Source organism: Zootoca vivipara, chromosome Z1, assembly GCF_965207765.1.
Source record: "Zootoca vivipara chromosome Z1, rZooViv2.hap1.1, whole genome shotgun sequence".
Classification (NCBI taxonomy): Eukaryota; Metazoa; Chordata; class Lepidosauria; order Squamata; family Lacertidae; genus Zootoca; species Zootoca vivipara.
Genome location: NC_142583.1, coordinates 35,174,442 through 35,229,483, shown reverse-complemented (window position 1 = coordinate 35,229,483; position 55,042 = coordinate 35,174,442). Strand labels below are relative to the sequence as shown.

The 55,042-nt window shown below is 41.1% G+C and overlaps 1 protein-coding gene across 1 annotated transcript; it reads left to right on the top strand.

Moving 5' to 3' along the window:
- Positions 1–9,391: 9,391 nt before the first annotated feature.
- LOC118083552 (uncharacterized) lies at positions 9,392–49,532 on the top strand. The gene is made up of 20 exons (XM_035112061.3): positions 9,392–9,690; positions 11,811–11,911; positions 11,995–12,064; positions 12,446–12,576; positions 14,591–14,676; positions 16,087–16,186; positions 17,075–17,118; positions 18,459–18,536; positions 20,422–20,618; positions 26,728–26,792; positions 27,932–28,038; positions 29,792–29,903; positions 31,570–31,669; positions 34,385–34,424; positions 35,007–35,058; positions 38,315–38,426; positions 39,820–39,903; positions 41,576–41,699; positions 45,920–46,010; positions 46,827–49,532. The coding sequence occupies exons 1-20, from the start codon at positions 9,522–9,524 to the stop codon at positions 46,899–46,901; spliced, it is 1,938 nt and encodes a 645-aa protein (XP_034967952.3). The 5' UTR covers positions 9,392–9,521; the 3' UTR covers positions 46,902–49,532.
- Positions 49,533–55,042: the final 5,510 nt, after the last annotated feature.

The following is a 55,042-nucleotide window of genomic DNA, read 5'->3' as shown; positions in this document are numbered from 1 at the left end:
GTTAGTTATCCTGCAAAAAGAATTCTGGCACCACTGAATTTTGTAAACCACTTAGAGGGTTGTTTTCTTTTCTTTTCTTAACAAGTAAGTAAGTAAGTAAGTAAGTAAGTAAAGTGTTGTTGCTACGGGCAATAAACCTGTGAAATAACGCTGATCCTTAAAATTTCTCAATAAAATTTTGGCACAAACCAAGATGCTCCTTACTCTTCTTCATAGATTTGTTATTATGTTGATCCAAGAAAAAAAAACCAGGAGAGTGGGAAGAGAGGTGATTTGCTACATTTAATAAAGACCCTGGAAGCATTTACTTTGCCATTCAAAGTGCTTTTGGTTTTGCTAAGGTGTCCTTATAGAGACAAATCTTTAGAAAATGAATAGAAGAACGGGCAATTCATTTTTAGAGGCCAAAGTGAATCCCTTTGTGTAGGCCTACTGAATTGAGCAATTTTGACCCTTTTGTGGTTTATTGACGGATTTCTCAAGCAACTCCTGAATGATTAATGCAAATGGAGATGGAAGGCATATTTCTTAAGCCTAGAAACTCATGTACCTTTCTCAAACTGATAAGAAAGGTAAAAAAAGGTATTTGCTTAGTTTTTAGGTCAAACTTTATAAATCCCATTGGTTGTGTACATAGATGTTTGAGCTGATCTTTGTTAGCTATTCTTTAAAGGGACATTGGAAAGTTATCCTGAACATTCCTGTTAAGATTAACTTTTGGGTTTGTTTTTTTAAAAAGCGAAACGGGAAGTCCGTGGAAATATCTGTTTATAAGGCAGTCCAGAAACTTGGGCAATAGGTTAGGACACTTGTAGGACATCTAGCAACTTTGTTTACATTTGTGCACCACAGCAATGATGGGAAGGAAGTTGTACGTTGTGTTAACGTGAAGATTGAAGTTTAGAGCTCCTGCTTTAGAATAGAATCAGAACTTGTACAGGCAACCCCCACCCCTACCCGCATTATGTGCATCACTGTGGAATGAATGAATGAATGAATGAATAAATGAATAAATAAATAAATAAATAAATGATTTGAACCATGTATAGGCAGCCCTGTATAGTGAAGTTTTTTAATGTTTGATGTTTTATAATTTGTTGGAAGCTGCTCAGAGTGGCTGGGGCAACCCAGTCAGATGGGCAACATATGATGTAAATGAATAATAATAACCAAGAAACAGAGCCAAAACAACACAAAAAGAGCAGGATAGAGCGGGGCGGGGGCGGGGGAGAGCTTGCATGGTTGCTCGCAGTGTTTTGCCACCCTCACTTATTCATTCATTCATTCAACCTTTATTGGCACCATTTCCAAACATTTAAACATTCCTCACTTACTCATCCTCCCTGGCTTTCTTCCTGACTGGCAGAGCCATTGTTTCGGGTGTGCTCTGTGTCTCTGCCCACCTGCCGGTCTCTTGCTTGCACACATCAAATTTGTTCCTTGGGCAGGATTTGAGAGTCCCTCTGCCCTCTGCTAGCCACTCCACAAACAGTACATTGGTACCTCGGTTTATGAACTTAATCCGTTCCGGAAGTCTGTTCTTAAACCGAAGCTGTTATTAAACTGAGGCGCGCTTTCCCTAAGGAGGCCTCCCATCGCCGGTGCCCTTCCACCGTTTGGTTTCCGTTCGTAAACTGAGGTAGTTTGCATACCGGGACCCTACTTCCAGTTTTGCGGAGTTCGTAAACTGAATAGTTCGTAAACAGGGCTGTTCCATAGCTGCCAAGTTATCCCTTTTTAAAAGGGATTTTCCCTTATGCTGAATAGGCTTCCTCGCGAGAAAAGGGAAAACTTGGCAGCTATGGGCTGTTCTTAAACCGAGGTACCACTGTACATCCTTTTAAAAATAAATTTTATTTTTGCATTTTCTATTTTACATAAACAAACCAAATTCAGAGGAGGGAAAATTACATAGCTTTATAACAACCACAAGAGGTTTATTCAACATGGCTGAAAATGGGGGAATGATCAACGGTCTTCAATGTCTGTATACTAATGCACAGAGCATGGGAAATAAACAAGATGAACTTGAGCTCTTGGTACAGCAAACTAAATATGACATAATAGGCATGACTGAAACCTGGTGGGATGAGTCTCATGACTGGAATGTAGTAATAGAGGGATACAATCTATTTAAGAGAAATAGACCAAACAGGAAAGGAGGAGGAGTAGCTTTATATGTTAGGGATATGTATACCTGTGAAGAGATCCAGGATTTAAAACTTCAAAGCCAAATTGAGAGTATCTGGGTCAAAATTAAGGGAGAGAAAAACAACAGTGATCTCATTGTGGGAGTTTACTATAGATCCCCAAGCCAAACTGAGGACACAGATGATGCCTTCCTGGAACAGATGGCCAAGCATTCCAAAGGAAGTGAGATAGTAGTAATGGGGGATTTCAACTATCCTGATATTTGTTGGATGTCAAACTCAGCCAAGAGCATAAGGTCGAACAGATTCCTCACTGGCCTTGCAGACAACTTCATTGTCCAGAAAGTGGGAGAAGCAACAAGAGGATCAGCCATTTTAGATCTGGTCCTAACCAATAGTGATGACTTGGTTAGTGGGGTAGAAGTGGCAGGATCATTAGGTGGGAGTGACCATGCTCTTCTGGAGTTTATTATCCAGCGGAAAGGAGCAACCAAGCATACTAAGGTCCAAATTCTAGACTTTAAGAAAGCCAACTTCAGAAAACTTAGGGAAACGCTGGGTGAAATCCCATGGACAGTAATACTAAAAGGGAAGGGAGTTTATGATGGTTGGGAGTTTGTTAAAAGGGAGATATTAAAAGCACAACTTCAGGCAATACCAATGAGACGGAAACATGGAAGGTGCCTAAAGAAGCCAGGCTGGCTATCTAAAGAACTTTTGACTGAGTTAAGATTTAAAAGGGATATGTACAAAAAATGGAAAAGGGGGAAAATCTCCAGAGAGGAATTCAAACATATAGCCAGCACGTGTAGAGACAAAGTCAGAAAAGCTAAAGCACAGAATGAACTCAGGCTCGCTAGAGAGGTTAAAAGCAACAAAAAGGGCTTTTATGGGTATGTCCGTAGCAAAAGGAAAAACAAGGAAACAGTGGGGTCACTCAGAGGAGAAGATGGTGAAATGCAAACAGGGGACAGAGAAAGGGCAGAACTCCTCAATGCCTTCTTTGCCTCAGTCTTCTCCAAGAAAGAAAACAACGCCCGACCTGAAGAATTTGGAGCAGATGATTCAGCAGGGGAAACACAGCCCAGAATAAGTAAGGAGGTAGTACAAGAATACTTGGCTAGTTTAGATGTATTCAAGTCTCCAGGGCCAGATGAACTACATCCAAGAGTATTAAAAGAACTGGCAGAGGTGATTTCAGAACCACTGGCAATAATCTTTGAAAATTCCTGGAGAACAGGCGAAGTTCCAGCAGACTGGAGGAGGGCAAATGTTGTCCCTATTTTCAAAAAGGGGAAAAGAGAGGACCCAAACAATTACCGCCCAGTCAGCCTGACATCAATACCAGGAAAGATTCTAGAGCAGATCATTAAGCAAACAGTCTGTGAGCACCTAGAAAGAAACTCTGTGATCACTAAAAGTCAGCATGGGTTCCTGAAAAATAAGTCATGTCAGACTAATCTGATCAGGATTACAAGCCTGGTAGATGAAGGGAACGCTGTGGATGTAGCCTATCTTGATTTCAGCAAGGCCTTTGACAAGGTGCCCCATGATATTCTTGTAAAGAAGCTGGTAAAATGTGGGCTAGACAATGCTACCATTCAGTGGATTTGTAACTGGCTTACTGACCGAACCCAAAGGGTGCTCATCAATGGCTCCTCCTCATCCTGGAGAGTAGTGACTAGTGGGGTGCCACAGGGTTCTGTCTTGGGCCCAGTCTTGTTCAACATCTTTATCAATGACTTGGATGATGGGCTTGAGGGCATCCTGAGCAAGTTTGCAGATGACACCAAATTGGGAGGGGTGGCTAACACCCCAGAGGACAGGATCACACTTCAGAATGACCTTAACAGATTAGACAACTGGGCCAAAGCAAACAAGATGAATTTTAACAAGGAGAAATGTAAAGTACTACACTTGGGCAAAAAAAAATGAAAGGCACAAATACAGGATGGGAGACACCTGGCTTGAGAGCAGTACATGTGAAAAGGATCTAGGAGTCTTGGTAGACCACAAACTTGACATGAGTCAGCAGTGTGATGCAGCAGCTAAAAAAGCCAATGCAATTCTGGGCTGCATCAATAGGAGTATAGCATCTAGATCAAGGGAAGTAATAGTACCACTGTATTCTGCTCTGGTCAGACCTCACCTGGAGTACTGTGTCCAGTTCTGGGCACCACAGTTCAAGAAGGATACTGATAAGCTGGAACGTGTCCAGAAGAGGGCAACCAAAATGGTCAAAGGCCTGGAAACGATGCCTTATGAGGAACGGCTTAGGGAGCTGGGTATGTTTAGCCTGGAGAAGAGAAGGTTAAGGGGTGATATGATAACCATGTTCAAATATATAAAAGGATGTCATATAGAGGAGGGAGAAAGGTTGTTTTCTGCTGCTCCAGAGAAGCGGACAAGGAGCAACGGATTCAAACTACAAGAAAGAAAATTCCACCTAAACATTAGGAAGAACTTCCTGACAGTAAGAGCTGTTCGGCAGTGGAATTTGCTGCCAAGGAGTGTGGTGGAGTCTCCTTCTTTGGAGGTCTTTAAGCAGAGGCTTGACAGCCATCTGTCAGGAATGCTTTGATGGTGTTTCCTGCTTGGCAGGGGGTTGGACTGGATGGCCCTTGTGGTCTCTTCCAACTCTATGATTCTATGATTCTATGATTCTAAACCGCATCTTAGATTATAAAGGAGACAATTTGATAATAGCATTAGAAATACAATAGTATTTTTTTCTGCCGTAGTTTCTTCCAGAGTTTGTAAGATGTGGTTGCATTCATAGAATCATAGAATTGTATAGTTGGTAGGGACCATGAGGGTCATTTAGTCTAACCCTCAATAATGCAGTCCTCTTTCACCCAACATGGGGCTTAAACCTACAACCGTGACATTAAAGTCTCAAGCTCTACCTACTGAGCTATCCCAGCCTGTGCATTCATGCACTCATAAAAAGAACAAAATTTGGAAGCATTTGTCAACACCAGATTTTAATATTCTTTGGTTTGTTCGTGCCCCAGCTTCCGGAGCATAACATTGCCCGATTTTGTTTGACCGATTTACAGATATTTGAAGGACTTTGGCTCATTTATAAAAGGTTAGCTTTAAGTTCTTTATTCAAAAGAGATTGCAGTGTATGCTTTACCTTGAGCAGAAGACAGTGAACTCCATTTGCTCAACAAAGGTCTGATGCGCTAATGTGCAAGGGGGAGATAAATAATCAGCTCAAATATTTGCCGAATACTCTGCAATTAGGCGAGGACAGAGTGCAACAAGCTCAGCTGTTTGTGAGTAATACTGTTTGATGAAGTAGTCTCAGGAAAAGACTGACAAATCAAACTAATTTTCTGAATGGGGTACAGGTTGATGTGTTTGCAGAACATCGTATACAATAAGCAATGTTACTGGCAAACGGAAATGTGACATTAATTGTGAAATGGCCAAAAGGTGCATCATCATTTGTCCTTAGTAAAATAAAATGCTTATAAAATAAAATGCGCCCCATGAGTTCTTTAGCAAACGGGACACTGTGTCAGGTTGGTTTCCCCCCCCCCCAGACATAATTGAGGCTGAAGTCTAGGGGTGCCAACCAGATTTCCTACGACTGGTATACTGTATGTGAATTGGGCCGTCTGAATTCTGCTCCCCTCCCCAAACAATCTATTGACAATACATGTCTAGCCTACCTCACAAAGCTGTTGTAAAAATAAAAAGAGGGGAGGGGAAGACAGCCTTTAGCTCCTGGGAGCAAAAGCAAGATACAGATACAGGCAACAGCCAATTTGTGCGTATCCGATTGATGTGCGAGTGTGCACACACGGCGCCGAACCTGGAAGTGACCCCCAAACCATCACTAAAAGGGTGGAACATGGGCAGGGCAGGAGTGGGATGGGGCAGAATGCTTTAAGTGGGCTCTGCCGACGCACGCATGGGTCCAGACTGTAACTTCGGCACAAAATGTGGATTGCCTGTATACAAAAAGAAGCAGCGCACACTCTAAGTGTATGTAGTTTCACAACTCTCAGCAAAACACACAATTTTGCTGGCCTTGATAAACGAAGTATCTTTGGATTATGGTCTACATGGTTTTAACTTGCTGCAGCTGTGACTTTATGGTTGTATTTGTTGATTCACTTTGCATTTTATATTTTAGTTTGATGGTTACTGTATATTAATAAATAACATACCAGTGATGACAAACAGACAAGTACTGGCTGAGTGGGAGACATGGGGAATGCCGCAATATCACAATTTATTTTCCTTACTAGGAAACTTATTTCATGAGTTACATCCATGTAGAACAAAGCTGGCTGGCCAGTTGTGTTTTACACTGTAAAGGCAATGCACCTGGGGAGTGTATAAATTAATGTAGTCATGGAAGAAAGTGCTTAAACAAACATATCCCACTACACAGGCAGACTTTCCTCCTCCATCCAGCATCAGGCTAGCAGCCCCGACATGCTTCTTCTTATTTTTCTCCTGCATCCGATTCCCATGTGGGGACGGTCAGCGTTCCTTCCTGATTTGTTTAGCAAAAGTAATGCAGGGACCTTAGCAAAAGCAGCTGTATCTGCAGCCTTAGAACATTGTCTCCATGTTTTGCTTTCCAACCCTTTATAGACGTCCGATTGACTTTGCTTTTTTAAAAATGAAAATGAATCTGGGCTCCTTGCTGGCTTGGGGCCAGATGTGTGTCCCACCCACCCTCACCCCCTGGTTGGCAACCCTGCTTGGGGTTCCTTTATTGTGCTCCTATCCTTGGCTGCAGCACTAAATATAGTTACACCTCTGATCAGTTGTTGTATAACCTCGCTTGTCTCAATACAGAAAGTGAAATCACTTCCCAAAGCTAATGAGTTTCATCCAGAGACAGATTTGCATCTGAACAATGCAATGCTGGCCCAAGACATTTTGGCACCTGAGGCAAACCACAAAATGACGTCCTCCTCCTCCCCACTAGGGAAGAAGGGGTGGATGAAGATCTACATGGAAAACAAGGTGGGGGTGGGGGATGAGATCAACCTTACCCAATGACACAGCAATTAAAGATCAGTTGCTTTTCTACTCCAAAAGTTGTTTCAAGTTTACACTAGTCCCATATGGGTCCATAAAGTCAATAGGGACTAGAGCAGGCTGCACAGACAACAGCATTGCCAACTTCTTTTTAGTTAGATCAATAGGCCAGTAAATAGTTTTGAAACACCAATCCTTTTGTGAACATGTACTAAACAAAAATAGAATATCAAGTATCTATGTATTACTATAGACTGCCACCTGCTGTCTTTTCGTGGTAGCATTAGAGTTCCTTAGGGTTTGTGTACCAATCGAAAAAGGAAAACAAAATGCAGAACTACATCAGAAATGCCTTTTCACTGAGAAAAGCGTAAGAAATCCAAATTGATGTTTTTTATAACCAAAAGGCATGTTAATATGGCTGCCATGCAGTGTTATTTTTAGCTATACTATGGCTATTTCATCTGAATTTGATTGCGACTAATTCTTCCTAAAGTGAGTTGCATCATGCAAAACCAGCCTCTGCTTATAAACTTTTCAGTGACTGATAGTTGGCACATTGTATGGTGAACTAAAAATAGCGTCACTTAAATTGATTCCTGCTCTTTTTATACTGTACCTGTATCATTATTGTCAAGATTTGGCCACTGTTGATAGTGGTGCAACACAGCCTCCTGCTGGTCAGAGTACTGCATAATCCTAAGGAATTTTTAAGATAAGTATCAAACAATGGCCAAAGTATTCTGATGGTGCTTTCAATGTTAAGGTTATTAAAATATTGCAAATGTGTGTGTGTGTGTTTCAACTTGTTGGATTTTTACCAGAAGGGTAAAACTGGAATGGGGAAAAGTATGTTTTGGCATTTTGATACCATCATTGCTAAAAAAAAAATTGTATGCAAGAGGAAAGCCAACAAACACCCATCAGGAAGTAGTCCTAATGACATTAAATGACTTTCGAATGTACATATCAGGTACACTTAAAATGTTTAAAACATGCTTGGCACATCAACATTTCATGTTGACTCAAAGTATGGTGTTTCTTCCCCAACAATTAATAAGCGTAGTTTTAAGCACTATTTAGTCAGAGTCAAGTAAAATGTAGGAACAGGGAAGAAGTGCTCTTTGCACATGCTGTGGATGATAACGTTTTTAAATTTGTTTTTATTGAGTACAGAATTCTGACAGATCTTTTTGTCCGAGAATTGAAAAACAGGGGGCAGTGACTGGAACCCTAAATAAAAACTCCCCAAACTGTTTTTCGCTTTCTCTCTCAGATGGAACTGCATCAATAACTTTTTGCTTCCTTTGACATATTGCGAATTGAATTTATTTTTATTATCTGTTATATTCTGCTCCATTAGCTAGTGAGACAACCATCCCAGGAAGCAGATGCTGGGGAAGGAGCAAGGTAGTTTAAGAGAACAGAGTGTATGGACCCCGTGGTCTGTGGTCTCTAAGCTAGCCTGCTGTCTTCAGGTGCAATGGAGGATCCCGTCTCCAGACCAGTGTGAATTCAATATTCTGCTGCTGGTCCACTCAGCTTCTGTACATGAAACAGGATGGGGTATCTGATCTTTTGTTTCCGGCAACAAAATGTATTGGGGAAAATGACAACCATGTAAGTCTTGTATCGGAAAGCAGCAAAGGTATGCATTTGGGGAGGGAAGTCAGTGGAGGAGCACATGTCTTGCATGTGGCTGGTCTTGGGTTCGAGTGTCAGAATATTCGTTAGGTGGAAGCTGTCGAGGTCCTTGGCTGCTGTTGTGGACAATATCGGTCTAATGACCTGGTATAAGGCAGCTTCTGATGTAAGCAGCAAACGCTCCTAGTGAAAGGCTTTGGCTCCTCTTGGCCAAATGAACAGTTGTTAAATCCTGGTCAGGGTCAAAGGGTCGCTCCCGCATTTTGCCTGAGAGCTCCTGCACCTTCACCAGCTGCCTGACGCCTTTGTTTCTTAAAGGTTCCTGGATTTTTAACAACTCCAGGAGGTTAGCATTTCCAAAAAGGTGCTGCAGCTTCCACGGTCGGAAACTTTAAAAAAAATAAGTATGGAAACTCTGCAAGGGGGAAAAACGACAAGCGCAACTCTGGAGAGGGAATGGGGGCAGCCGGCTTCACCAGCCGGATTTCTGCCTGCCACCCACAGGCAACACCCCATGGAGGAGAACGGCGGAAACCCTGGAGGCCGCCTTGAAGAAACGGGAAAGCTGCGGAAACGCGGAGCGACACGGCGGAGGCTGCAGAGCCGAGGGCGCGCGAGGATCCCGGGCGGTGACTGGCGGCGCCCGGCGGCCCTCCTTCTCCGCGCCACTTCCTCGGCCGAGCCCGCCCAGGCCTCGCCTCTCGCCGAGGAAGAAGCACCATGAGCGGCGCCGCGCTGCTGCTGCGGTTCCCGGCGACCGTCGCCGCCCCGCGCCTCTCGCGGTGGACCAGCAGCCGCCGCTGTTGGAGCAGCGAGCCGTGCGCCCCTCAGGCAAGCCCGGTGCGGATCGGCTGCGCCTCGGGCTTCTGGGGAGACACGGCGGCCTCAGGTATTACGCAGGGAGCCGCGGCCTTGCGCGCCTGCACCGGGCGGCAGCTCCTCCTGCTGGTTGCCTGCCGGGAAACCCCTCGGAGGTGGAGGCGGGAAAAAGGAAAACTCCCTCCGCGCTTTCCTGCCTGCTTTCCCCGGGGATCTGTTCCGCTCTACTCCGCGGAGTAATCCCTTCTGAACCGATCGCGCTGTTCGGCTGCACTCCTTTTGCCACGCTTATCTGGGAGTGTGGGCACCGTCGAATGCAATGGTGCGAGATGCAATGCATGCCTCGAATATGCCCAAAACTGCATTCACAGATTCACGATCTCCATTATTAAGTTCCTCGCTCGCTTCTCCCCCGCTCTCTGCCCCGTTAGCCTTCGCTGCAGTTTTTGCGCGCTTTCTCGCAGACTCTCTCGCCCTGCTTGCTGTCCCTGATCGTGCCATCTGAACACACCTTTGCACTCACTTGCCCTTACAGTGTTCAGTTGCTTTGGTTTAGGTTCTGCACAGGCTCATCTTGCAAAAGCAGACCCGTTTCTTCTTGGCTTGATCCATTGGAAGTTTGGGGGTGAAATCGGGCAAAAAGATAAAACAGCAGATGGCGCTGCAGTTGCTGCAAGTTTGCGTTGTGTGTTTACTCGCTGCAACCTCTCAGATTACATGCAACAATGCAATCGAACCTCGGGGCTAAGGAGCATCAGTTTTAGTGGGATTTACAGGTCCGCGTGCATAGGACTGCAGCCTTGGAGTATCCAAAACTTCTGATCGCCTAGCAACTGTGTACTCACAGTTTGGCTTGATGAAAATGAGGTAAAAGGAGGATATAGATTACATTCGTTTGGTCTGTAATTGCATGCTGTGAACATGACTCTGAGGCTGCAGTCCTAAACACTTGGGAGTAAATCCTGTAAAAAAGGTAAAGGACCCTTGGACGGTTAAGTCCAGTCAAAGGCGACTATGGGGTTGTGGTGCTCATTTTGCTTTCAGGCTGAGGAAGCCAGCGTTTGTCCACAGACAGCTTTCCGGGTCATGTGGCCAGCATGACTAAACTGCTTCTGGCGTAACAGAACACCGTGACAGGATAAAAAAAAATGAATAAAAATTGCTACTTATTTATCTGCTTGCACTGGCGTGCTTTCGAACTGCTAGGTTGGCAGAAGCTGGGACAGAGCAACGGGAGCTCAACCTGTCGCAGGGATTCAAACCGCCAACCTTCTGATCGGCAAGCCCAAGTTGCTCAGTGGGACTTAACTTCTCAGTAACTATGCAAAGGATTCGGTTTTCATTGTGACTGGAGGGCGGAACTAGGGAGGAGCTACCGGTATTCTAGATAAATGAGTCCAAAGTGAAAAGGCATAGTCCAATATAATAAATGTCATGTGGGAACTGATTTGGAGAGCTGCAACATAAGTATCTATGAATGGTGTACTATTAAAATTCCATATCGCATTCCTCAGTTTTGACAACCAACTTAGTGATCACCTTTTACTTACTGTACACACTTTTTAGTTAAAACATTATTACTCTCAGTATTTGACATTTAAACTTCCTTTTAGTTGATATTAACTTTTTACCCATTTCACTTCCTTTGATATTTTGCCACAACAATTTTATAACTTTCTCTGTGACTGTATAGTGTGATACTAAACTTTTTAATGTAAAAATGAGTTGTCACTTCTGGACAGTATGCTTCTGGACCTGTAAAACACTTTTATTTCAGAGTAAGCTCAGCTTAATTCCCTCAGATTTAATGTGAATAAAAATGCATAGGGTTGGGTTATAAACTAGTTTCAGTTGACCATTCCAATGTAAACGGGCACCGAAATGTCCCTTTTGAGCCAAAATCTGTTGTTAGTGTAATATGCTATTATAGCCATCCTTGGAATTAAAGGCCAAGTTTTACAGGTTAGTCATGATGAACTGTGGTCTTGGGATTCGACCTTAAGAAATTAGCCATTGCATATATGTAGGACACTGGCCTTGAATTATATTTTAAAGAATTATTATTAACCCATAGGTCTGTTTGCTGCAAAGCCCGTATTTCTGAACTGTTTTGCATTTGATCTTTCGGCTGTGTGTGTGTGTGTGTGTGCGCGCGCTCTTACTAAAGACAGCTTTATTTCTTTGTATTAGTTCCTCAACTACTCTATGGAGGGAAGCTGGATTTCCTGGTTTTTGATTACCTTTCTGAAATTACCATGTCTCTACTAGCTACTGCCAAAGCTAGATCTCCAGTGAGTAATTCTTCTGAAGCAAAAATTTTAAAAAGTATTTCTTCTGATAAAAACATTCGCAATTTAATTTTCATTTCTTTTAGGATTTAGGATATACTCCTGATTTTGTATTAACTGCAATGGCCCCGTATATAAAGGACATACACAGGAAAGGTATGATATTGTATTTTATATTGCTGTAATAACTTTAAATTATTTGTGATGGGGGGGAAGGGTACTTGACCCGTGTGCTTGTTTTAAACCTTGGCTTATAAAACCTTGATTGATTAGAACTGAGCTAAATTCTCCTCCAGTTTACAAAAACTCTACTTGCCTGCTCACCCTGGAGCAATTCCTTACTGACTCCCAAGTGACTGTTTAGAGGTCTGTTTTAGTCCAGTCAGAAGTATGTATTAGAGCAGCCAGCTGTAACTTGTAGCCAACTTTAAGTAGCCATATGAGCAGAAACAAACAACAGAGAAATCAATTTGTGTGTGTACGTACATGAGCAGTGAATATACATTGTTCATAACCTAATATTTTTGCCTTGCTTAGGTGTTCGTGTTATCAGCAATGCTGGTGGAATGAATCCTCTTGTCTGTGCTACTGTACTCCAAGAAGTGGCCAAAAAAGCTGGCGTCGACTTGAAGATTGCTGCTATTACTGGTGATGATTTAATGGGAGAGGTATGTGGGTATTTTATTTCCTTTTTTTAAAAAATAATTTTATTAGGAAGTTTGTCGTAGAAGTCTGAAGTCTGGTCAGATCCTTAGTGTGTCCGTTAAACAAATGCCACCAACATTACACAAATACAGTAGATAATCCATGGAGTTAGGAGACAGTGAGGTTTCCTTTGTCCTAATTCTTCCTCCCCACCTCTCAGGCTTCGGGGAATCAGATCCCTCCCCCGGTGGCAGCAAAGAAGCAGATAAAAGAAGAGTTCTTACCAATTAGTTTATTCAATAATCACAGCAAGAGACAAAGGAATGCGGTCTCTCTCTAGAAATGGCTTTGTTCTAAGTAAAGTCCCACCCCCTCCGTCACTCTCTACTATTCTGCGTCACCCCTATGTCAGCTAATCTGAGCTTTCTGCCGCTGAGCTTTCTGTTCTACTCTCAATGTCCGCCTATTCTTAGGAGAGGGGAGGTCAGGAAGGCTGGCCAAAGACACTGAGTCTGTCAGCTGTCTCTCCCCTGGTGTTTCCTCTTCCTGCTTGTTCCTCTTCCAGTATCTTCCAGCTTCTCCCCTCTGCAGCCTCTGAACTATGCCCTTCTGCAAACCACTGTTCTAAATCTATGCTGTCCTCCTGTCCCCAGGAAGGTTCAGGAGAAGGGAGGGCGATCCCCACCATTCCTCCTCAGTCCAGTCCCTGACACCACCAATGTTCAAAACTCCCATTGTGTTTCTAGGTGCATTTTGTGACAAGAGAATTTCATTAACTCAAGCAGTTTCTGAGCTCTGGGCGCAATACTGCGCCTAAGATTTCAGATTAAAAGAGCAGAGTGGAAGGAAATGAGGACCTTTTTCTGCCTCCCCACTTCCAGCCACTCTCTAAAGGCTGGAGAAGAGACCCTCTTAAGAATATTAGGGGCGTGGGCAGGGGAAGGACTAGGCCATGTAAAAATGAACATAATATTTTAGCCGCAGTTCATTCATTTTCAGCTTTGTATTCTTGTTATAAAAAAGCAAGCCTAGACATTCTGTTGTTGTACCCATGACCTAGGTTTAAGATGCCATTTAGCTCCTAGGTTTCAGATCTCAGTTTCTAACAGTGCTTCCCACACCCCGTTTTCTATCATCTCTTGGGATGAACAAAAGTTATTGGTAGCCTGTTGACTACTACCTCATTTCAGCAGTTATTATGATACAAATTTTGCATGGGCTATGCTAGCATGTAATAATTTTACTATTTGATAAAGTGATGGCTGCTATTTATGAAAAAAAATTCCTTGGGCTAATATTGGTAAACTGCATAACAATGTGAATATTCAAAACAATAGCTCATATTCATTAAAATCATGGGAATCTTGCCAGTAGTTCTGTTTTGATAAACACTGTACTCATTTCACAACCCTAAGCAAACATAAACATATATTTGTTTAATATTTGTTAATTATTTCCTATCAGGTATTTTTGGATAAGGATAAGAGAACCTTACAGAATGATGTGATCTGTTAGCACTTACTTGCAAACAAGATCAAGTGAAAATAATGGGGCTTGCTTTCAGCCACAGGTTCCTGGTGTAAAAGCAGTGGGTCGCGTTCAGATGTCGGAATTCTAGTCTTCTAAATGTGCTTGAGTGCTTCCCCTCCCCCTTGTGTCTATACAGTGTTCTGCAGTGCTGGTTTGTAGAGATTGTTCAAACCATTGTTTGTTAATTTGGTCATCATGGCAAATTATTGCTTGAGAAAATCAAGAAGTCTTTAATTAAGATTCGGAAGAGAACAAGGAGAGGGGAAACTCTTGACCCTGTTATTTGTTTCCAATTCCCCAAACCGTTTAGCCACAATTTCTTGATTAAATGTTTAACACTCTTCTGAAAACAAACCTATTTAGTATCCCCCTTCTTAATTTACCTATTGCAATTGATAAAATTTATCAGTTGCAATAACAGAAACATTACTTATTTTTCCGTCCTAGAAATTAGAATGGTAATGTAAATATTTTCATATCACATACATAAGTTTGGGTATTTTACAGTTAAACAGCATCAAAGAATCTGCCTCAAAAGAGGAGAATGGGAAGCCGTTTCCAGAAAACATTCACAGCATGAATGTATATCTTGGGTAAGATCTTTAAGAAATTCATCTTGTTAAAAAGAAAAGTTGTATTATATGGGGAGCTGCTTTTTAGAGCACGACAATAGCAGTAGCAGTCCATGGACTGGGGGCAGCATTGATCAAGTACCTTCTGAACACCTGAGTATCTGATTGGCTCTGCCACCTGATTGGCTCTGCCACCATGCCTTGTTCTCCACACCTCGCCCCTCCCACCTCTAGTGTCAATTTCCAGGGACAGGTAGTGTGGTGCCTTAGCCCAGGTATAAGCAAACTCGCCCTTCCAGATGTTTTGGGACTACAACTCTCATCATCCCTGACCACTGGGCCTGTTAGCTAGGGATGACGGGATTTGTAGTCCCAAAACATCCGGAGGGCCGAGTTTGCCTATGCAATGCATGCCTTAGCTGAAGAGTTATGTCTCCTTTCTATAGTACAGTCGTACCTTGGATCCCAAACGCCTTGCGTTTTGGCTCCTGAACGGCGCAACCCGGAAGTGAGTGTTCCGGTTTGCTAATGTTCTTTGGAACCCAAAGATTCAACACAGCTTCCGATTGGCTGCAGGAGCTTCCTGCAGCCAATCAGAAACTGCGCCTTGATTTCCGAACGTTTTGGAAGTTGAACGGACTTCCAGAACGGATTCCGTTTGACTTCCGAGGTACCACTGTAGTTTGAGAAAGGCATTTCAGACATGTGCATACTGTTGCACAACATAGCCAATGGGAAGGAAGTTATTTGCTTGATCTTGGGGTTTCCTGTGGGAATGAAGGGGATTCGCCCCACCTGTATCTAATCTCTGGAATGCTTCATCCCATGGCCTAATGCTAGCTACTAAAGATAGTGGAAACATGGCCTGTGACAGATCTATTCCTGGAGAGTTTTCTGCAAGTATAGCTGAGGATTCTGTGATAGAAATAGCCAAATTGCTGGTGGAGCTCCTCTCCTATCCAAACCATTCTCAACCTGTAGAGCTAGGGGTCAGGATTGCATTCTTAAGGTTCAGAGTTAGACAGCAATATTTTATCAACCCAGCTAAACCTATCCTAACCTTTTAAGGCATTTTTCTATCATTTTATTTTTTTACAGATGGGAATCTGAACCTGAGAGGTGGTGGCTTGTGTAAGGCTGCCTACTGAGTGTGTGTTGGGGAAATTATAAACTCCGGGGCCCAAGATCCCTCATTCATCATGTTGTTGATCTCTGCCCAGTAATATTTTGTTCTGTATAATATTGAGAATATAATTAATGAATCTGACTGCAAGGTCTTTTCTCTCACAAGCTCAGTTGAATTGAGGAGTTGTTCATTCAAGAACCGTGTGCTGGATTTAATTTTAAATCTTTAAGATCGAATGTTCAATTATTTTGAAAGGTGAATAAGTAAATACAGTGTTTTAATTGTCAATACTTCTGTTTCTTCAGTGCAAGGCCAATAAGCAGAGCTCTTGACTTAGGAGCAGACATTGTGGTGACAGGAAGATGTGTTGACAGTAGCCTTGTATTGGGACCACTAATACATTCCGTAAGTGTGAATCAATGCTTCTGAAACAGTTTCTTCCTCTAGGAGTCATCTGTATGAATGTTGAACAGGTTTCCAGTTTTTGTTATTTTAATTACAGATCCTTGAAGCAAATGTATTTTCATTAGTTTTATTTATTTCAGAAGAATCCAACTTGAAATATGTTTATTTAGAAAGTAGTTAGACAGTAATAGAGATATCAAGAACTACCGTAATTTAACTTTGCAACCCCCTCCCTGTATTTTTCAAACTCTTTTTCAAACTTCATAAATGGAAATATGTATGTTGTTGTTGTTTAGTCGCGTCCAACTCTTCGTGACCCCATGGACCAGAGCACGCCAGGCACTCCTGTCTTCCACTGCCTCTCTCTTTTAGAGAAAAATATGTATATTTCTCTCTAAAACCTAGGTTGGGGGTTCTAGTAGTTCATTGAAGTTCTAACAGAACTGTGAGACAAGCAAATTCCCATGTTAGCAAGCCAACCTAGTTAATTTTTAGGGGGAAAATGTCACCCATGTTAATAAACTTCCTCTGATAAATCTATCATTATTTAACCACCTTTCTCTCATTTGTAGTTTTTACAGAACCAAAATATTTACAACATGAAAATGATTTTGCTTGCCACAAGGTGGCACAAAAGGTCAACTTTTTTTAAAAAAAATTCTGGGGTTAACAATTTTTCTCTAATGGGAGTTGTAGGCCAAAAACATCTGGTGGGCTGAGGTTGAGGAAGCCTGCACTAGCATATGTGTGTGCATACAGGCAGAGGGGAAATTGGGCTCAACCTACCTCAAGGGTAGGTTGTGATGAACTGTTATTTGCATGTTTGTATTCAGTGCACCACTTAATTGTACTTCACTTAACACTTCAAACCTTTTTTTTAAAAAATAGTTTGGCTGGAAGAGAGACGAGTTTGGCCTTTTAGCATCTGGAAGGTAAACTATTTGACTTTAAAAAATGATAAATGCTGTTAAAATGTAATGCTATATCTACATCAACAATGTTCTGCATAATTCTAATGGAAATATTGCTTTGAAAAATGTGAGTGCAATGTTTGCTTTCACATTTAATTATGAATGTATCGTATTTTGAAAATAATTTTGAGTTCCAACATAGAAGTGTCATGGTTTCAGGAAGCATATCAAGATCCATTGCAGTTGATACAGGCTTCTGCATAGAAATCCCCTACTAAATGGGGAATTATGTACAAAGTATGTTGCATGCCTAGTTTTTGGTGGTGGATCTGCTGTATTTGTGGTTCCTGACAGTGGAGTAGGAACTCTGGATTAATGGCTTCCACAGTGCTAAATTTATCTTTGGACTCTGTGTGTGTCAGACTAGATTTTGCTTTCCTCTTTCACACTTTTCCTATTGAGGGAGAAAGAGAAGAAAAGGCCTGTTAGTAATTAGCATCAACTATCTCTTCAGAGCTATATGAACACTGATGTCACTAAGATTCACGGATTTCATTTGGACTTACTAGGGAAATGGCCTTAGGTCAAAGTCTTTGAAGTTAATGAACCAGAAGTATAAATTAGTTGCTGATATTCCATGGTCTATTTCAGCAGGAGGACTGATTACATAGTAGTAATGTGTTCTCTGACTATCAAACAGGTGGAAGAGGACAAATAAGCACTCTGTTCCAAGATACGTTAAAGATTCTAGAAACTGCCAGTGGGTCCATTAAGTTTTGAAACTTTTATCTATTATGTGGGATCCCCTCAATCTGACCATTATAAAAGGTCCAGTCGTGACCGACTCTGGGGTTGCGCGCTCATCTCGCATTATTGGCCGAGGGAGCTGGCGTACAGCTTCCAGGTCATGTGGCCAGCATGACAAAGCCGCTTCTGGCGAACCAGAGCAGCACACGGAAACGCCGTTTACCTTCCCGCTGTAGCGGTTCCTATTTATCTACTTGCACTTTGAGGTGCTTTCGAACTGCTAGGTTGGCAGGAGCTGAGACCGAGCAACGGGAGCTCACCCCGTCGCAGGGATTCGAACCGCCGACCTTCTGATCAGCAAGCCCTAGGCTCTGTGGTTTAACCCACAGCGCCACCTGTGTCCCATTGTTGACCATTATAGATGCATATATAACCATTTGTCATATGAACATATGTTGACCATTATAGATGCATATATAACTATGTGTCATATGAACAGGATATTTTAGGTAGGTTAGCTTTCTTTTCCTTCTGATTAAAGTTGAATCTGAATGACTGTAAACTAAGGTGTCTGCCATTGAACTAAAATGTATATTATGACTCTCGGTTTTCAGTCTTGCGGGCCATCTGATTGAATGCGGTGCTCAATGTACAGGCGGAATATTTACTGATTGGCATAGGGTACCAGACTGGTAGGTTGATTCTATTTTGATACTTTGATTTGATTTATGTGGAGAAAATGAAACAGGGATACCTTAAGGGGATTTGTCACTGTTCTTTATGCTTATTTTGCCAGTTTTCTCAAACTTTTTAGGACAATGTGTATCAGTAGATGTGGGCAGTCTAAAGTATTTTATCAAATTTGTTTCATAAAATTTATATACAGCTTGCATGTAAAAACAAAAACCCAAACCCTTAAAATACATGAATCTCATTTTAGAAATTGCTATGCCCCTTTCTTTTCTCTGTGTTTTTGGAGACCTAGCCAGGCTTAAATATTTGAATGCCATTTTACCTTAATTTAAGCGATTTTAATTATACTGTGCATTCTTTGCCTCACTGTAACCTAGTTTGCTCCAACCTACCACAGATTATTTAGAACCATTGAATACAGAGTGTTCTGTTCTCCACACTGTCATCCCCTTTTTTAGCTTGCCTTCTTTTTTCCTTTTTTTATAGACATATTTATTGATTTTTCAATTAGTTTACAGCCATCCTTTTCATACACGTCAATATTCACAATAAACAATTGGACACAATGAACATTCCAACTTTTAACATGTATGCATAAACTAAAGAGAAAATAAATATTATGTTGTTTAACTACTTGTTTTGTTGTTACTTTGTTTGCACCGGACTTCCTTCCACCTCTTACTTGGCTCCATGGAATTCTATGTTATATGCCTTTCCAATTGTATCTAATATTCTATTTACCATCTTTTCCACTGTTTCTATTAGTTGTCTTTACAAGAGTCATTCTAGCCCAGTCAAAAAAAATTAATCATCGCAGTAATCTCCCCCATATTTTTTATTAATTTACTAAAATTGTTGTTGAATTTTTGGTACTCTTGGTCTCTTAACTTCCCTGTCAGCTTGTCCATCTCTGCGTATTCCATCAACTTCACTTGCCAGTCCTTCTTCGTTGGAATTTGGTCTCCTTTGCAGTTTTGTGCTAACAATGCTCTCAGTGCCGTGGTGGCGTACATGAACAACTTCTTCAGATCTTTGGGGATCTCATTCCCAATGATTCCTAAAAAGAAAGCTTCTGGCTTTTTGGTAAATGATAATTTAAACATCTTTTTTTAACACATTGTAAATTATATCCCAGAATTATCCCATTTTTTTACATCTCCACCATACATGATATATTGTTCCTACTGCTTTATTACACTTCCAACACAGATTTGAGTTATTTTTATACATCATCGTCAATTTATTGGGTATTAAATACCAGCTGTGAAAAATCTTCATATAATTTTCTTTAGGAGTGTAGCATGCCGTGAATTTGAGATTTTTCCCATGCTGAAAGTTGGATGTTATGACCTATATCCATAGCCCATTTTACCATGACTGACTTAACCTCCTCTTCCTTTACCGACCAATCTAGCAGAATTTTGTACATTTTTGAAAGCGTTTCCTCCTCCTTATAGATCACCTCCTTTTCAAATCTAGAAAATTCTGTTGTGAAGCCTTTCTTTTTCTCTTGCCTAAAAACCTCATGCAATTGATAGTATTGTAGGCAGCCTGTCAATCTGCCTTTAATTTTCTCAAAGTTCTTAAGTTTTAATTTGTTAGCTTACCTTCTGTTTATTTGTCCCCATCTCTGATTTTGGGGCACAAACATTTCATTCCCCGGTTATTTTTCCTTATTTGCCATAATGCAGCTGGTCATTTGACTCTTCAAGAGCTTTGAAGACTGTGTGTGTGTTCTATACCCTTTAAAGCTCTTGGTATATGTTTTAGAAGTAGATACAGTATATTTTTGTCCCTCCCTAACCATTGTCATGTATTGCTTGTTATTTGGATGCTTATATATTTTCCAAATCAATAAAGTATTCAATGTTTTCAACCCTTTAGGCATAACATCGGTTTTCCCATAGTAGAATGTTCTTCTGATGGAAGTTTTATTGTATCCAAACCACCTAACACAGGGGGCCTCTTGTCTTTTGGCACGGTGGCAGAACAGTTGGTATATGAAATTGGTAATCCTAAGGAATATCTCCTGCCAGATGTCACATGTGACTTCTCTCAAGTTTCCCTTGCTGAAATCCCAGGTTAGTGTCTGTAGAGGGTGTGTACAGACATGCATAAACACAGAATTATGAGTTGAAGAAAGGGGTAGAGAGGATAAGGAATCATAGCAAGAACAGTGTGACCCAGGGGTAGTCAACCTTTTTATCCCTACTAATGCATCTTTCTTGATGGTAAAATTCCCTTACCGCCCACCAGTGCTCAATGGAAGGAGGATTCAGCTTGTGCTGTTGTACCCCCTACCGCCCACCTAGAATTCTGAAACACCCCCTAGTGGGTGGTAGGGACCAGGTTGACAACCCCTGGGGTGACCAAAGATGGAGCTCTAAAGGAACAGCACCGAACAAAGATCAGAAAGTGCTGTGGGCCATGAAGCCGAGGAACCCAGAAGTGCCGGGGGAGCGGATCCCTATCAAAGACCAGAGATAAACTTGTATGTGGCTACTTGCACATGGCTATGCGGAGAAATGTACCGCCTTCCTAGATTCTAAATTCCAGGCCCATGGAAATCTAAATTAATCTAATTTAAGTACAGGGCTGGTAGCAGGGGAGTACAGTTACCCTGGGCCATGGACCCTAGACTTAGTTTTCAATTTTAAGTGAGTCAATTGCACATTACTTTAGAAAGTTAGAAAGCAAACTGTGGAGGTACAGTACTGTAAGGCTTCAGCACTGGGCAAGCAACACCATTGCTAAGGAATTTAATCACTGTTGATAAGTAACCAAAGGAAGGATTGCTGACCACTCCCACCTGGGACTCAGGAAAGGGGCATTCTTAGAGTGGCAGATAAAACAAGAAAATTCATTGTTGCTGTTAGCCTGTGCTGGACAGAGGATGATACTGAGGTTTAAGCACTTTCTTCCATATCCATTTTGTTTCCTCCAAGTGTGCTGCCTTTAAAGAATAAAATAAAATTGGCTGGCTTTTGCTCAAACTTAGTTCCTTCAAAATAAACGAGACCTCCTTCCTACTTAGAAAAATGGTACTGTTGCAACCCCTGTGCCCATTTTCCACGTCCCCCTTCCAGCCACTGCTGGTCTGCTTCTCATTATTGTGCTGTTACTTATTCATAATACAGCAGCTATAAGCAAAAATATGAAATACCTTACAGCTGTAGCAAGTTAGAAGTCCTGTAGGCTGTACTTTTAGCGCAAGGATATTTGTTTGTCAAGGTTGACAAAATGTTTTGTGTTTATGTGTTGTGAAACTGCTCGTTTGTTGCTCATTGCTGTATATTTGAATTGCATTTCCTCCCAGGAGTTCAAGGCTGTGTACGTTGTCTTCCTATATCCCCTTTTATCTTTACAACAGCCCTGTGGGGTAGGCTAGGCTGAAAGTTGGCAGTTCAGACACCAAAGCTACAAAACTTCACATAATTTGCGTATTTTTCGCTTGTTGTTTATTAGGGTTGGCAAACCTTTTGGGTAGTGGTGGTGATATTTTGCTATAAATATCAGGACTATAAAGTGTTGCAGGTAAAGGAAGGGAATGACATTAACTTTTTGTATTTTGGTTTTCCACTCAAGATACTTTATTATCATTATAGGCCCACACTATTCCTGTAACATTAATTCATTTAAAAACTAAATCTAATAATAATAATAATAATAATAATAATAATAATAATAATAAATTATTTCCCCAGCCACTCTGGGCGGCTTCCAACAGAATATTAAAATACAATCTATTAAACATTAAAAGCCCTGCCTGTTGTATTGTTGTAACCTGCCCTGTGACCTTACAGTGTAGAGTAAGTTAGAAATCAAATAAATAATAATAGCAACAGCCTTGTGAGGTAGGCTAGACTAAGTTAATGTACGTATCCAAACAGCATTTCTTGCCAGATTGCTGTGAAAGGTTGGGGAGATGTGGATGCTGCAACCCACAAACAGGAAATCCTGTCGGCATCCTTGGTTAAGTGGTCAAGGATTTATGAGTGTGGAGAATAGGAAAATAGAACATTAATTTTGTATCCTCATTCATTTTTGCTCTTTGTTTTAGACTACAGTAAGATCCATGAACTTAATAGGGCTTACTGCCAAACAAGTATAAATGTATTGCGTTACGCTGTTAGTGTTAAGGAATTTTTAATGAAGTTATACAATGAAAATACAAATGCAATATTAATCCAGAAAGATTGTGCACACACATATATATTTGATAAGCAGAAAAACCCTAGAACAGATACATGAAGCTTCACAAACATCGGAATCAAAAAAGCAATAGCTGTTAGCTTAAAGGAACCGTTTTTAAAACTAATTAAAAATACACCTAACCTTCAAATGAACTTTTAGTTTGTAAATGGCCCAACATGACACATTTGAACTCCAAATGAACTTTCACATGAACTTTCAGTTATTCTAGTAGAAATATAACAGATGGGAAATAGGCAGATTTCTCAAATATCTTTAGATATAAGTGTTTTGACACGTACACCAGAAAAAGGACTCCAGGCCTATCTGCTTTAATTGTTTACTTTACTAAATATTTTGTATGGCAGGATTAGATAAACTAGTTGGTTGAACTAGAGATGCTCTTTTTATTATTTCAGTGGGGAATATGAAGGGTTTTTAAAAACATAATTGGTGTAAGAGCTCTGCTAATTTTGTGATTTTAAAATGTATTTTTCTTATTATAAAAGTTGGGAATATGAAGGGTTTTTAAAACATAATTGGTATAAGAGCTCTGCTGATTTTGTGATTTTTTAAAATGTATTTTTCTTATTATAAAAGTTCTAACAGAACTCATGAGCTATAATGAATCAAGCTGCAGGAACTTATGTTTGTTTAGATTTAAAAACATTGAGGAGTAAAACCATTTCAAAAGTAATGATAAATTGCATTGTCCTGGTACTGTTTGGCTTATGATGTTCTTCTAGTGATGGGTTACTTATGAAGAAAAATATTTAATATTATTGCATAGATCTGTTCCTTCATGTATAATCACTTGCTCAGTTGTGTGTATATGAAGAAGTGTGGATGCACATGAAAGCTCAGACCAATGACAAACTTAGTTGGTCTCTAAGGTGCTACTGGAAGGAATTGTTTAATTTTGTTTCTACATGCTCAGCTGGTTAGATAGAGTGTGGTGCTGATAATGCCAAGGTTGCAGGTTCAATCTCCGTACAGGAACGACTGCCTATTCCTGCATTGCAGGGGGTGGGACTGGATGATCCTCAGGGTCCCTTCTAACTCTGCAATTCTATGATTCTATGAATTAGTTTGAAGTCCTGCACCACTGAAATCAGCAGAATAGTCTGCCATTTAGCTCTGCTGAGATGGAGGAGAAAACCATGACTTCCTCTGTGTACAAGTCAAGCCTATCGACTTTGGTGATTCTCCAGCTGAAGCCTCTTTTAAGAAAAGACGGACCTGGACTCAGTTAAGAAAAAACGGTCGTGCCTCTAGTTATTTCCAAGCTAAAGTTTTCCAGTGCTTTCTATGTGGAGCTGCCTTCACAAACAGCTTGGAAACTTCAGCCGTAGGACTGAAATTGGCATTCAGGACTTAGTCTGATAACTGGGACTTGTTACTCCAGTTACTTTGGCTACCTGTGTGTTTCCAGGTTCAATTCAGCATGCTCATCTTTAATTTCCTAAATTGCTCAAGGCCTAGTTGCTGTCTACTCCCACATCATCCTGCCCAGGCTTTAAAACCATCCTGTGTGCCATCATCAATTGTTGCTATACTTGCAAGCATCAAGGGGTGACATGTCCGACATGGAAACCCAGAGTCAGTTAGATACATGACTAGGTGGGCCAGCCATTCAGTCAGATAAGATTTATTTGCTGAGCTGTTTTCAAAGACGTCGTTTATACTCATTATTACTAAGGAGTGCATCATACATTCTGGGCTGCGGTTGAACATAACACTAAGCCGTGGCTTGTTTTCAGCACAGTGTGTTCCACAAACTGCAAATCATCTCACAGGCAGGCAAACAAACTATGGCTTGTTTCTCCAGAGCTTGTTTTGTTTTAGCTGTGGAATAATTTACAGAGTTATTGTCGTAACTATCATCTCTCTTTATGAGTGTAGGCCTCCATGGTTAGTACCTGGGATAGCTCAGTTAGTAAAAGGTAAAGGGGCCCCTGACCATCAGGTCCAGTCGTGTCCGACTCTGGGGTTGCGGCGCTCATCTCACTCTATAGGCGTTTGTCCGCAGACAGCTTCCAGGTCATGTGGCCAGCATGACAAAGCTGCTTCTGGCAAACCAGAGCAGCACACGGAAACAGCGTTTACCTTCCCGCCGGAGCAGTCCCTATTTATCTACTTGTACTTTGATGTGCTTTCGAACTGCTAGGTTGGCAGGAGCTGGGACAAGCAACAGGAGCTCACCCTGTCGCAGGGATTCGAACCGCCGAACTTCTGATCAGCAAGCCCTAGACTCTGTGGTTTAATCCACGGCGCCATCTGGATCCCCACTTTTCATGCTCTAGCTCAGTTAGTAGAGCATGAAAATCTTCATCTCGGGGTTGTGGATTGAGCCCCAAGTTGGGCAAAAACATTCCTGAATTGCAGGGGGTTGGACTAGATGATCATTGGCATCAATTCAAATTCTACAATTATATGATTTTGTGAAGGGGAACTGGAGCAAATAAAATGGGAGGATCATGTACTAGAACACCAGTGGTAATTTTGTTGAAGCAGATTTTAGTGTAGCACTATCTACACTGTGGCATACATTTGTTCTTATCTTTTATTTAGGTTTTATATAATTTTATTCAGATTTGTTTAGATTTTCTTAATTTTGATCTGAGTTAAAGTAGAGGTTGTTGTTTGTTTGTTTTTTAAAAAAGGGAGGGACTGCTGTGATTTGTCCTGGAGGTTCAGAACTTTTCATTTTAAATTGTATATAGTTTTATTTAGGTCTGCGTCTATTTATTTATGTTAATGCATGCGACTTTTATACAAATATGGAATTAGGTTTGCTAAACGCTTGCTTCGTGATGGTCTGATGGCTAGATATAAATAAACCAATCTGATATACTGTGGTGGCGACAACAGGGTTTAATTCAGGGATGGGGAACCTGTTGTACCATTCCAGATGTTGCTGCTCTCCCAGGTCACATCATCCCTAACCCCACTGGCCCTGCTGGCTGCAACTGTTAGGAGCTGGACTCCAACAACATCTGGAGGAGCACAGGTTTCCCACTGCTGGTTAAAATCCCTCCTCAGCACCTGGAAACAGTCGTCCAGAAGAATTGTCCTGAGTACTGAATGTCAGCATGATCCTGGCTGATCCTGTTTGCAGGCTGAGCCATCTTTGGGTAGCTGTGATATTATAATGATTAACCATTTTGTGGGCAAAAAAATGCCTGTCTTTTACTAGATAGTGAGCTAATTTAAATTAAATGGCTATAGCTGGCTTGCCTGCTTCTTCTGCCTCCAAGCCCCTCAGAAATGGTCTATTGAAGGTTGGAAAATGCTGCTGAATTAGGTAGACTGTTGTCCAGGGCAAGTGGGGATCCCTGGTAATTGGGCATGAACATATTATTCAAACTGAAGCTCTACTAGTGCAGGGTACCTATACTCTCACAGCCTAATTCATTCAGCAGGGTCTGCTGTCTTAAGGTTGTATCCAACAGTACTGCTCAGCTGACAGTAGGGTCTCTGCCTGCAGAATGGAGAGGGAAGCCATTTCCAGCAATTCCCTTTCCCCACTGCTACCTTTCCCTCTCCAAAGTCCGCTTCAGAGCGTTTGGGGGAACCATCAGAGCAGATTCAGAGGTGGCGCAGGGGACTGGAAGAGAGGAGAATTTATTTCCTGTTCTATTGCCAGAAATCTTTCTGCCACCTGGGTGACACCATTGAATGCAGCCTGAACACAACAGCTGTCCCCACCCCACCCCAGCAGCGGATGTTCAGAGGAATTCCACTCCTGAACTGCACAGCTCCATTTATCTGTTGTGGCTAAAATCCGCTGAAATACTTTTCTGCCATGCACTGGTCTAATTTCGTTTTGAAGCCATTCCTTTTACATGTATCCAGGGAAACATATTTTGACAGTTCTGATATTGTCTTCATTGAATAGCGTTGTTGTCATTCCTAGACACTTTGGAGTGCAGTAGCTCATAAATGCTTATTAATTGTTTGGTTATAAGTAATTCTCATCTTAAAAATATCCTTTTTCAGGTATTGAAGGTGGTGCAGTGAAAGTTCAGGGAGCAAAAGGATTGCCTCCATCAGCATTTTACAAGGTTCTAATTATTGTTTCAATAATGATCATGGTACTATAAGCCTGAAGAGTATTGCCATGGTGTGGAACATGCGTTTTCCTATGTCTAATGAAAAGAATATAGACACTTTGCAAAAGTCATTGAATTGAAGTGACAAGTCTTTCAAGAAATTCTTTGCAAGTCTGTTTTGCATGGCATTTATTTATTTTCACTTTATGTATTTAGTCCTTTCTGTGGTAAACAGTCTGAAATTAAACCATCCAAACTGTTTGAACAGGCTGTTCAGAGAAAGGAGCCTGAAAGACCATACAAACAGATATTTTGTTTTAAAACTTTTGGATAATGCAGATGCAAATTTGTGTAGTGTTCTGTGCATTAAATCTGGGGATCTGAAGAGGGTGATTTGTCTGCTGGCATCTCACATAACCATTTCTAGGCTGAGATTTGAATTTTATCTACGGTTTCTTGCATTGGTTCAGTGGGGTTTTTTGTACTATACCACTGTCTCTTTCTGTATGTAACAGAAATTTGCACATTTAAATGTATACATATTAAAACATTTTCCTGCTAGTCCTTTAACACAGACAAAGTATTTAGCAAGTATAAAGATGTATCTTCCAACTTTTGACAGCATTTGAAGATCACAATCTTCTATTAATTATATTAATTTAGTTCTAAAATGAGACATAACTTTAATGCATCCCTCTTTAATTATCTGAATATGATTAAATAAGAGTAAAGGATTCTTTTAAATAGATGGTTAAACATCAGTGTGCATAGCTAATAAAACTGAAGACTGGTCACAGAGGGAACAAAGCCACATGCTCTGTCAAAGGGTTTATTTGAATAACAATTGCCCTGAGTCTTTTGAGCGCAGATCTTAATTGCAAATATAATCAATACAATTCAGTTTTCTAATGCCACTTACTTCAGCTATCAGCTATGAGTGCGCTTCATTCAGTAAATCCTTTGCATACAATATACAGCTTTGTTCCTTTGTAATACTCTTTGTTGCTCCAGGGATAGCTCTTCCATTTTAAACAAAATATGAGAATGAATCATTTCTGTCCTTATAAAAGGTGACTTTTGATTTATTTCAAATCTGTGCCTAGGTTTGGGTAACCATTAATAATTTATTCGCATCTTTTCTGTTTTTCCAGGTAAATGCTACGTACCTTGATGGATTCAGAGCTACAGCTTGCTGCCCAGTAGGAGGACCAAAGGCAATAGAAAAAGCAAGAAGAACTGCAGAAAGTATTTTGGAAAGGTTGGAATTTACTGCAGAACAGCTCCCCTAATTGTATAATCATCTCACAGTGCCCCGTTGGTAAAAAAGTAGCCATGACATTTGGTCCGCAACTTCAAATGTCACTATCTTAAATTAAGAGCAATGTAATATACACTTAATATTTCCAAAAGCATATTATCAGGCGTTCATTATGTATAAGAACCTAAGAAGTAGCTGCTGGATTAGGCCAATGGCCTATCCAGTCCAGCATCCTGTTTTAGCAATGGCCACCCAGATGCCTGCAGGAAACCTTCAGGAAGGACCCAGACATAAGGTCCCCTCCTGCAATTTCAAGCAACTGACATTCAGAAGCATTACTGCCTGTGGCCATATTTGCAAATTAAGCCTGGTGTTGCCTATCGCAATATATGAATACTGTCAAATGAGAAAGCGTGTTTCCAGAAGAGGGACGCAGGTGGCGCTGTGGTCTAAACCACTGAGCCTCTCTTAGCCTTGCCAATAGGAAGGTTGGTGGTTCGAATCCCTGTGACAGAGTGAGCTCCTGTTGCTCTGTTCTAGCTCCTGCCAACCAAGCAGTTTGAAAGCACACCAGTGCAAGTAGATAAATAGGCACTTCTGCTGCGGGAAGGTAAACAGCATTTCCCTTGAAAAAAGATTGGCTGGGGCAAGAGATCACTTGATTTCCACACTCGTTCGTACATTATTATTATTATTATTATTATTATTATTATTATTATTATGGTTAAGAGTGTACCAGGAATGAGTAGAATAGCTTGGGGAGAAATTCAAATACATTCTTTGACAAATGTTTCAGACTTCCTTCATTTATGAGGATTTAGGATCTTCTTGATTCTTTTACATTTTCTTATTATGAGAGCTATGATAACAAGAGTGCAGAGGGGTTTTTTTGGGGGGGGGGAGGCTCCAATCTTTCACCTGTTTCTGAGCTTATAGCTATGCTAACACTTGCCCAATAGGAAGTTTTGCTCTCTGACCCAAACTCCGTGTGAAGGTGGTGGAGTTGCATGCATCTTTAAACACTGTTGTGACCTGCTGGTATAAAGTGGGGACGAGGATACAATTTGAAGGGCACGTGACTAGGGTGGGTAGGTGGGCCAAAACATCCGAAGAGCTTTTCTCCCAGCTGAGCTGGTGCCAGAGCTCAGTTGAAGAGAAAAGCACCGGCTAAGCCAGAGGTAAGCCACGAGTGGGCAGGGGTGGAATATAACACACTCACACCTGCATCCACTTCACACACAAAGGCAGAAAACCCATTACAGTGGTACCTTGGGTTACAGACGCTTCAGGTTAATACAGACGCTTCAGGTTACAGACGCTTCAGGTTACAGACTCCGCTAACCCAGAAATAGTACTTCGGGTTAAGAACTTTGCTTCAGGATGAGAACAGAAACCGCATGGCAGCGGCACGGCGGCAGCAGGCGGCCCTGTTAGCTAAAGTGGTACCTCAGGTTAAGAAGAGTTTCTGGTTAAGAACGGACCTCCAGAACAAATTAAGTTCTTAACCTGAGGTACCCACTGTAGAAGACTTTGTCTCCTGTTGCCCCATGTAGAGTTTGAATCTCAGAATGGGGATCATACGGTAACTAAATCCCTGCTAGATCATGCCAAAGGTGTACCTGTAGTAGATCACACTGGCCAACCACATGTCCGGGGGAAGCCTGCAAGCGGGACTTGAGTTCTACAAACAAACCTTGGGTGTTGCAAATGTTTCTTTAGCAGCAGCCTATTGAATATATTTGACCTGTTTCAGGACACGCATGATGTTTGATCAGCTGGGATATGAGGACTACAGCAAAATTAACCTACAGATTCTAGGTTCCGAGGAAACATACGGACCGCACGCCAAAAGGAGCACAGATGATGTAAGTACGAAGGTGGGCTCACAAGCACTTTTATTGATTGTGTAGCCAAGAGAAGTTTCCCTTTCCCTTTGCATTTCCGTTTACTTTTCATTTTCACCATTTTATCTTTCACTTAGCCCTGAAGGAAAGGAGAATGAAATGGAGCGTACATTACTTGCAGAGGATATTTTTGTTTTTGTGTTCTGGTTTCGGTGCCTAGGTGGGAAGATGAATAGAAACAGAGAACACCAGATTGAGAAGAAGATTGTTCCTCTCATGCATTTTACCAGTCTTACCACTTTCTTCCTGTTTATATCCATCCACCGATTGGGAAGGAATGGAGGCTAAGAATTAAAATACATATTACATTTCATGCTTAGTGAGCAGCTATGTCTCTTCTTTTCCTTAAATTAATTGCAGCTGTGGGATTGGAGGGGGGCATTATTGTAAGGGGACATTGCCAATGCTACCCCCCCCCAAATTGCTTCAGTTGCAATTTTTTTTGATAAAAGTTACCATTTGTGTTAAGGAGAAGTTCCTAGTTGCCATGAATACTTTGTTTTTTAATAATTTGAAAATAACTGAGGCAGTTTTCATAAATGCCATTATTCAGCTACTGCTCAAAATGGCATTATTTAGAATGATCAGGCTGAAAATGGGAAGGAGCTGGGTTTTCTTTGCATAAAACTGAGGCTCTGTTACAGGACAAGGCAGGTCATTAATGCCCTTTTGCGGTGATATAGGAGGCATTCTGAAGTCAGGCCTTTGGTTGGCAAGAATGCTGTAGTGCTACTTGGTTTAGTTACTGGATTTATTAGGTGGTATTATTACTGATAATTTATGGCTGCTATTTATATTTTATATATTTTGTTTGTAAACCCCCTCTTGTTGTGGTAGGAGCGGGATAAAAATGTTTAAAATAACTTATCTCAGTAGGATCCTCTTCCAAGTACGAAGCTTCATGCAACCTTTAACCTGTCAATACTTGTCCCTCTAGTCCAGGCTGTTTTTAGTATCTAAATCTGTACACATGGCTGGAATTATTCCAATTTATTTAATATTTAATTTAAAAAGTTATGTATGAAATGTCTCTCTTTTTTTTAGAAATACAACATTCTGTTCCTTCAAGAAAATATGTCTCTTCATATTGTGCTTTCTGTTGCAAAATATAATGTTCTCACGATCAAATTTGCTTCTGTACAGAACATATCATCCAGACTCTGAACTGTGCCATTTGAAAGTTAGCATACTGACCCTGTTACTGACAAGAGCAGCAGTTTTTTTTCTAGAGAAGTTATACTAGGGAAATGTTCTAAACTTTGGACTATTCTTAGAAGGCTTGCTTGCAAGTTAAAATGTGTCAGTCACATTTTTAATGCTCAGCATCTACAGTTATTTGGTATATATGCTATATATGTTTTGTCTGCTGAAAACTAAAACTATTGTCTTAATTTCACATGCATGTTTGGTAATTTTAATAAATTATGGAAATATACAGATACTTCAAAGTTAAATTTCAAACCATTTGCAGTAGGAGTTGGATCTTTTGATTTACGCTTCATCTTCTAAATTCTGGGTTGTTTTTTTAAAACCATAGACTTGTTAGTCTTTCAATGTGTTAAAAGAGCTCTATATGTGCGGTTTATGATTGGTACCTTTCTCTCTCTTATCTAATATCTGAAAACAGGGTCCCCGGGAAGTTGTTATTTGGCTTGCCGTACTTCATAAGCAGAAAAAGGCAGTGGAAATCTTTTCCAGAGAGATTGCTCCAGCTGGAACAGGAATGGGTAAATTTTGAATCTTTTCTCTCTCAGTCTCTGGTTGTTTTTCTGCTGTTGTGGTTTATAACCAAACTTGGTTATTAAATTGTATAAAATTGGTTATCATTTGACCAAAATGGAGCACTTTTTTGGTTTTTAGTTAGTCTAGAGCAGGGGTGGGGAACCTTTTTGAATTCCCCAGGCAGCCTTGCAGGCCAAATTTGGCGGGTGGGCAGGGTTGCCCGTGTCAATCATGTGATGTCACAATGACATCATGTGCAAGGTACTCTGAATTCCTGAGCAAGGTCCTTCCTTAATACTGACCAGCTTTTAAGGTATTCATTTGCACTAAATTCTCTTTGTAGTTAAGTAATTGCATTGCTTGGGATGTTAGGAGTACATTAACCATGTGGTCCATGTGAATAAGCTGTTCATTTATTGCTTCTGCAGTGGCCTGGAGACAGAATAAATACACTGTTTGTTGATTTAAACCTCTGTTTACAGAAGCAGGGTCAGTGTATGGTCACAGTCTGTAACTAGCAGTAAATTTATGTTCTACCAAACAGAGCAAAGTAAAGTAAAGTAGCACTTATCTATATGATATTAAATATTGCTAAGATAAGATATATGTAACCATCTTGACACTTGTTATTGATCAGATTTGCTTTCAGGAATAATTTTTTTTTTACCTTTAAAATGTATTTCCTTTTACAGCATATTAGCAAAATCAAAAACAAAAAAACACATTGTGTAGTAAAAGCCCATTCCTCAGAACATTTGTGAATGTAAATAAAAACAGTCTTTAATTAATAGTGAAAGTCAAAAGCACTGTTGCATGGCACCCCAAATTCTGAGCGGTTCAAAATTTCAGGGGGTTCCAGGTCTTGCCTCGGGTTTGTGTTTGCTTTTAGATATGAAGCACAGCAGAGACCGTGGTGCTTTTGTGATATGTGGTTTATTTACACATATATACAACCTCTCCCCAGGAATCCTCGCCCACTCGTTCGCTTACTCCGAGGCCACCTCAGCTCTTGGCAACCAGCACTTGCTGGCTGGCCCCAGAGGCACCATTCGTTCGCCTGGGGAGCTTGTAGCCAGGGCCGCTGCAACAAACAGCTGCACAAGCCTCTGGAGGTGGAGATGTGAGAGGGTACCAGAGGATGGAGAGAAGGAAGGAAGGATGGAGGCCGGTGCCACCCACGGCACACCTGACCACTATTCAAGGGTGCCATGGCATGCTGGTTGAAAACCACTGAGCTAGACCATTTGATAGCATGGCATTGCCCCTGTTTCTTATGGGCATAAGTCTTAAATTTCTTAAGTCCCTGCTGTGCATGAAACTGCACTGACTGTTCAGAACTAAGGCAATAAAACCTGTCATATGCTCTGAAAACATGCCATTATGATCAGTGCAATTTCTGAACGCTTCTCAAGGGCAGACCCATGTGGAGTGTACAGGTGTAATCTAATCTGGGTGTGACTAAGGCAGGGGTGGGGAAGTGGATCCAGATTCGAAATGTGTATTAAAGTCACCCAAAATCCCGTACTGTCCCCTCATTCTTATTTTCTTATTGAGATAACCACAGCAAAACTGATGGTCAGATTTTTCAACAGCGTCAGCAAGGAATGTTCACATTTTTTATCTTCTCAAGCAGCTTCCTAACTACAAAACTAATGTGCTGACCCTTATTTCACATCTTAAGTGACCGGAGCTTGACACCACGATGACAGCTGCTTAATGCAGCTTGAGATTTTAAAGTGCCTGGGTATATGTAAATATTATGACTGATGACAAGTGTGTTGGAAGTTGCTTCTAGGTTTAACAGATTAACTTGGCCAGTCCTCATTTATGTTTGAATACATAATCCTGAAAGATACCTTATCTCTTTGGGTTGAGAGGAAATGGATATAGCAATTTTAATTGGCCTCTGTAAGCAAAGTTATTTTTATATGATGTGCAATATTATAATGACTATAGGACACTTGATTTCAGATGCTTGTTGTTTTAGAGTTTGAAAAGTTCAAGTTGGTAATAAGTGCTGTGGCTGGAAGCTAGAGAAGCGAAAATAATATTCTTTCTAAAATCTTGAACCTGATTTAGTCCCAGGCTCTAGCTCATCCTAATACTTGTGGATATTAGGATAGAAGAAGAAGAAGGGCACTATAAAAGCTGAAAATGTATTCCACTTTCTAATTTGCGTTGGTGTTACAGTTGAACTGCATTTTTTTTTAAAAAAATAGTATTTTGTGTTGTATTAATTTAGACCCATATTAGTTCAGCACCCTGAGTTAATGTTTTTTACACCCATCAGCTAAAGCTCTTGTAAAGGGGACAGCTGTATACAGTAGTTACTTAAAACAGGCATCCTAAATACTTTATCAGTGGAAAACTCACTCACTCAGATTCCTATCTTTAGTCACAAACTCCCACCATCTTCTTGGCTTCTGTTGCATGTCTTCTAGCAGAAGGATAATCATTTTATTTCCTTCAGATTTTCCAGACATCCCCCTATTGAAACTCTATCCTACTGTTCTTGCCCTATAATTCTGCAGGGTCTAATTAGGAATTGGAGTGATTTTAAGTATCTCATGCTTAGGCAAAAGTCCTCATCATCTTAAAACTTTATCTGATTGTTTGAGGGGGCTTTGGAGAAAAACCAAATCTAGATAAATAAAATGGTTCAACCCTGATTTCCTGTGAATCATCTTTAGAATTTTAACTTTAAAATATTTCATTTTTAGCACCTGGTCTCACTGGAATAGTTGGAGGACGTCCAAAAGTGTAAGTTTTTAAAAGGGGGGTTGAATATATACTTTTATTTTTAACCATTAGGGAATTTGTGCATTTCTTAACTGTCAGTTACTTAGCATATTGATTAGCTAACTTTATGTTTTATAGACAGCCAAATTATATACTCCCCTAGTTGAGAATCCAAAAATATTCTAGTCAGTCTCAGGAATGTGCTGACTGCTGTGTTTTGGAGGGCTTTGCCTACAGTGAAAATATTTATTGGTCATTATATTTCTAGCAAATATCCAGTCATAACAAAGTTGCTCAGAAGCAGATTATCAGAGATACTGCAGTGCATGGTTTTAAATTATCCTGTGTTGCTGATAATTAAAAGACAGGTCTTGCACCCCAATTGCCATCAGCCTCAACCATCATGGCCCAGTGGTCAAGGATGATGGGAGCCGGAGTTTAGTAGCATCTGGAGGACCGCCCCTGAATTAAATAGAGGGGCTGAATGTCTAAAGACTATAGCTGATGTTGAGATGTATTCAGGAACCATATAAAAACCTACTGAAAGGTGTTCCTTTGGCACCTGTACTTAATTTGCCTTTTTCTGTGTGGCTTCTTTTCCAGATCGCCAGTTCTGAAACCATTTTTCTTTCTTTATCCAAAAAAGAATGTCAAGGTAGGAGCTGCTTGCTAAGCACCAGTCCTAAATACACTTTGTAGCCGTTGCAGAAAAATAAAAATTTGAGCCAGTTTTTTAACAACTTCAGTGTGTCCCAAAAATTGCCTTGTATCAGTGCGTTTAAAAAAGAAAATTCTATCTGTGAGTTACTCTGTATACACTTGGATCTGTGATTCAGGTTCCAAACCACCTTGTATAAATCAAAGCTCAGTGTTTTCCCATCATCTACTCTTATGGAGACTGAAAATGGCTATAACTTTGTCTCCTTTTGGCAGAAGCAAATGAAATATGCAGGCACAGGAGCCCCACAGGGTAGATTGTAGGTTTTTTTGTGGGGGAAGTAAAGGGGATTCACTTATCTCCACAGTTCATACTAAAACTCCAAATTCAGGTAGGTAGCCGTGTTGGTCTGACACAGTTGAAATAAATCAAAAAATCAAAAAAATGTCCAGTAGCACCTTAGAGACCAATTAAGTTTGCCATAGGTATGAGCTTTCATGTGCATGCACACTTCTTCAGATACACTGAAACAGAAGTCACCAGACCCTTATATATAGTGGGAGGGTGGGGTGGGGTTTTTTCTCAAAAGGGTAGTAGGAGATGGGTGATTGACTCAATGGGTATGGTAAACCTGTTGACAACTGTTAATGACTGCAATTAGTCCTACAGGAAAAATCAAGGGATAGTATGCAGATGACCAAAAATAGCTTTAGCATATGTAATGAGACAAGAATCCGATGTGGTTTCCACTATTGTTTCCGGACAATTTTTTTATTTTTTTGTTTATTAAAACTCCAAAATTCATATTGGTTTTATATTTTGACGGGTGTGTGTTCTTACTTGTACATTCTTTTTAGACATTAACTTCATGGTGGCTGATTTAGGTTGTTTGTGTTGGGAAGAGACATCCTTCAGTATCACCAATGCACAAGGTGATACTGCTCTTAATGTTGTCTGGGGAGTGTTGAAAAGCTCCAAAGAATCCTCCATTATGCTTTACCAGAAAACAACAACAACAACTCAGAGCTCTTTAGTGCTCTGCAAGCAGCATTTAGGCAGCCACACCTCTTGCAAAATCTGTTGACTTAAAGTACAGTCATGTTGTGTCCGCTTCAGGTTACATGTCCGCTTCAGGTTACATGTTTTCGTGTTGCGTCCCGTAGCAACCCAGAAGTACTGGAACAGGTTACTTCCGGGTTTTGCTGCTTGCGCAGAAGCGCTAAATAGCACCATGCGCAGAAGCGGCACTTCCTTGCATCAGTTCCGTGTTACAGGTGGGCCTCCAGAACGGATCCCGTCCATAACACGTGGTTCCACTGTAGAGAAAGATAGAGCCATAGAGAAAAGAGAGAACAGAAAGGAAGAGAGCACACAAAAACAGAGTGGCATGAAACTTTGTGAGGGCCCGGCTCTGACTCGAGGTGTTTTGTTTACATTGTGGTTGGACTCAGCAAAGAGTAAAATCACCCCTATTTGCTTCATTATGGCTGCAGAACAGAGCAGCTAAACGCCCTTAAATAAAATAACCTGTGCGAGGCCGGAGTAGCAAAGCTTGAACAACCCTCCCTATTTGTCTACAATGTAATGAGAAATCACATCGCCATATACTCTCATCCATGCAAGCAGTTGGGGCTAAATGTCTTCTGAAGACCTAAGAATGAGAAACACAAGTCTTCTTCTGACTCTGCTGCACTTTCGTCCCTCCCTCTGCTGTCTCCAAATAGCCCCTTCCGTGGTTCTCTAGCACGGTTGGGAAAGAACAGTAATGTCCTTATTAATAAAGTGTAGCAGTTCTAGCAGTTGTGGGAACTGCTAAAGTGTAGCAGTTCTAGCAGTTGTGGGAACCTCCAATCATCTGCCCATGAGGCTGTTATTGGCCAAGCCATGCTACATGCTCTGCACCTGATGCAGGTAAAGATGCGGCTAAGTCCTATTGTAGCAGCACTGACGTTTTTCTGATCATTGGTGCTTCCATGCAAGCATTGACAACCAGCTGATTTGGGAGGCTTGCGTAGCACTGTGCAGAAACAGGTCACCTGAGGTCATTGCGACCGACAGGCGGGAGTCCCCAATCATGTGTCAAACTTGGCCCGTGCAGGGTGGGAGAGACTGTACCATTTCCTGTGCTTAATGTTTGAACCAGATTTCAGTAGTTGCATAAATGCGTGCTGCTTTAAGCATTGTTGTATAGTCTGACCTAGAGTAAAACCTATTGCATAAGGTTCCCCCCCACCTCCAAAGACTTGCATTGATACAAAGATTCTATTATTTGGTTTGCAACAGAGCTTTGTTCTGTTCTTTTGAAGAATGAGGATCAGTGGAGCTTTTCCTTCGGCTTTTATGTAATTGTACTTAACTTCAAAACAGTGTTTGTGCAGTTTCGTATCTTTACAAGTTGGAAACCTTTTGATTTCAAAATATACAATTGTATGGGTAATGTACAACTAATTTATACTTAGAGCAGGCCCCATAAAATTAATGGGTCTATGTTAAGTCATGTCTGTTCATTTCAGTTGGTGGGGTATGGCTAACATTGGGAATAAAACCTTGCATTTTCTTTATTGAGGAGCAGCTGGAACATTTTTCAATAAGTCTTCCTCTGTCCTTCAAGTCCCCCCAAATTAACAATCTGTTAAAAGTAAGAATGGTCCTGAGTTCCACTTAGCCTTCAATTTCTGCTGACCAATGCTGGATGTATATGAGGAAGGCTTGCTTGCGTCTCGTTCCACTTTGTTTTGAATCTTTTGCAAAACTTGTACTTGCAGCTAAATCAGGCATCCCCAAACTTCGGCCCTCCAGATGTTTTGGACTACAATTCCCATCATCCCTGACCACTGGTCCTGTTAGCTAGGGATCATGGGAGTTGTAGGCCAAAACATCTGGAGGGCCGCAGTTTGGGGGGTGCCTGTTATAGACCACCACAGAAGTTTTTAAAAATCAAAAGCTGGAGAAAGGCCATTTGACATGACTGGCAGTGTCTATAGGTTGCAATAGACACTTCTGATTTGTGAGATATCTGTAAGCAGGAGCTATTATAGTCCAGTCAGCTGATGCCTCGGGGTGATAGGTTGTGTCAACACAGATTTCATTGACAGCACAATGGGAGCACTAACACTAACACAATGGGAGCACTAACACAAACAGTTTTACCCATTTTACATCTAACTTGTTGCCTACATGGCTTTTGCTTTTGTATATGTGGCAGTAAATCAAGATTTGCCTATTTAACAGTTTAAATAATATCCTCCCCCAGATTGACATATTTATCAATGGGCTACATGTTGAAACATTTGAGGAGGATCTTTCATTCACGTCAGATGCAGCAATTTCACATGATGAGCCCATGACTCAGGAAGAGTTAAAAGGTACTATTGTTTACCACTAAAATTGCTCCATACCTAGATTTTTATTTCGCATATAGACATTTATTTATACAGGATGTGCTTTTCAGTACAGTCTTCTTCTATTTGCACACAATCATGTCCACGTGAAAATAAATCAAATGCTATCTTAGCTTCTCAAATCTGGAGAAATCTTCTCTGTCAAATGTGCAAAGTATATTTCTTGTAGCAGATTATAAAATTAGCAGATTATAAAATATAATAGGCCTTGGGCATAATCTTATAGCCTTATAGCCACCTGCTGAAAATTGGTAGAATTACTGTTTTTAACAGAATAAACAATTATTTAAAGACATATTAGACCACATGCCATAATTTTTGCTTTGCAGTTTATTTGAAAGTTTTGGATTATTTAATTATGATAAAAAGATTAAGGATATTGCACAAAGGACAGATAGTGTTGTAGCAATATCATAAATGGTTGGATCTGGGGGCTTGTTTTGGACATTTCTCAATCCTAGGAGTAATTTCAAAAATTACTGGTAAATGATGGAAATAAAAGTTCCAGACTAAGACTGAGAAGATTGAGGTTCAGATTCCCACTCTCTTATAAACCACCCAGGAGGACACTGGGCCTGTTTTTCTCTCTCCCAGCCCATATCACAGGTTGGTTGTGAGGATAAAGTGGGTGGGTGAGCCAACTTGAGCTCATTTGGTTTATGTTGAAATATACTGTACACAATTTGGCCTATTAAGGATTTATTATTAGAATATTTACTATTGGAGTGTTTGTATATGCGGTGAATAAGGTAAAGGGGCCCCTGACCATCAGGTCCAGTCGTGTCAGACTCTGGGGGTGGCAGCGCTCATCTCGCTCTGTAGGCCGAGGGAGCCAGCGTTTGTCCGCAGACAGCTTCCAGGTCATGTGGCCAGCATGACAAAGCTGCTTCTGGCGAACCAGAGCAGCACATGGAAACGCTGTTTACCTTCCCACCGGAGCAGTCCCTATTTATCTACTTGCACTTTGATGTGCTTTCGAACTGCTAGGTAGGCAGGAGCTGGGACCGAGCAACAGGAGCTCACCCTGTCGCAGGGATTTGAACCGCCGACCTTCTGATCAGCAAGCCCTAGGCTCTGTGGTTTAACTCACAGCGCCACCTGGGTCCCATATTTTATTCTAATAAAGAAATCAATTTTTTTATATAAAAAAAATACATTTCCCCTTAACTTTGTTTTTGGTTGCTAAGGGTTACGGATCATTTGTACCTTAGCTTGATTTAAGAATATTTAAGAATATTACATGAAGATTGAGTCAAGTCTGCAAGCAGCAATACACAAGAGAGTATAAACAAACAAAACAACAGCTTTCCTTTTGCAGGTGAGAAAGCAGTAATTTTATTTCATTTCATATGTATAGATCTACCAAGTGGTCCGCATGTATATCGTCTGGAAGAACTTGCCTATACCAGAAGTGGGGACAAAGGCAATTCTGCAAACATAGGTATTCTTCAGTTCTTATGGTTACATATGTGGGCTGTTTTTTTAATGAATAGAACTTTCACACCACATTGAGATTATGCTTAACCGCCATACATTTTTGCAAGGATAACATGCTGAAGTGGTAGAACAAATTTTTGAACATTTCATGCATTCAAAATAATGCTTTGACAGTGTTCCACCCCTTTGTCCCACTTTGTATATGTGTGTTTCAAACTTGAAGAGCTTATTAAAATCACTGTCAATACAGCTAAGTTCCCATCTGTCAAAGAGAAATACAGTCAATGAATTTTTGTAAAGCTTTGGGGATTTTACCCTTGTATATGTTGTTCATTTATCACAAGTCAGTGGAAAGAGATGCAGGAAGCAATATACAGTAACTTAAGACTGAGTCTACTTCATATAAAACTGGACCTCAAATATATTTAAATCTAGATCTTCCCCTAATAAGCTCTATGGATTTATCATCTGCATCCTTTAATTGGAATTTTTTCTTACTTCCTACTGATGCTTTGTTTGGCTCTCATGTTTATCTTGGTTTTTTAAAAAAATAGTTTGTAGTTGTTTTATCTTATCACATTTTTGTACTTCTATTGTAAGCTGTCCTGGGACTGTTTTGGAAAAGGTGAGATATAAATATTTGAATTTATTTTAAAAATGTGTCACCAGATGCAAAAATTATACAGCAGAAAAGAACCACACCTTTACATTACTTTTTATCATTATTATACCAGCAAGGATAGCTCATCAAGCATGAAACAACAGCTGAGAGGAAGAAAGACCTCCCGTAGAAAATGCATTTATTTTTAGCCCTGCATAGCTGTTGGTTTGATAAAAACATGGAATGGCATATTTCTTTTTTTATGATAGTTTTGCTATAAAACAGTACATGGCTGGTGTTGTTTTCTGGCCCAATACACTCGTACCTTGGTTGTCAAACGCCTTGGTACTTGTACGTTTCGGCTCCTGAACGATCAAAACCCGGAAGTGAGTGTCCTGGTTTTCGAACGTTCTTTTGGAAGCTGAACGTCTGATGTGGCGTCCACTATTGTTTCCGGCGCACCTGCACAATTGGGAGCCAATCGGAAGCCGCACCTTGGTTTCCAAACGTTTTGGAAGTCGAATGGGCTTCCGGAACACATTCTGTTCAAAAACCAAGGTACGACTGTACTGGATCTCATGGAGAAGGCAGGTCAAAGGTTACAGAACCATGGATAGCATCAAGTGAGCCACTTGCTCTGACAAAGATTGAGAACAGACCAAGCCTTTTAAAGCAAACACCCCCAGACTACATCTTTCAGGTTCCCCCTGCCCCTTGTAGATAACTTCAGGACCATAAAGGGCCAACCCTTTGGCTTGAATATGTGCACTTCCTGTTCCATAGCCTCCATCTTGGTGCCTCCCTGTGTTGCCGGACTAGTGAGGGAGGCACTGGATAGCTCTGGGGAAAGTTACTCAGAGAGTCTCAGCTCTAGCCGTTGAGATATGGGAGATTCTTTTGGGGGGGGGCTTATGTTCTGCAGGCTCAATTGTCTCCTGCTGTCCAGCAGCACACTCAGAGCCCTGCACCTGGTCTGTCTCCTTAGCTGAAGAGACTTCAGCCTCTGACTCCTAGTCTTGATGGAGGCTAGACTCTGAGGTCATAACAGTTGTGTTCTTCTTGTGTGTAACCACAGGTGTAGTAGCTCGACATCCACTGTACTATCCATACCTCAAGAAAGCACTAACTGCTCAGACTATAGAAGGGTATTTCCAACACCTTTTAGAGAAGGAACAGTCTGAAGAGAGCTCAGTCACAAGGTATGTGCTTTTTCAGATTAAAACATTCATGCAGTGTGGCTTGAAGAAACTGCTTTGTCATATTCTTAGATTACTAGAAAATAGTCACATTTGAAATAGGCTTCAAATGTTATTGTAGGCAAACGTCCAGCGTAGAACATTGGACACACACAAATGTCCCCACTGAAGGGTTGATCCAATGTCACAAGTAGAAAAGTGGAGTTTGGGGCTCCACTGGGCTGCTTCATTTGAACAGGGAAAGTATGGAAGAGGTTGAGATATTAAGGCATGCCTGAAGTTGACTTAATAGCTTGGGTCGCTCCAAAGCAGTGAAATAAAGTTTCCTGGTTCAGATGAAATGGAAACCTATAGTTAATGGAGAACTTCCTGGTTTGTTTACTCTGGTTGAGAAGCGGTTGTGGGAATGGCCAAAAGGTTTGTTTACATCTTGGCTTAATAAACCAAGACAAAGGTGTCATGGGCTTTGAAGACACTCAAATGCAGGACACAAGGGAGAAATGTGCTAAGAGGAAGGCACACTTGGCAAATCCACACCGTGATCAACTCCCGCCCGAAAACCAATGTACCCACTGTGGAAGGATGCGTGGATCCAGAATTGGTCTCCACAGTCACTTACGGATTCATTGTTAAAACCGTGTTTATGGAAGACAATCTTACTCGCCTACGAGTGATCGCCAAAGAAGAAGAATGTCGTGACAACAGTTTGAGACAAAGAGTATTTGTGTCATTTAAAAGCAAAAACCATCCAAAAAAAAGGAAAGGAAAGGGAAATGGAGGGCAGAGAAAAAAGTGTGAATTGGGCCACTCAAGCGTTTTGACAGCTCATTGTAAGTATCCAAAAAGAGAGATAGGAATTGAAATTGAGGAGATGCCTCTCCCATCCTCTGCCTCCAGCTATATGGTACTCAGGTTTTGGGCCAACAGTCCTCTAGTGCTATTTAGCAGAATGGAGAAAATCTTCTGCATGGGTATGGGAGGAAACAGACCAGAGAGGGGACTTGACAGTCATGAACAGGATCACTGCAACATTGGTATATAATGTATCTGGAGGACAGTGACAAGAATGATAGAGAGGAGACACATGATCAAACCAGTGAGTAAGATCATTCATCTAAACCCTGGTTTTTCACTTTACCTTTCCATCTTAATTAAATTATAAGATTTCTTGTTACAGCACCTAACACACTATGACACTTAACAAATGTTTCATCATCATAGTAATAGGACTAGTAGTACTGGTAGTTCAGTCTTACAGTGTCTACTTTGTTAATACTACTGGCATAAATGAAGCATCTGTCCCTTGCTTTGGGCTCATTTCTGTGTTGAACCAAATCCTGTACGTATGCAGAATGTGGCTTCTTCCTTGAGTTCAGAGAGGAATTGATAACAATCTCTGTTCCTTTGGCTCATCATAAATCAGGTAATTTATGATGTTAAATATAAAACCACCCAGCCTCTTACTAGGAAAAGAAACAACAGTAATTCACAGCGAGTCAATTGCCATAAGGTAACAGAAATTCTACCAAATTTTTCCATTGTGATGCCTCAAGATCCTATAGAAATAAGTTATTATTTACTGATATTTAAATTAGATGCTAAGGAACTGGATTAAACTAAATTGTGCTAACGGAAGACAAGTTGCGCTAGCACAATGGGACTTCCCCCTTTCTCCCACTGTGCACCCCTGCACCCTCCCCAAACCTGTTTAGGGGGTGGGCAAGAGAATCCCTAGAACAGCTGGCAGGATGAGAAGAGGGGAGGTCATTCTGTCTGGCAGACATATATGCTTGTACTGACGGAATAATTGCCTTGGAATTCCACCCTAAATATTTTTGTTTCCAAACTCCCAAGTAATTGTCCTTCAAATGGTTGTTACAATGCTGTTTACAGTGGAAGCAAGGTGAGAAATGACTCTGGAATGTCCTCTGATCTTAACTTGGGAAGGCTTTTAATTAAGGCCTTCCAGCTTGTGACATTTGCTGTGGGATTTCCAACAAATGATTGGATTGCTCTGTCGCAATCTTTTTCTTTTGGGGGGCAAACCAAAGAACAACATTTCTTTATCAACCTTAAAATCTTCATGATTATGCAGTCTTCTGCAAAGGTTAAGTTCATAGCACTTGTGTTCTCTGAAGGCTGGAGAATAGTTCTCTTATTCACTGAGCAATGCTATGGACCATGAGCTAGCCTTGCCGTTTTTACATTGTGAACAGATATTTGCTTCATGAAAACGTGTGCTCAGGCCACTCTTGAAGTTTTGGGCTTAATCAAATTTCTTTGATTAATCAAATCATAGGCATTAATTTTTGCTGTGTATTTTTAAGGATGTGATAACAGAATAATGTGAACACAGGGTGAAAAGCGACCAGTGAGAAGAAAGAACACTTTTGTGTTGTCCTTGAGGAGGATTAGAAGGAATTATACTCACATGCTTTTAAGATCTGAAGGCTTGTTACTGGACAGGCAAAGTTTGTTTGCCTATGGGAACAAAAGTAAACAAGCTTTCCATTGAAAAGAAAATGACACATAATTTTGAATTGTAATTTGAGAAAATCCTTGCATTTTAATAGCACTATTTCTCTTTTGTATACTATCTCACAAATGAGCACAATTGTTATGATACCATTTCTGTAGAAATTATTACAAAATGTAACTTCCTGTTTCTGTGCTAGTTAGGACTTCAGACTGAAAGATTTAATGCTGCAGTCCTGTACTCACTTACCTGGGAGTAAGCCCAATGAACTCCAGTAGTCCATATTTCTGAGCAGAGATTGCCTAGAATTGCCCAGTTAAAATAGAACTTAAATGAGAGTTAACTTGATAATACTCCTATATAGCTAGCTAGTTATTTTATCTTTTACATTAAAAATGATATGTAGTTTATTTTTTATTTAACATCCCCCAACAGATTTTGTTTCACCATTCAGTATTTTTTTTAGTGGGGGAACACCAAAGCCACTCTTTGGATTCTCATCACACCCTATCTGAGACTTTTAGTAAAGTGGCAACAAGCCTGAAAGCGCATTTAAATGAGAGCAGCCCCTTTTCAGTCATGACTTGCATCCCATCTTAGTCAAGCTTGGGAGCAGCCTGCTAGCTAGAGTGGAACTGCTCTTTGGAGGGAAGGCGTCTCTAAACTTTGCTTCATACATGGAGCTGATCCTCAGCATTGTTTATAGGTGCTTCAGGGGGCTGTGCCAAGCAAGATGGGGAAGGTAGGAAAGTTGTATTCCACAGGCAAAACTCCACTCACATTTCATCTTAACATATATTTGGAATCAATATTTTCACCCAGATTATAACAGTTCGAGAGAGAAAAAGAGAGAGAGAGAAAGAGAGCGTGCAGAAAAGCAAAGCTTGCTCCATAAAAAAAACTTACAGAATTGTATTGGTACCAACCAAGATGTCACAAAATAGTGACAAAGGGGGAGGTGACTGAGGAACAACAGCAACAACAACAACAACAACATCATCATGCTGGATGTTGGACAGACAGGCCAAATATGGCCATCAGGGCTGTCCCCAAGCCACACACCCCACCAGCCCTGCTTTGTACGATACTTGACTGGTTTTGCCTAGCCTTTAATTCTGGTAATGCTTCTTTCTTGCTTGTTGGAGGATAGAGAGGTATTTGTAAAGAAACTAGCCTACTATACAAGGTAAAATTCACACTAGTTTCTTTGCTTGCTTTTGCCTCAGTTTCACAATGGAGCTTACAGAGTGTCTCTGATCAGTCTCTGTTAGGAGCTACAGGTATTATTCTATATTCCCTAAGGCAGCTAAAAAACACAGTCATGTTGGTCCATGAGAAGTCCATGAGAAGAAAGAAGAAACCCTCCAGAATTGGGGTATGACTAGCAAACAATCATCACTTGCCAAAGAATTTCAGGAAGTTTGGTTACTAAACATTATGTTAGCTTTTACATTGGAAATAAACTTTTTAGACTGTTGTATTGGAAATAAACTTTCCAGACTGTTGTAGTCTGCTAGTTTTATAAACATAGCAATAAAAGGAAATGGCCTGCCTTATGCACACACTTGTTAAAATAGGTCAGCTCCTTGAAGTCATCTTCATTAAATGTGCATCATTTCACTTACTCATGTGTTTAGTTTCTAAAATCCCAAGTTTTGTAATCCATGATCAGTCCCACTGTGATTTCTTAAGAACTGTGATTAAATTGCAAGCTGGTGAAGCAAACACCTATATTTTATTTTTCCAGATATGAAATGCCAGGAATACATGGATTAAACTTCGTTCTGAAAAATGCCCTGGGTGGCGGTGGCACTGCATCTCTGAGAAGTGACCCACAAGTAGGTATTTTGTTCCAAAGGGGTTACTGAGTTGGTTTGTTACAGCAAATCAAAAGGGTCTTTCCCCCCCCTTACAAGATTGATAGATGTATTGTGGCATAAACATTCCTGGATTAGAGCCCTCTTTCTTGTTAATGGGATGGGGAGGCGGGGTTCATTAAATGTATACCACAATAAGTCTATTACAGTGCAGACCTATCGACTAAGAAGCAAGCCCTTTAATGTGGCTTACTACCGGTACCAAGTTAGTGGATATAGGATTGCAGCCTTAGGCTTTAAGGTGGCACAAGACACAGAACTCAAGCAATTTGTTTTCTCTCTCCCCCCCCCCTTACATTCCTTTTAACAAACTGTGATAGATTAACCAGCCATTACCTGCTGAGATGTTAATGTCCTAAAGTTAATTCTAGCTCTAAGATGGTATTCAACTAAGTTTCACTCACAGCAGAGCTGCTGAAATTAATGAGCTTTAATACGCTAGTTGGTTTCAATGGGTCTATTCTGAGGAATACTTAGTTGAATTCCACCCCTGGGATTCTCAGGCTATCAAGTATCTTGGCTTCCCTTTCTATAGAGACTCATATGGTCCAACCCTGCACATAGATTCTCAGACAGAAATCACAGAGGTTTGGGGCCATAAGGTAATTGAATGGAAAGTTACCAAACTGAAATAGTTTGCAGCACCGAGGAAGGGAGTTGCTGTTCAAAAGGGGGAGAGTCACTAGGGAGACATATTTGGTTCCCCCCCCCTCTTGTTTGAATAAGAAATTACCTTTGTTGCTGCATAAAGTGATACTTACTTATTTGCTTCCACAGGGCAAGGCGTATGGGCAGATGCTGTTGGACTTCCAGATCAAAAATGTTCCAGATTTAAAATCTTTGATAGAATAACAAATCTTTGGCCTCATTCAGTTTTCAAACAACATCAAAACACATATCAACCCAGAAGTACATGATTCATTCAAAAATCAAGAAACCACCGAAACGTTTTGGTGGCAGTTATCAGTCAAAACGTTCAGCTAACGCCTATGCACAGATAAGGAAATGTTCTGAGTAATGCCAGATTTGTTGCTTTGAAAGTGACTGGTATTTCCTGTCTAGTGCATTGGATGAAGAGCCTATTTATTTCCTGTTAATATAATTAAGCAATAAATTTTGGAATATCTTTCTGAGAGATAACCACTCCCCCCCCCCATTAAAAGGCCTTCACTGTTTTTTGGTACGGCAGTAGCTCTAGCAGCACTGTAATATAGAGTTTGCTACCATTAAATCATTGCTATTTGTTTGCAGATAGATGCTACTTTATGGGATCCAGGAATTGTTATTGCCTCAGTCTGCAGGAGGTCTAATTATACTAGCAACTCAGAAACACATGGCTTTTAATGCTTGCTCAGTCTTGTTTGCTTCTTCCATCTTTCATGGTTACTGAAACTTAGCTTCTAGATTAGCACTGCTTTCATTGGAGGCTTCCAAATTCCTTTTTGGATTTAAAAACAAAACTTGTGTTGTGTCCCAGCCTTGCCCAACCTGGTTCCCTCTAGATGTTTTGAACTCTCACCGGCCTTAGCCAGCATAGTTCCATGGTAAATGGATCAGGGAGAATGGTTTTTTAAAAAAATCCAAAACATCTGGAAAGAACCAGGTTGGAAAAGGCTTGGCTTCAAAATGTTGCATCAGTAGTTCAAAGTGTGTTCAGTATGCAACCAATTGGGTATGTATATTCAGTAAATGGTGTAGTACCGGTATGTATTTTAAGTCAACATGCAGCAAGATAAATGATACGTTATACAACTAATGAAAAATCACTCTGGATTTCTCCAGATGCTGTTGAGCTATCTTGAATTGGTTTCCCAATTGGTCAGGAAGAGGCAATTGAAAGGAAGATAATCAGAAAAGACGAGCAATTAGACGTTCCAGTGATTGCACATCCACTGGGGGTTAAAACTTCACATGAGACAAGGTAGAAGCTGGAATCTATCCCTGAATGCACTTTAATGTAAGTTTTATAAACAATGGCAAAGATCCAAAGAACTAATTTAGATCAGCTTAAAGATGTGGGGCAAGCTGGGTGATATTTTGTATCCCAACCCCTTTGATAGAATCGTAGAATTATGGTGTTGGAAGGGACCCCAAGAGTCATCTAGTCTAACCCCTTGCAATGCAGGAATCTCAAGTAAATCATGCATGACCACTGGCCATCCAACTTCCAAGGAAGAAGAGTCCACTACCTCTCATAGAAGTCTGCTCCACTGTCAAACAGCTCTTACTGTCATAAAGTTCTACCTGATATATGATTGGAACCTCCTCCTTGTAACTTGAAGCCATTACTTTGGATCCTAGCCTGCATTTTTCATGTGACAGCCCTTTAGATATTTAAAACAGCACACCACCACGCCATGCCACAAACTGTTTTTGAAACTCCTTCCTTGCTTTGTCATGGCAAGGTTGGGTGGGTGGACAAAATTGAAGACCCATAAATACAAGCAAGCCCTTGGACTCCTTGGGCATGTTGAACTAGTAGCTTGGTTCTTTGGATGTTGGCTAATGAACTTGAAGGTCACATTTGATGGCTGGTAAAAAGGTAAAGGGACCCCTGACCATTAGGTCCAGTCGTGACCGACTCTGGGGTTGTGGCGATCATCTCGCGTTATTGGCTGAGGGAGCCGGCTTACAGCTTCCAGGTCATGTGGCCAGCATGACAAAGCTGCTTCTGGTGAACCCGAGCAGCACACGGAAATGCCGTTTACCTTCCCGCTGGAGCGGTACCTATTTATCTACTTGCACTTGACGTGCTTTCAAACTGCTAGGTTGGCAGGAGCAGAGACCATGCAATAGGAACTCAACCCATCACGGGGATTCGAACCGCCGACCTTCTGATCGGCAAGCCCTAGGCTCTGTGGTTTAACCCACAGCGCCACCTGTGTCCCTTGATGGCTGGTACAATGTGTTAAAAAGATACTACCTCCAGATAAGTCGTCATGGGGACAGACCCTGAATACTGGGAAGTGGTTGCTTATCCTACTTGTGCAAACCATGGCCTTTAGCTAGGGATGGGGAACTCCATCAGCAACAGGTTGGCATGGGCTAGTTAAGAGTCCAGGCATCAGAAATCCTGTAGTACAGTGAAGAATGGTATACAAGTGCATGCCTCACTGAAAGTGACAGTACAATTTTTTATTTTGGAATTTTTTATTTTATTTTTAGAATTATTGTAGCTGTTAAGTGCTTGAATTTTTTTTATAACACTAGTTTGGACTATGTTAACTTTTCCAGAATCTTGTAGGCACATATTAAATTCAAGACCAGTACACAGATTTTGCACATTCGTTCCTCCAGAACAGCATACAAGCCACTGTTTATCAAGATTACATTTGAATATGTTGATCAGACTTTGGACTTGACCTTGAGGCTTCTGTACAGAACTAATAAAAGTAGGGAGTACACCCGGTTTAGTCCCATCTTCATTACTGAAAAGTGCTACACATAATTTTAGTGTTTAATAAATGTTAAATGGAATAAGCAGTTTTGTTGTGTCTCGCTTTCCATCTTTCTTCTCGTCTGTTGACTTTCTCTAGGCTCATCGTAATATAATGATATCCCTAGAAGCAGCAATCTAACGTATTCCAACTTGATCTCATTATATAGTCACAGAAAGGTAGTTGTGCCTTGAATGATGAGACAGACTTTTGTGGTGTTTTCTGTTGCAGAGAGACTCAGCTTGCTACATGATTTAAATTTTGTTTTCATTTTCTTATCTGGATAAAGGTTGATTGTTAAATCAGCAGGGGCAGGCAACTTTATTCAGTAGGCATTGATCCACCTAGCAAGGTGGTTGCTTCTGAAAAAGGACAAAAGAGCTGCTAGAGGTTCGGTGTGGGAGAGCTTAACTTCACCCTGCCAGTTGTTTCCCCCTTGAAATCACACTTCACCCAGCTGCTTTCCCCCTTCAGGTAGAAGTACTAGCATCTTTTTACCCTGCAAAAGGAAAAGCCATGCTGGGTTTGGGGCACTTTTGAGTGGAAAAACAACTGTCTTAGAAGGAGTTATGCATCTCCTGTCTATTTGCTGCCTCTCCACTCATAATTGCAGCCTCCATAAGTTTCTTTTCTTTTTTAAAAAAAAATAGAGGAAAGCTACACAAAACTATACATGATTAATAGTTTAGCCCTAAGACTTCTGCAAAACATTTCATATCTCATCACCACACCCACCCACCAAAAAGCAGATAAACAGTTAATACTGTATAATATTTCTATTTGTGACCCATCTTAACAAGGACTGGACCTCTGGGAAACTCATTTTGTGCAGAGAATGGGAAGTGGCTAGCTGCATTAAAGTCCATTAGTCAAGTTAAGTCTACATTTAAAAATTCAGTCATCTGTAGCACCCTTTCCTGCATGAACTGACTGCTCTGCCTCTGGGTGTGCTGCCACCGAATGATTTTTCCCTTCCAGCAGCTCTCCTGTGAATATGACTCCAGTTTGTGGGAAAGCTGTGTGTGGCTATCGGCAGCATGCATAAGGGGTCAAATACATTGGACCTTTATAGTGCGATCCTATATGTCTTTCCAGGAGTAGTTTCAGTTCAGTTTGATTTTCCAAGTGAGTTTAGGATTGCAGCCTTAACATAGTTAGTAAGGACAGTCAGTTCTAAATCAGATTTTCAAAAAAGTTACAGAGCGGTGATACAAAAGGTGATAATTAGGCAGGAAGTTGGCATAAAATTCACACATGGTTAAGTGAAAATAGTGCAGAAGAGGGAATTTCAGCAAGCGTAGTTTGCAAGTCAAGTGCAGGGACCCTGCCCTCCTTTCCATCTGGACACCCTGAAGAGAATTCCAAAGTATTTTTAATAAACCCCCACTCCCTGAAAATAGAAAATTATTTTTGCAAATAAAACTGTGGGGGAGGAAGAAAGGAATGTAACCAGCCTCATATAACCACCATGCTTTAGTCTAATTAATGCATGAAGGGGTTAAGACCATAGCATAAGCTGTCCTGCCAGGCTTAGCTCACCTTGGTAGGCTCTAGGTCAGTGTTTCCCAATTAGCTAAGTACTGCAGATCCCCTGTTTTTCAAAAGCCAAGCCATGGATCCCCTACTTTTGAAAATGCTGATATTTCTGTGGTAGTTTTTGTTATGTGAATGGTACTATAATACCATCTAACATGTCCCAGTGCAAATTGGGATTCATGGCTTCTGGGCCGTGTTCCTGCACGAATTACGTGACCCATGCAAGAGCACAGTACCCCAAAACGTGCATTTTTGGGTGCCACAATCTTGGGCAATTTTTGGGCACTGTGCTCTCGTGTCTATAATAATACCTTTATTGTCATTGTACAACCTGTGTACAATTAGCCTCCCTCCCCCCCAAACACTCAAATCTCGTATCAAACAACACACCACCTTGCAAGTCAATTTTGCCATGTTATTTTCCGTTCAACAGCCTAACAGCCCACGGATAAAAGCTATTTTTTAGCCTGTTGGTACGGGTGATTATACTTCTATATCTCCTGCCCGAGGGTAGAAGATTAAAGAGGTAATGGCCAAGGTGTGAATCATCCCTGAGAATTTTTCTCGCTCTCCTTGTGATGTCATCTAGCAGACTCAAGGGACAGCCCATGATATCATGTGCTGTATTCACTACCCTCTGTAGAGACTTTCTGTCAATATGAAACGACACCTTCTATTGTGGACCGGTAAAAGGAGTTCATCAATTGTTGTTTAACATTATTCTTTTGCAAGACCCTGGAGAAATGGAGTCTCTGTTGGGCCTTTCTGACCACCTGAGTTATGTTGATTTTCCAAGTGAGGTCCTCACTAAGGTAAACTCCCAGGAATTTAAAGGAGGAGACTCACTCCACACAGCCCCCCCCCTTATGCAACTGGGCAGGTTCCCCTTTCTTCCTCCGGAAGTCCAACACCATCTCCTTTGTCTTACTAATATTTAGGTGCAAGTTATTCTCTAAGCACCATGTAGATACTTTTTGAACCTCCCCCCTGTACACTGTTTCACCTCCACCTGCAATTAGGCCGATTATGGTAGTATCATCTGCAAACTTAATAATTACTGTGGATGGATCAGATGATATGCAGTCATATGTATACAGTGAGTACAGGTAGGGACTTAGCACACATCCCTGTGGGGTGCCAGTGCTAAGCTTCAGGGAGGTAGATGTAACAGTCCCAGTCCTCACTGTTTCTGTCCGATCCCTCAAAAAGTCTTTAATCCAGTCACAGATGGTAGAAGAAAGGTCCAGATCCGTCAGCTTTTTAATAAGAATGCCCGGGAGGATGGTATTAAAAGCCGAGCTATAATCAACAAACAACATTCTGACATAATTCCCTGGTCTCTCCAGATGACTTGCTGCAGGGGCGTAGGAAGATAGGGGTGGTGGGGGTGGGCCGCCCCAAGCGGCAGGCTCCAAGGGGTGCCATCGCGAGCGCCCGTCACGCCCCCGGAACGTGCACCACACCCCTCCGGGAAGTGCGCCGTGGCCCTGGAATGCGCGCCCTGCCCCTCCGGGAGGTGTGCCCCGCCCCCAGAACAGGCGCCAGCCCCGCCCCCGGTGCTGGAGCATGAAGCTCCGCCACTGACTCACTGCAAGGTGAAAGGCTGTAGCTATGGCATCATCTGTTGACCTGTTTCTCCTATAGGCGAACTGATGTTTATCAAAGTCTGGTGGGAAGCATGACCTAAGATGTTGAAGGACCAATCTCTCAAAGCATTTCATCACTACAGATGTTAATGCAATAGGTCTGTAGTCATTTAGGCAGTTAGTTGCTGTTTTCTTGGGGACTGGTCTATATTTTCTATAGCGCATTTTAATGGAGAAAGTGTATTTATAGTCTGATTCTGATGCACTGTTCCAACAAAATTTTGCAATGGAGGGTGTTGAGGGTGAGTGGATATAACCCATACAACCCTATGTTTACTCAAAAGTAAGACCACTTTAGTGTGGGCCTGCTCGCAGGTGAGTGCACATTGCATCTTTACAGTGCTATCCTAAACATGAATAAAGGTAAAGGGACCCCTGACTGTTAGGTCCAGTCGCGGACGACTCTCGGGTTGTGGCGTTCATCTCGCTTTACTGGCCGAGGGAGCTGGCATACAGCTTCCGGGTCATGTGGCTGCAATCCACCCACCTAATGGTAAACCCCATTAACCTCACTGTGATTTACTGCTGAGTAACCACAGAGCCTAGGGCTCGAATCCCCGTGACGGGGTGAGCTCCTGTTGCTTGGTCCCAGCTCCTGGTCATGTGGCCAGCATGACTAAGCCGCTTCTGGCAAACCAGAGCAGCGCACGGAAATGCCGTTTACCTTCCTGCCGGAGCAGTACCTATTTATCTACTTGCACTTTGACGTGCTTTGGAACTGCTAGGTTGGCAGGAGCTGGGACCAAGCAACAGGAGCTCACCCCGTCACGGGGATTCGAGCCCTAGGCTCTGTGGTTACTCAGCAGTAAATCACAGTGAGGTTAATGGGGTTTACCATTAGGTGGGTGGATTGCAGCCTTTGTGAGTCACTGGCTGAGCTGTGATGTTAATCCCTAGAATGAGTATTGCAGATTTACATACTGTAGAACAGTAATGCAAATTTAGACTATATTTTAGTTCTGATAGATTTGTGTCCATATGACGCTTCTCTTTTCAAAAATAATGTGTAGCAACATGTTTGTTGCTACAGTTGAAATACCTACATACACACAATCTCCTATTTTGATTCTAGTTACTGAATATGGAGCAAAGTCATTCTTAATTGTTCATTCCCAAAACGCCTTTGTTCATGGCATCGAAGGGTACCATAGAAAATAGTTTACTGAACTTGTTTCAAAGGTATTTAGTTTTGTCTTTCCTTTAATAGGAAATTAGTTGTATGTGAATGATAGCCAACTAAGTAATTTATTAGACCCATGGAAATCACTGAAATTAATTTAAACTCTGTAATTACGTTTTTTGCCTTTTATGAAAGTTAGAGAAGGTCCTTGATAAAGGGTAATGTGTATAGTATGCCCTCTATAACATCCGTGAATGTTCTCCGCCTGGTTTCCACACACCCACACCCAGACCCCGTTTTGAAATATATACAGTATTTAAACTAATTACTGTTGCTTTCTGCATCTGAAGCTCCCAACAGCAGAGGGACAGTGAAACGCTAATTTCAGAGAGCGTCTGATTTTACAGCTGAATTTTCTGGAGCTGCAGTCAGCATGGGATCAATGCATAGCTTTTCAAGAAAAGGCAACACTCCCCCCCCCCCCCTCCAGCCATCCCTGCTAATGAGCTGCCAGGTAAGGTGAAACTCTCTGTTGTTTCCCCAGCTTGTTAGTGGAAGTAATAAGAAAAGGGATGCTAGTTTTTTCATACATTCCTTTTGAGATTCACCCAAGCAATCAAGGCTCTTGGCCAGAACCCTAAATAGCATCTCTAGTTTCATGGGCCATTTCCTCTCTGGATTTATCTGTAATGTACCCCTTCATTTGGGGGGATTAAGATTAAATGGCACTGGAAAATAAAACAAAGGCTGCCTCTGTCTAAACAAGGAGTGAAACATCCTGGAAACATCTTTTTGCACCGACTAAGAACCAGCACTTAGCTCTCTCTCCACCTGACTTCCAGCTCAAGTTCCCACTGACAATACTACAGTGAGTTGCATCTGAGGTGTGTGTGTGTTTGTGTAGCTATGCAGCCCAGACTAAAAGGCAACAAGTTCTCAAAACCATACATCTAAATGAAAGAGAAGCAGAAGATTCACTTAAAATAAGTCATGTAAGAGTTCCTAGTTGTGGAACAGAGTGGAGATCTGGGCCATTTCCTTCTTAATTCCACACGGAGCTTCTGAAATAGATTTCTACAGTAGCCCTTCAGGGCCTGAGGCTCACATTATAGCATTTGTTAAATTACAAATTCCACATTAGGGCAACATCCTTACAAAATAGTGCACAAGTTTGTGAATTCCCGAGATCTCTACATAAGGGTGGGTGCTGGGGCCACAGATGGAGGCTGCATTTAGGCACAACCTTAAGATGGG

Bases quoted from the DNA above. Each gene is read 5' to 3' on its own strand.
- LOC118083552 (XM_035112061.3), top strand. From the start codon at position 9,522: ATGAGCGGCGCCGCGCTGCTGCTGCGGTTCCCGGCGACCGTCGCCGCC. The intron at 12,577-14,590 runs GTATGTGGGTAT...GGTATTTTACAG, and splicing joins GTGATGATTTAATGGGAGAG to TTAAACAGCATCAAAGAATC. The intron at 38,427-39,819 runs GTACTATTGTTT...TCATATGTATAG, and splicing joins GACTCAGGAAGAGTTAAAAG to ATCTACCAAGTGGTCCGCAT.